Source organism: Pseudorca crassidens, chromosome 17 (assembly GCF_039906515.1).
Source record: "Pseudorca crassidens isolate mPseCra1 chromosome 17, mPseCra1.hap1, whole genome shotgun sequence".
NCBI classification, from domain to species: domain Eukaryota; kingdom Metazoa; phylum Chordata; class Mammalia; order Artiodactyla; family Delphinidae; genus Pseudorca; species Pseudorca crassidens.
Window position 1 is genome coordinate 43,378,365 of NC_090312.1, and position 72,089 is coordinate 43,450,453.

The window sequence follows — 72,089 nt, forward strand, 5'->3', positions numbered from 1 at the left end:
CGTATGAGAGCTCCAAAAGTTTTGTTATATACCATAGCTGAGTCTAGCAATGAATCAGGAATTGGAGAGACGTTTGGAAGTGAGACCACCTATGTCAGCGTGACCTAATTGTTCTGCGAAATTCTTCCTCAGTAAGATAAAACTGTAAACCAGTAAATAACTTCTTGCTTCAGGAAAATTCTTAAAGATTACTTTTACCTGGGCAAAGAGTTTGGTCACATGGGCAAAGAGTTCTATCAGGATGATAGATTGCTCATTTAGGCAACAGTTCACTTATCAGATAATAGTTTATCACTACTTGCTTCAAGACGTGTTGCCTTGTACATCAATCCAAAATTAGTATATCATAAAATTTGTCTAACCTCAATAATTCTCCACCTTAGGAGAAAGGACAGCCTCTTCAATAAGTGGTGCTGGGAAAACTGGACAGATACATGTAAAAGTATGAGATTACATCACTCCCTAACACCATACACAAAAATAAGCTCAAAATGGATTAAAAACCTAAATGTAAGGCCAGAAACTATCAAACTCTTAGAGGAAAATATAGGCAGGACACTCTATGACATAAATCACAGCAAGATCCTTTCTGACCCACCTCCTAGAGAAATGGAAATAAAAACAAAAATAAACAAATGGGACCTAATGAAACTCCAAAGCTTTTGCACAGCAAAGGAAACCATAAACAAGACCAAAAGACAACCCTCAGAATGGGAGAAAATATTTGCAAATGAAGAAACTGACAAAGGATTAATCTCCAAAATTTACAAGCAGCTCATGCAGCTCAATAACAAAAAACCAAACAACCCAATCCAAAAATGGGCAGAAGACCTAAATAGACATTTCTCCAAAGAAGATATACAGACTGCCAACAAACATATGAAAGAATGTTCAACATCATTAATCATTAGAGAAATGCAAATCAAATCTACAATGAGATATCATCTCACACCAGTCAGAATGGCCATCATCAAAAATCTAGAAACAATAAATGCTGGAGTGGGTGTGGAGAAAAGGGAACACTCTTGCACTGCTGGTGGGAATGTGAATTGGTTCAGTCACTACGGAGAACAGTATGGAGGTTCCTTAAAAAACTACAAATAGAACTACCATATGACCCAGGAATCCCGCTACTGGGCATATACCCTGAGAAAACCAAAATTCAAAAAGAGTCATGTACCAAAATGTTCATTGCACCTCTATTTACAATAGCCCAGAGATGGAAACAACCTAAGTGCCCATCATCGGATGAATGGATAAAGAAGATGTGGCACATATATACAATGGAATATTACTCAGCCATAAAAAGAAACGAAATTGAGCTATTTGTAATGAGGTGGATAGACCTAGAGTCTGTCATACAGAGTGAAGTAAGTCAGAAAGAGAAAGACAAATACCGTATGCTAACACATATATATGGAATTTAAGAAAAAAATAATGTCATGAAGAACCTAGGGGTAAGACAGGAATAAAGACACAGACCTACTGGAGAACGGGCTTGAGGATATGGGGAGAGGGGAGGGTGAGCTGTGACAGGGCGAGAGAGAGTCATGGACATATATACACTAACAAACATAAGGTAGATAGCTAGTGGGAAGCAGACGCATGGCACAGGGATATCGGCTCGGTGCTTTGTGACCGCCTGGAGGGGTGGGATAGGGAGGGTGTGAGGGAGGGAGATGCAAGAGGGAAGAGATATGGGAACATATGTATATGTATAACTGATTCACTTTGTTGTAAAGCAGAAACTAACACACCATTGTAAAGCAATTATACCCCAATAAAGATGTTAAAAAATAATAATAATAAAAATGTATTATCTATATAAAAAAAAATCTCCACCTTAAAAGGCTCCCCCTTAAAGCACATCTCTGAATCCTATGAACATCCTCTCTGGCCTCCCTCTTGGAGACATTACTAAGATATCGTCATAGTGTTGCTCTCCATCACTGTGGTAAATCTGATAAACTTAGCTTTGCTGAATCAGCAGGTTTTCCTGGTGGTCTATTTGTGGGGAGTTGATAGTCAACAGAGCGGATGGGTGTCCAATCTTGAAACAAATCACTACGGGAAGAGAAAACACCTAAAAGAGACCCCAGGAGAGTTCTGATATAATAGTAATTCAGGACACGGGTGATGGAGGGAGGTCACAAGATAGATTTGGAACATGTAAGTATTCTACGAAGTTCCCAGAAGTTATATATGGAGGGAAACTGGTAGAAAAATAGAATTCCTGTGATTCATGGGACAGGGTTTGGAGTCATTATAATTTTGCTATTGTAGAATAAATGATCTTACTTTGATATCTCCAGCTGTTGAAACCTGAGGGATTCTTAGGCAGAAGACATATTCTGGAGCTTTGGAAGAGGCAGAACACTTAAGGCAGGAGGGGTGGGATCAGGGGAGACTTTATGCAGGAGGTAGCTAGCATTTGGAGTGGGTCTTGAAAAATGGGTAGAATTTCCATGAGCATGTGCGTGTGTGTGTGTGTGTGTGTGTGTGTGTGTGTGTGGTTTTGTGGAGGTGGGTGGTAAGGACATTTGGAAGAGAGAGAGGCGAAGGAGGTAGTATAATGAAGTGGTTAAGGAAACGGGCATATGATTCAGATGCCTTAAAATTGTGTAGGTGATTGTGGGCAAGGTACTTGACTTTCTCATTATGAGGATCAAAGGAGATAATGCATGTAAAGTGGTTAGAAAATTATGTGGATCTAGTAAAGACTCAATAGATGATGTCTATTACCATTATTATCACTTATTGTTATTATAGGCTAACACAACAGGGAAGAGAATGGAAAGAAAGCTCAAGGCATATTCTAGGAAAGACTGAAGATTGGGCTATGCATACACGAATACTAGAAAACAATATGGAAAAGCTGGGGCCAACTGTAAAAAGTCTTGAATTTATTATAAAAATATATTCAGTTGGCAGAGGGGAGCCCATGAAGGATTTTGAAGCAGGGGACTGACATGATCAGAGCTGTGCTGGTAATTCATAGGCTGGGTGAGAGGAGAGAAAAGGCCAAAATTGCGAGACCGAATAATGAGCTAGTAGGTTATAGCAAAGTAAAAAGTGTGGTGTTTCTAATACTAGAAATAATAAATGCAAGAGAGAGCATGGTAGAGTTTTGGGTTAAAATTTCATTTTGTGCACTCAACTCAGACTACACAAATCAGCATAGAACTCTAAACCCTTAATCTAAGACACATCAAGTGAACTTTAGTCACATGGTTAAAACTAGCTCATGCTACTGTCACAGTTTATGCTCTGACCCTCCCTGCTATCTGACACCTGATTCCAAGAACACAGGGCATGTGAGATGAATGCATAGCAAAAGCAACTAGCTAATGCATCTGAACACTGTCCAGTTTATATTATGTTTACATTGCCTAAGAAGTGACTGCAGGACTAGGCCCTTTAAGTAGTAGAGTGTGTTGCTTAGTTTTACTTCAGTTCTGCAAATTCTAACCTACTCTAACTTTTTATCATAGAGGTAGCTAAATTTGATGCCCTCCCCTTCCTTTTGAGTCGATGTCAATTTGGGAAGGAAGCATTAACAAATCCACTGAATATAGTATTTTTTTGAATCAATTCTTGCTCTGCTTTATCTATTGGCATTCAAATTTATTTAATCAGTAGGCTTGATTTGCAGTAAACAGAAAAGCCAGGATTCAGAGCAAGCATCAGGTGACACTAATGTTAGCCTAATTGGTCGATCTGTGTTAATTATCAGGTAACAGCTAAATAATAAAGCCATTCACAGACAGGGACAAAGTGATTTTAAAAGTCTCTCTCTAATAAGGCCTCCCTTCCCTAGAACAGTCTAGCAGCCTTTAGAACCACAACTGTTATTTACAGTGGCTCTTGTTAGAGTTTCTATTTTCAGACAGAAGATGAAACTCAAGGATTGGGATTTAAGGTCAGGAGATTCAAATCAGAGTTAGTGGAAGCCTCACACAGGAGGGAGATCAGCTCCAAGGGTTTGGATGATATTTAGAAGGGAAACAAAGAATGTCATATGTTTTATTCTTAAATAATTAATTAAGCCTTTGAAAAGTCTGAGAACAATCTACACAAAATTCAAACCACCTTCAAAATTAATCAACAAAAAGTAACTCTCCTTTAAGGATTGAGATCATATTGTGTATATAGTGTGGTTTTCTGATCATTTTACTTAACATACTGTGAGCATTTTTTCCCATAGTGCTAATTATTCCTCAAAAATACTTGTCTAACTTTACAATTAAACTGGAGAAACCCTAGGTCACATTTTAGCCTTCTTATATGAGAAGGAAGATATGAATAAGATCAGGGTGGAGAGGGCTTCTGCCAGGTCCAGTGGTTAATCGGAAGTGCCTTGCATAGAAAGGAGGGGAAGTTAATATGAAATGATGCTGGGAGGGGAAACTATGAAGCCATACTAACTTAATTGTCTCTTTCTTGAATTTCTTAATCCATAGAAGATCTCATTCAATCACCCTTTCGAAGTTTAGGTTTTAGGATTGTTAACACGGGAAACTACAGCCTGTGGGCCAGATTTGTCCTCCTGCATGTTTGTGGATAGTCCATGAGCTAAGAATGTTATTATATATTTAAATGATTGTAAAATATCAAAAGAAAAATAATGTTTTGTGACACATGAAAATTTATGAAATTCAGATTACAGCATCCTTAAATTTGTTTTGGAACACAGCCATGCCCATGCATTTACACATTGTCTCTAGGGCTGTTGTCCTGTGGCTTCTTTCCTATTACAAGGGCAGAGACGAGTAATCGAGATGGAGACTGTATGGCCTGAAATGCCTAAAATATTTACTGTCTGTCCTCCACAGCAAAAGTTTTTCCACCCTTGCTCTAAAAGGTGAATTTTTATACTCATATTCACACATTCTTCCTAGAATTTTAAAAGGAATTCTAGGCCCTTAGTAAAAACTTCCTGACATCACAACCTTGTATCTGCTTGTTACTCAGCATGTTTATTTCAAATAATTAATCCTTACTAATAAGAACATTGCAGCTTGGACTAACTTTCCATGGCAGTGCTAACACTTTAGAGTCTTCTGCCTCACTTCTGACTTGTCAGAGCTACATGTTATCACACAATTAGAATCATTCCTTAAGGGAAAAATAACTTTCATTAGTTATTTCATTAAATTGAGAAATAAATTTTAAATATTATGTTAACATAAAAATAATATGATTTTAATGTCTTTGCAAAGCCGCTTGAGAGATCCTAGATGATAGTGAGAGCTGAACGTGTAGTGGGTAAAGCTACATGCCAGCCAGCTGTTTGTTCAAACACATATTCACACATTGGAAGATAAAATTACCTGGAGATTGTAGCATACTCTCTCTCTCTGTCTCTCTCTCTCACAAACACTCAACAGCTAAGTCTAAACTGGCTACTGTATAGATATAGTGATTGTTACCCATGCAATACAGTATGTATTTTCACAATATGAGTCAGTTGAATTGTGGCTTAAACATCAGATGTTGCCTTTGTTGACTATGTATTATTTATTAAATGTGGGGGGAGCAACAATTTCATGATTAACATGTAATATGCACATAATAAAAGGTACCTATTTTTATTATTGTTATTAGCCACTTGATTAACTTGAGTATGTCTCCAGATAATATTTTGGAGGCCAGCTAATAGAATGCTATTGATATTAGAAGCACAACTGGAGAACATTCCAGAGATTAGAATTCATACTGTGATGAGGTGTCTCCAAGAATGTTTTGCTGCATGTAAGACCAAAAGTGAAGAGTTTTATGGTCCATTTAGAGCAACAGAGATAGAGAAATAGAATGTGGAGTCTTGACAGAAGTTAGTTGTTTGCAGAGATCGCAAACTTGGACCCCCATAGTTGAATATGGCCAGGGATAGCTTTAATTAGCAAAAATAGTACTGGTAAAAAATAAATTTGAATATTTTTAGGCAGGGCATGTACTGTCAAGTTTGCCATGGTCTTTACTATTCCCTATTACTGAACATTTTACCTTATCCCTAGAGGCATCTGATTTTGTGACACTTGACTAGAAATACTGTTGAGAAATCCATTAGAAAGGTGTTTTACACGTGTGTGTTTTTGTTTGCGTATATGCACATATCAGTAAATAATTAGTTTTGCTGCTAGTTCCTGATATGAAAATAATATATTTAAATAAAGCAATCCCAACTAAAAAGAACTTAAGGCAAATTCTGTAGTACATTTCTTGTGTTTGGGCGTGAAAAAAAAATCCCTCCTCTCCTTTTTTGGTAGCATAGTCTTCTTACTATTTACAATGCTCAAAAATAAAAGTGAGAGGGCCTCAGCTCACGGAAAGATGGCATTCCTCTGAAAATGTGTGCATCTTGGGGTTACAGGAGCTTGCTCTTCTGATCTGAAGGTACTGTAATGCCCTTAGGGAAAGCACAGAACACTTTCCTGTCCAGAGCAGTTTGAACATGAGCCAGAGTAAATGGATGTCCTCTCGCAGAATGAAGAGGCTCAGATATTATGTAGAAAACTGTCCATTAAATACTTGTTAGACACTGTCCTTTTGCTCTCCAGTGGTCCTGGGTAAGTCTGATTTCTTTTCCAATCACCTATTGTGGGATATTCTGAGAAAGTGACTTGGTTATCTTGGCATTCCTAATGGTAGAGGAAGAAAATTTTGGATAGAGCAGGACGCTGTAGTAAGGTTGGAAAGAGAATTTTTGAGTTAACTTAATGGTTTTTATAGCCAGAGACCATAGAAGGAAAGCTTACTTGGGAGGAAAAAGAAACTATAAAAATGAAATATGGACTCTGACCGTAGTAGGGCAATTCAGGAACACATCTGCCCTTTGTGGGGGCTTGGCCTCTCTATGACAAGGATGTTCCTCACCAAAAGGTAATTGGTGCCACTTGCCTCCATGTATGCACTTGAACTTTTGATCCTAACCTTGGTTCAGCACCTGCCCACTTGCCTTCAGGTCTCCAAGTTTAGTCAAAACTTGTTAAACACTCTTCTGCCTGTTCCTTTGTCTGCAGCCCTCTCCTTTGCCCAGTCTGACCTCCTTCCTCTCTGCCCTGTGTTGCAAAGAACCAACTTTAGATCAAATACTGTGACTGCGCAAAGTTTTAAGGCAGATAAAAGGATAACAACTCTTACTTTTTCAAGGTTTATAGTGAAAGAGAGAGAGCCACACGTAGGTACTAAAATAGAGATAAATGCAAAGAGCTATGGGAAAATGAAGGTGGACTTTGTCCCTGATATTTGCATAGCAAAATATATTCTCAATTAGTATCTTGCTTAATCTCCTCATTTTCTTGTGATGCAGGCAGTATTTTCTCTCATTGGAAGGTGAGGAGATGAAGGCTTAGAAGTGAAAGAAGAAACAATGTGTGGAAGATTAAAAAGCTCTAAATGCACTAAGATTGAAAAAAAGTCCCCCCAAAAAGCAAAAAAGGGAGAACAAATAGTCTCATTACTGGAGGATTTAATGTTAAAATGATAGAGGGAAATAGAAATTACATGGTCCTATTTGGCTTCCATATTCTCTAAAAAGGAATAAAAATCCATCAACTGTTAACATTTACTGAAAAGACACTAAAAGACACATTTGATAAAATGAAGCAGTAAGGAAGACAACTGTTTTACCGGAAAGAGGGTAAAAATGGGTATTTATGAGGTTTTTAGGCGTCTGAGTTAAGAACAGTTCTTTCAATAGGGGGGCCTGATTGGGATGGGGCAAAATTCATGATGTAATTGTTTAGAAATGATGGCCAGGTGGATTTTGAAGGGTAAACTATCACGTTGTGAGTCTGGTTGGGAGGCCTATTTCTGCAGAAGGAGCTATTAACTCTGATGAGGGTAGTAGAGTTGTTCATTGTTTGGAGAAATGGATTTTCAGAATGTTCCTGAAACAAAAAGCAATGCAACTTCATTTTCTTGGAAAACTTCCTGGCAGAATTTTCGTGGAATATTAAAGCCATATTAATGCAGACAGGTGAATAGTACAGTCATATTAATTATAGGCAGTGTTGCAGGTGGCTTCCATTCTTGGTGCTAGTAGGAAAAATAAAAGATACTATTGAGTAAACAGAAGTTCAAGATAAATAAAGAAAATAGAATGAAATTACCTATGTTTAAAAGGAAATCAATTATTGTTAATGCAGAGGAATTATGTAGACAAATGTTTTCTTGTAAACATGTAAACTTATAGATGTTTAGATATTTTCTCAGATTTGCTGCCAGTAGTCCAAGAGAAATTAAAGAAAATGTGAGGGAGATGGCAGAATGCCAGATATGAACAAAAGTTGCCCGGATTTTCAGAAAGACATGGCCTGGTAAGGCTGATATTGAGCCCGTACAAGATTCTAGATTGCTCAGAGAAGTGCCTGGTTTGGATGGATCACTTACCTATTCTAGGCATTGGGAATTCCATGGTGAGCAAGGAAGATGTGAACTTCCTGAAATCCTGATGGTTCCTTCTTGAAAATAAATTCAGAATCTGAACACTATTTTAAAAATAAAAACATTTCTACTCTGTTATTTTGGCTCAAGCCAGCATCTCTTGTCTAGATCACAGCACCAGTCCCCACCCTAACTGGTGTCCCGGCTTTTACCCTTGTCTCCCCTTCTCATCACAGATCTCAAAGTGATCTTTTAAATATTTTTGGGAAATCCCAAGTCAGGTCCTGTCACTCAACTGTTCAAAATCTTCCAAAGGTGCCATCTCAGAGCAAAATCCAAAATCCTTACATTGACTGCAAGGTTCTCCAACAGAGCCGACATGATCTTGTTCTCTGATAACTCACTGATCTCATTTCCTGATACTTTCTATCCTGCTGACTCCCTCCAGCCATACTGGTATCTCGGTGCTTCTGTGAACGTGAAGCAATGTCTTGCCTCAGGACCTTTGCACTTGAGGTCTTTGTGCCTAGAACTCTTTCCCCTCATTTCCTATTAGCCTGATGCTAATAGGAGGTGTTATTACAGAGAATAGAAATGAGGACCAAGGGAAGGGAGGTGGGGAAGGAGTGAGAGATACAATGAGGTATATTATCAAACTAGTTGCCTAGATGAGACTGACTGCTTGATCTCCTGGCTGTCTTACAAGAAGTTGTATAAGGTACATTTTAGGACAATTTGCTTGAGGGCTGTATTAGTCGGCTTGGCTGCTGTAACAAAATACCATAGACTGGGTGGCATAGACAACAGAAATTTATTTTCTCATAGTTCTGGATGCTGGAAGTCCAAGATCAGGGTGTCAACATGGATTGGATTCTAGTGAGAGTTCTTTGGCTGCTGTCCTTCTGTGCCCTCACATGGCAGAGGGAAAACTCTGGTGCCTCTTCCTCTTCTTATAATGACACTAGTCCGATGGGATTAGGACTCCACCCTTCTGACCTTATTTAACCTTAGTTACTTCCTTACAGGCCCTATCTCCAAATACAGTCACATTGAGTGTTAGAGTGTCAACATGAGTTTTAGGGGGACACAATTCAGTCCATAGCATTCTCTGTGCCACCCCCATCATGCCCTTCTTGCGTGCAAAACACATTTATTTTATCTCAACAGCCCCAAAGTCTTAATTCATTCCAGCATCAACTGTCTAAAGTCCCAAATCTCATATATATATCATCCAAATCAGATATGGGTGACATTCCAGGTGTGATTCATCCTGAGGCAAAATTCCACAGCAGAGACAGAAGGTGGGGAAGGATTTATCCACTGACTCCAATCTCTCTTTGTCCAAAGTTCTATCCCCCAGGCTATAAACTGTTTTCAATGCCTGATTGTGCATTCCTGGTTGCCAAGTAGGGCCTGCCAGCATCTAGAGGGAAGCCTTGAACATGAGATGAGAGGCCAACAGTGTGGCATGAGGCAAGGCTCTGTCAGGTTGGACCTGCATGAAGTTGTTTGGAGCCCGTGTGGGGCTGGTTGGTGCAGTGCTGGCTGGAACAGGGGACTGTAAACCAAAGGGATCTGAAATGGCACATAATAAGGCAGGATTAGTTAAGAGAGAGACTTTCCCCATTGTCTCCCCCATCCCTTAGCCAACCTAAAAGGCCTGTGTTTAAAAATATTTCTGAATATTTGCTTATGATGCTGAAATTTATTTTAACATGGAAAAAGCATTTTATTACACAAATAGAAATAAAATTTTGGATTGTAAATTGATATCTAAGGAAATACATTGACCAAAAATCATCATACTGAAGAGTAATCAAGCAATTATGGTACAATTATCTAACAGCAGATCCTTTCCTTATCTGATGGAAAAACAGGGAAGTGAAAAGACATGGACACCGGAAAGGGGGAAGCAACTTCACTAAAGAATACACTAAGTAGAAAGGAGGTGGAATTCTATCAGCAAATGTTTATTGCCATGAATTTTCCAGGCACCCTTCTAGCCACTGGTGTACAGCAGGTTACAAAACAGACCAAGCCCCTGTCTCGAAGGTCAGAGTTGGAGGAAGGAACAGACATTAAGCAAACAGTTAAATGAAAAACGTGTCAGTGAGGATAAAACTTACAAATAAATATAAAACAGGGTAGAAATAAAGAGAGGGAAGGGTATTATTTAAATAATTGAACAGGAAATCTTCTAAAGTAATATGAGGTTTTAGTAGAGATATAAACAATTGAGAGAGGATGTCATACCGATAGCTGGACAAAGAAGCTTCTACACAGAAAGAATAGCTTGTGTAAAGGCCCTGAGTCAGGAGCATGCTTATTATATTAAAGTAACAAAAAGAGGGGCAATTTATTTGGAATGGATTGAGGTAGGAAGAAAATGGAGGTGATGAATCAGAGGATTGTCTTGTGATGGAGTGAAAAAGGACAGATTTTTTTTTTGGAGGCTAATTAACTTTCTGAGAGTAAGTCCTTTTTACTTCACTTGGATATAGACACACAGAAGGTACAAGGTTTTCTACACTCCAAGTTTAATGGAACACCACCCTGAAGCACCACGTGCACCTTTGCTTATAGTATTTTCTGAACTTCTGCCTCATGGCTTTCGTACTGTACAGGTGGCAGAAATTTCTACTTCAGATAGAAAAGAGTTGAACATGCCTGCTACCCAGCACCAATGGCTCAACAATATCTGCTCTAATGAATCCTCCTTCCTTTATTCTTTGTCCTTCCTCCTCTTAATATGGGCTCTGGGTCCCATCCTCTGAATATCCTTGTTTACAAATCACTGCCCTCTCTCCTTCCTCACTGTGAACTTCTCCTTTTCCGCTGGTACTTCATCTTCATCTTTTAGAAATGCTCGAGTCTTGCCCATCTTAAAAAAATTCCCCCTACACCTGATGACAAACTCTAGCTATCATCAATGTCTTTCGTCTCATCCATAGCCCAGCCTTAGAGTTACCTCTACTCATGTTTTATCTTTTTCTATCACTTTTATCCTTCATCTCCCTCTAGTTTTTTTTTTTTTTTTTTTTTTTTTTGTGGTACACGGGCCTCTCACTGTTGTGACCTCTCCCGTTGCAGAGCACAGGCTCCGGATGCGCAGGCTCGGCAGCCATGGCTCACGGGCCCAGCCGCTCTGCGGCATGTGGGATCCTCCCGGACCGGGGCATGAACCGGTGTCCCCTGCATCGGCAGGTGGACTCCCAACCACTGCGCCACCAGGGAAGCCCCCCCTCTAGTTTTGATTCTACACCACCTCTCCACAAAACCCCTTTCTCTCAGTTCATCGTTGACTTACTCTTTGCCAAGACTGACTCATACTTCTCAGTTTTCATTTTATGCAACCTCTCTGAAGTTCCTTTTAACAAATCTTCCCTCTCCCGGCCTCCACGATGGCAATTGTTCCAATTTCCTTCCTTCCTCAGTTTCCTTTGTCCTTTTCCAGTTACCTAGATGTATTTATTTTGCAGGGCTGAGCTTCCCTATCATCATAGATAGTGACCCCCTCAGTCCTTGCAGTGGCTAGAGCCTACAGGCTGGGTGCCTGCAGACTTGATCTGCCTTGTCTTTTTAACCCAGTGAGCTGCACAAATGTCTATGTGTCTTGACATGAAAAAAGGCTGGAAAGCATTGCCCTGGGATTCCATCCTCAGCCCTCCCCATTTTATATTCTAGATACCCTTAGTGATCTCATTCACTCAACTACTCCCTATTCAGAGATGTATTCTAAACCCTTATCTCTAGCTATCACTCCTCTATTGAGTTCTAGATCAATGCAATCTAACCAAACACCTCTTCCTGAATGATCCTCAAATTTAACATGTTAAATATTAATCCTTTTATCTCCAATCCAGTTCTTCTCAGTGAATGATATCACCAACGATCTACAACGGTGGAAATGATTCTCACTTCTTTTAACTTCATTACTCTTACATGCAATCAACCACCAAATCTTCTTGATTTTGGTTTTGTTTTATCATATCTAGTCTTTTCTTGTCATCACTCTGGTGCCACTTCAGTTCAAGTCTTTATAATTCTTTACCTGAAATACTGTGGTAGATCCTTCCTTCTTGTGGGAGGACCATACATCCCTGCCTCAATGAATTCAGACAACGTGGTCTAGGATTTGCTCTATCTGAAGAAATGTGAATGGAAGTTACTCAGAGTTAGCCAAACTGAAAGTTTGAGGGCACAGTCCTCCAGGCTGCCAATTCTGCTTAAAAATTCTGATACCAGCTACAAGGTTAGAGGGAGAGTCCACATAAGACCACCCTCACTTCTGACACCTAGTGCAAGTTCAGAGGTTCCCCACACTACTCTCAGTTTTCATATTTGCTATAAAGACTCACAGAACTCCAGGAAAGCTATTGTTTTCATGGTTACATTTATTATAGGAAACATATATAGATGAAAAGTCAGCCAAAGGAAACCACACATAGAGCAGAGTCTGGAAGGGTTCCACTGTGCTCAGGATGTGTCACCCTCCCAGCATCAATGTGAAACCATATGCATAGTGTATTGCCAATCAGGGAAGTTTCACCTGAGCTTTGACTTCAGAGTTTTTATTGGGGCTCCATTACATCGGCATGATTTATTGATTAATTGCTGAGGTGGTTGACTGAAAGCACCTCTCCTAAGTCCCATGGTTGGTTTTTCTGGCATGGCCACCCCCCCACCTTAAGACCACCAGGTGTTGCTGGCTCTCTTAAGGTTCATATAACCAGCCCTGGCCTAAATGAAGACATTCCTATGAGGCAGGACATAGATTATCTCCCAGAAACTGGGAGCAAAGTTGAGATGGCTCTGGGCAAAGCCAAATTCTTTACTGTTAATACATGGAAGTGTAGTGGATCACTTCTGAGCAGCAGCTTTAAACACCAGGATGAGATTTGCTATATGTCTTTCCCCTCTGCCAACTGGCTGGCAATGCCCCAGATGAATTAATTTGGTCCTAGAATTAAGACGGTGTGGAGCTGAGGGGCACATGGCCGCATAACATACATGAGCAAGAAATAATCCTTGATGTCTGTAAGCCCCTGAGACTTTGAGACTTTTTGTTTCTACAGTATAACTTCTAGGACAGGATCAGCTAATGGATGAAGTATTTAACACCTGCTTCTCTTCTTTTGATCTTCTCGACCTGCTGGAGCCCCATCATCATGGAAGACTGTGTCTCCACTCTCCAGTGGTAAACAGACCAAGAAGTACACATTCCTCCCAGGCCTGACCAGATCTCTGCTACTTGGCTTCCGCTTTTCCCCTGGCCACAGGCTGCTTGAGTCAGGGACAGTTAGGACCCAATTTTCAGGAGGGAGGACAGAAGCCTTGCCACATTCTCCAATCCAGCTTTCAAAACAATAAATCAGGGATTCTGATTCCTCTCTAGCTGCTCATGTCTGCTCTCAAATGGTTAAGAACCCAGAAAGGGAAAGATGATTGCTTACCAATCCCAAACCCCAACACTGGGTACCAGGAAAGACTAAATCTGCTGACTTTAGTACTTGCTGGTGGGCAGAACTGGGACAGGTAGGACCTGATAGTTCAAGTAGTTCTCATTGTTAATCCATTTTGAATATGGAAGACTATTTTAAAGAACAGAAGAAGGATAACAATCTGCTTGCTATTAAGGCCAAAAAGAAGGAGCTAGTGGGGTGTTCTGGGAAAGAATAAACATTTTGGTTTAATCAGTTTGGGTCTTCTTCTGGGATGGAGTCAGTTAATGGATGAGGCAGTTGGCATTTTCAATGAGTCTGAGGCTGTCACGTGCACAGGCAGGAAAGCCAGAAAGCGGCTGATGGGCTGGCCACAGCGCAGCTTGTCAAGAGGGCAAGAGAGCCTCTGAGAGGGAGCTGAAGTGTTGGGTGGTTCTGAAGAGGAAGCCAAGAGTCTATATTTGATCTAGGAGGTAAAAGGATAAAGCGGTTGAAGCAGTTCACAGAAGAATTAATTTCCAGGGAAACAGGATACTTAGCAAATTGTCTCTTTTCCTGAATTGACAGATATGACAGGAACTATAGTAATACATCTCAAAGGATGAGCAGTTTATTCCCGGGGGTACTTTATTTACTGAAAAGTAAATCTCACTGAGGACCTGGCTGGAAATATCTTTTCATTTACTATGCTCTCTTCCTGCTTTGCCTTTAATAGAAAACAAGCCAAGAATGTTCTCAAATAAAACTAAAGACCATACGGCCAGTAGTGAGTTCCAGAGGAACACTTATAACAATAATTGTAGACAGAAGATCATTCTTTCAGGGATTTTGGTTCCCAGGCCTCCTTGCTGAAGTGGAATAGAATAACGCTGGGCAACACTGGGGTCGATGTTTCCTATAAAGTTCAGAGACAGTCGTCGGGTACTCAAGGGGAGAGGAAATACGGACAGAAGGAAAATACCCAGGAGAAGGATCTTTTTTAAAGGGTAGGAGGACCTTACAAGAAGTATGTGGAGCAATTTATTAACTCATGAATAGCTACACTTTTCGCCTTTACTTTTTCTTCTTCTGTCTTTGACACCAAACTTTCTTCTGCTTCTGTCTCCACGATCCCAGCAGCCGCAGTCACTATCCCTGGGCAGAGATCAAAACAGAATTGCCTTTAGGAACATGTGAGAATGTTTTTCAAAACCAGAAGAGGAGTGACAGTGATGAAAGCAGGACAGTCATAATGAAATAACCACATATGTAGAGGAACTTTCTTCCCTTCATGTGATGAGCTTCATTGACATGTACTTGGCTTGGTGTAGAAGGTAGACTTTCCTTCCTTTTCTACTGACAGGCAAAGAGAGCAGCTCTTGAGATGGTTGTGGTGGGTTTGAAGCCATCAAATGGCTCATATGTTTCAAAATATCCCCTTTCCAGACCTGGGAATCTGAAAGATGCTTTTCTTGCCATTAAAATCGTTTCTTGGGTGCCTGCTGAAGACATGCAACTTTGATTAAGCCAAGCTGTGGGACCATGGCGTTATCTGGCGAGAGTGAATGCAAGTGTCTACACGACACTTGTATGATGTGGTTGGAATACTTCCTTCTCCCCTTTGGCATCATTTCTGTGAGGACAGAAGCCCTGTCCTCACCGTGGAGCATAGTGTGGGTATGTTTTTATGGGCAAGTCAAGGTCTGGAATATGGATGGACTCCTGTCAGGAGGATGGTGGAAGGCTCTGGTCAAGCACAGGGCAGCATGAGGACACTGTGTGTGTGCATGTGCATGTTGGGAATGCAGAAAGGGGACAGAAAGTGAGAAATGAATAGGGCCAGTTTGTGAGACAGATATTTTTAATTTCTCACCTGGCAGTACCACTTATTTCTTGACTGTACCATCTTAATTTATGAGCTTTTTCTTTAGTGGTTCCTCTAGGAGGAATTATTACTACGAAAGAGACTATGTTTTAGAGCAGTTTTAAATTTTTCAGAAAAACTTGAGTGTGTAGTATAGAGATTCACACCCACCCCCACAGAATTCTCCCATTATTATCTTCTATTTGTGAAGTACATATGTTAGCATTAGTGAACTGATATCAACCCATTATTGACTAAAGTCCATAATTTACATTGTTTCATGCTTTGTTTTGTATAGTTTCATGGGTTTTGGCAAATGTATAATGTCATGTATCCACCATTACAGTATCATACAGAATACTTTCACTGCCTGAAAAATCCCTGTGCTTCACTTAGTCTTCCCTCCCCCAAGGTTCGTCCTTTAATTGAATATGGTGACTAATGTAATAGTCAATTAAATGTATGTGCCTGTGATATATGAATATGCAAGTATATGTGTGTGTATATATACACAAACACACAAACTTTCTTCTAAGTGATGCAATTTCCTTCTGGGTGCTTTTATACTATCTCTAATAAAATCAGAAGCTGCATATATGCATATATGCTCTACCTTGAGTCTGAGGTGTTTTCTTTGATGGGACAGTATTATTATCTATCATTAAATCCATGGAAGGTCACACTTATCACCTTAACACCATCATTGTGATCCTTAAGATGTCCTTGTAAATGCTGGATGCCATGGCAACCGATGTTATCAGGATCCAGTGCTGCTGAACTTCTCTTAATAAATCAGGCATAATTGGCATATATGCATTATAATGAATTAAAAGTTGTTCAAGTGGAATGATTTTATATTGTGTCATATTAAGTCATTAAATTTGCTTGTCCTGATCTTCTTTCAATGTTGGTATTTTTGCTTAGCTTAAAAAAACCCTTACCTTTTATTACCAATTGCTTTAAGAGTAGATAGTTAAAATAACATATTGTGAAATAGCTTCATGCATTGTTTATGTATTTATATATATATATTGCTTTTGACAGTTAAATTTAAATTCTGATGGGTTTAGGTCAGAGGGGAATGAGTTACAAGACTGTCTTTTTTCTTCTTCAGTGGACTGAGGATGCTTGCAGGGCACATCAAGTCACCTGACTTCTGTCTGGTCAGTCATGGTGCTAGTTAGTCGGGTGGGTAAATAACTCATGGACTGAGTGCATGTGCCAGAAATGATTAACCCACCCACTGTGCTCTCATCTTATCTTCTTGGTTGGCTCCAAATCTGGGGAGACACCAAGAAGAACTAGCTGTTCAAAGCCTAAAGGCATGGCAGAAATTAGGAAGTGTGAATGGCACAGTGTCTTGCTACTGAAAGAGTCATCAGAGGGTGAGCACATCCATCTTCTGGGAGCTTGTGAGAAATGCGGAATCTCAGGCCCCTCCCCAGATTGACTAAATCAGGACCTGCTTGTAATTATGAGCCGCAGACCATTTGTGTGCACAGTAAAGTCTGAAAAGCACTGGCTTAGGGGTTAGGGTTACTGCATCCCAGAATAGGAAGGCTATGGACTTGAATTGCAGCTCCACTACTCTTTAGTGGTAGAAATCAGGCAAAGTTCTCAGTTTTTGTTTCTTAATCCTTTAACATGGGTATCACAGTGTACTTGACTGTTAGGGGCAAAATGACCTCATGAATGTAACGTGTCCAGCAGAGCACCTCGTGCATAGTGGCGCTTGTTTCAGCTGTGATTACAGCTGGTGGGAGGGTCCATGTGACTGGGGAATCCCAACGTACGTGAGAGAGAATGAGCCCCAGCTGGAAAGTGTGCAAATTAGTAAAAAATGATGAACAACCTTAGAATTTAGGAGACGACGAGAGAGAGGAGGAACTCTAACCAAGTTCCCTAGTGACTTACAGGGCCAGAGTCCACCTTCCTAGTACATTTTGGCTTCTCTAGTATGTGCGAAACATCTTGGGTATTCAGGAATTCAGTATCGTTGAAGGTTCTTGGGTTCTCAGAAAGTAGAAAGAGGGTGAACAGGTAGATGAGAAAGGACACATTTCCTTAGAATCAGAGGAGGCCATGTCTGGAAGGACCTGAAATGTTATCTGGCCCATACATCCATTTCATATTTCAGTTCTCACTGAGGTGTTGCCCAGTCTATGACTGAATACCGTCTGTGACTGAAAACCCACCACTTCTACTGAATTCACTGAGATGTGGCTGCTGTCTGTGGGCAGAGAAGTGTTTTAGAAGTTGGCTGACTCAGATATGTAATACCCAGCACACAGACAAAACAACGAGAGAATTTCAAACAAGTTATCGATTTTCACAATCACATTTATTGAAGCATCTACTTGTTCCAGGCATCAGGTTAGGTGCTGGGGACAAAAATCTGAATACGACATAGAGATCATACTTCTGTTGAGTTCTTGGTCTAGATGAGGGGTAGACATATAAATAATAATCATAATGCAATAAAGGCAATAATAGAAGAATGAATAAGTGGGCAGGATAATAGAGAAAAGGGTCATTCATTTTGTTGAGGCATGTTGGGGATTTTTTGATCAGATGATTTTTGAATTGGGTCTTAATTATAGGCCGCTAGTATTTGCTGAATGAATAGATGGACATGTGAATTGTGTGCATGTGTGTGTGTGCATGTGTGTGTGTCTGAAAGTGTGCATGTGTTCTTGAAGGGAACATAGCAGATGTCTAGTATCTTGTAGTCCTGAGATGGGCTGCTACTCCATCCCTCCTTCTCATCTATGAAGTCAAAACAAGGACAGTTCTTACTGTTTTCTAATAAGTAATATTGCTTTGCAGATCCCACTTTAACACACTCAATGTGTGATAATAGAGATTTGTAAAACATAAATAAGAGCGTGATTAGGCACAGAAAATCATTCTTCACTTTATAGAAGGATTTATTTTCAGAATGTTTATAATTTCTCTTTGTACATTTCAAATGTAATTTGACTTTTACTCTCCAATACTTTTTACTTAAAATTTTTTTTTCTTTTTTACTCTCCAATATTTTGAATACCTGTACATTATCTTGTGATATGCTAACTACTTTAAATGCAAATATTTTGTAATTCATTTGACACATTTCACCGTGTTCACCTAAGAAAAACTTCTAAATATCTGAATACTTAGAAAGTTGTCTTTGGCTTTTTGGACATCAGCTTAATACAAAACAGTGCTTTGTTACAAAAGGTGTAAACGACTTAGAAACAGATGAATTATATTTCTGTGAATAAATACAATTAAATGTTTAAAAGCTTGGATAAAAATAAGTGTTCAAAACCAATGGCTGAACAGATAGGCTGGAGGTGTGAGTAACCTCAAACAGGTTAGCGTTCCCTTCCAAGTCCATCTCAAAGTGTATTTTTGTTTACTCATGTCTGTTTATCCACACATGTTTAATGTTGGTTAGTGTTTGTAATGGATTTGGAACTGTCAAACAGAGTTAGACTACTTGGCACACACATGAAAGGAACCGCACCTTAAACCACTTCATCATACCATAGACTTACCAGGTATGGCAGTCAGTAATCCCTTATCATTTCTAGCTCTTGGCTCTCTTGTCAATGTACACTTGTTGCATCCAGAAATTGATTCTGGATTCTATTGCCTCTCTGGAGTGGGCATTATTGAACCAGGTCCAGAGTTTGCTCAATTAGATGGGACCAGTAAACTGAATTCCCAAGCAGATCTGATGTTGGATATCCAGAAGAGGGCAGTAGGACACAGAGATTAAATTCTAGTCAACCAGCCACTACAACAAACAATGGCTGCCAGCACCTTCTCAGTGTTAGACCGAACGCTTACCTTCCCTTTGATGCACATGGGCAACATGGTGTCACCAAGAGAAGACACTAACACTTTCTGCAACCCTACTATGTGTCAAGCACTAACTAGGTATTTTTCACATGTGTTAAATCAAAACAATCCTGAGATGTAGGTGATATACTATTTCCCTTTATACTATTAATGAGAAAATCAATGCTCAGAGAACTCAAGCAACTTGCCTGAGGTCACATAGCAGGTGGTAGAACCAAAATTAAAATCCAGATCTGACTCCATAGGCTCTGCTCTACCATATCAGAATTTGACTACTGATCCCACCACTCATAAACTTACTGACCTTGGGCAAGTAATTTAACCATTCGGAACTCCAGTTTCTAAATCTTCAAGGTAAGACTAACAATATCCTCTTATTTTTAAGAATTAGTGTCTGGATCAATTTTTCCATGATAGTTTCTGTCCAACCGGGAAGGTTTTGTTCATTGATAACATTTTAAATTAGAATTATAGAAAATTAAATCTAGAAGGGACACAGGAGAGTTATCTAACACTTTCATCTTAGAGATGATAAAAATAAGACTGGAGTGTTTATATGACTTGCATATGATCAGAAAACTTGAGAGTGACAGACATTGGAACTCAGGACTGGCAACTCTTAGCTAGCTTTCTTCTCTCATCTCTCTGCATCGTTTGTTAGGGATGCAGACACATGGAGATGTTGATGACAGTAACGTTGTTGATGGGGGGGTGAAGATAACAATAAATGTGCCTGAGGAAATTATAGAAGAGTTATTTCATTTTAGAAGGAAATTATTATATTAGTAAATCCTGCTTCCCTTGCTCTGTTCATGAGGGAGGCCAGTATATGTCTAAGACTATAAGATTTGTCCAAGACTGTTGATTGACAGGAGGATGGGAAAAGCCAGGGTGTGTATATTTACGATACTCTCCAAATAAGAAATGCTAAAATGCAGACTCCAATCAATGCTAATCTTAGATTTACACGATTCTCTATCAGTCAATGTCACTGGCTTTCCCAAGGATCTGTGATGGAGAAGTTGGCTATGTGGAAACAATGTGGGAGATTGATCTAATGTAGCAGTGACTCCTTTGAGAGATTTTTAGGTAACCCACCATATTTTATTCCATTTCTTATAGCCTCTTCCGTTTTGAATTTGGTATAATCTTTCTAGTTCTCCAAGTCTTACACTCATAAAAAATTGGATAAGAGGAAGACAAAGGGAAAAAAGAGAGAATGGGAAGGAGGAAGAAATGGTTTACTTTTCATCATCAAGAGGCTGAGAGGCCAAAGCAACTTGCATAAGTGTTTGAAGAATTCCCCAGGTTCCACTGGCTTCTGGATTTACTGACTAGAACTAGGAAAGGTGATAGTCAATTAAATGAATGCAGAGAGCTTTCTATGTAAAGTACCGGCAATCAGAATGACTGGTTTCCTTAATTCACCCAAAGATGGCTTTTTGTGTTAAAATTGTTTGAAAATAGAGATTTATAATAGTTTAAGGATCTATCCCATTGCTCAACCTGGGGATAGTTTCCCAGATCTTATACATTTTTAAAATTTCATCAGATCCTTAGAACTCTCCATTCCCCTTGCAGTGCTGGGAAAAGAACTTCTCAGGAGTCTGGAGAAAGGCAACTAGGGTGGTGAAACATGAACATATGTTCCTGGAGCTATAATATGGCTGTCCTGGAGGTCAAGGGACAGGACAGGTGGAGACCAGTGATATTATTGCTTCCAAATTCACACTTGAGCATCTGCATTCCTCATTGACTATTAGTCATACAATGCCTGTTCCAGTTTTCTGTTATCACTTGCCAAATCTCGTACAGGCATACCTCAAAGATGTTGTGAGTTTGGTTCCAGACAACTGCAATAAATTGAATACCGCAATAAAGTGAGTCACACAAATTTTTTGTCTTCCCAGTGCATAAAAAAGTTATGTTTACACTATACTGTGTCTATTAATTGTGCAATAGTATTATGTCTAAAAAATGTACATACCTTAATTAAATAATACTTTATTGGTAAAAATTGCTAACCATCATCTGAGCCTTCAGCAAGTCATAATCTTTTTGCTCGTAGAGAGTCTTGCCTCGATTTTGGTGGCTGCTGACTAATCAGGGAGGTGGTTGTTGAAGGCTGGGGCGGCTGTGGGAATTTCTTAGAACAACAGTGAAGTTTGCTGCACCGATTGACTTTTCATGAATGATTTCTCTGTAGCTTGCAATGCTATTTGGTAGCATTTTATCCACAGATCTTCTTTCAAATTTTGAGTCAATTCTTTCAAACACTGCTGCTGCTTTATCAACTGCGTTTATGAAATATTCTAAATTCTTTGTTGCTATTTCAATAATATTCACGGCATCTTCACCAGGGGTACATTCCATCTCAAGAAGTCACTTTCTTTGCTCATCTATAAGAAGCAACTCTTCATTCATTAAAGTTTTATTATGAGATTGCAGCAATTCAGTACCATTTTCAGGCTCCACTTCTAATTCTAATTCTCTTGCTATTTCTACCTTATCTGTAGTTACTTCCTCCATTCAAGTCTTGAACCCCTCAAGGTCATCCATGAAGTTTGGAATCAACTTCTTCCAAACTCTTGTTAAGGTTGATATTTTGATCTCTTCTCATGAATCACAAATGTTCCTAATGGCATGTAGAATGGTGAATCCTTTCTAGAAGGTTTTCAATTTACTTTGCCCAGATTCACCAGAGGAATCACAATCTATGGCAGCTATAGCGTTATGACATGTTATTTCTTAAATAATATTACTTGAAAGTCAATATGATTCCTTGATCCATGGACTGCAGAATGGATGTTGTGTTAGCAGGCATGAAAACAACATTAATCTCACTTTACTTCTCCATCAGAGGTCTTGGATGACCAGGTGCATGAGCAGTAATATTCTGAAAGAAATATATATATTTTTCTGAGCAGTAGGTCTCAACAGTGGGCTTAAAATATTCAGTAAACCATATCATAAACAGATGTGCTGTCATCCAGGCTTTGTTTTTCCATTTATAGAGCACAGGAGGAGTAGATTTAGCATGATTCTTAAGAGCCCTAGGATTTTTCCAATGGTAAATGAGCTTTGACTTCAACTTCAAGTCACCAGCTGTGTTTGTCCCTAACAAGAGATTCAGCCCATCCTTGAAATTTTGAAGCCAGGAATTGACTTCTCCTCTCTATCTATGAGATTCATAGATGGAGTCTCCTTCCAATGTCAGATGGTTTCGTCTACATTGAAAAATCTGTTGGTTTCGTGTAGCCACCTTCATTAATTACCTTAGTGAGATCTTCTGGATAACTTGCTGCAGCTTCTACATCAGGATTTGCTGCTTCACTTTGCACATTTATATTTTGGGAATGGCTTCTTTCCTTAAACCTCATGAACCAAGTTCTGCTAGCTTCAGACTTTTCTTCTGCAGCTTCCTCCCCTCTCTCAGCCTTCATAGAATTGGAGAGAGTTAGGGCCTTGCTCTGGATTAAACTTTTGTTTAAAGGAATGTTGTAGCTATTGGATCTTCTATCCAGATCACTAAAACTTTCTCCTTGTCAGCAATAGGACTGTTTTGCTTTCTTATCATTTGTGCGTTCACTGGAGTAGCACTTTTAACTTCCTTCAAGAATGTTTCCTTTGTACTCACAACTTAGCTAACTGTTTGGTGCAAGAGGCCTAGCTTTCAGTGTATCTTGGCTTTTGACATGCCTTCCTCACTGAGCTTAGTCATTTCTAGCTTTTGATTTAAAGTGAGAGACATGTGACTCTTCTTTTCACTTGTACACTTAGAGGCCACTGTAAGGCTATTAATTGGTCTAATTTCAGTATTGTTGTATCTCAGGGAATAGGGAGGACCAGGAAAAGGGAGAGAGATGGGGGGAATAGCCTGTTGGTGGATCAGTCAGAACTTACACAATATTTCTTAATTAAGTTCACCATCTTATATGGGCATGGTTTGTGGTGCCCTAGAACAATTGCAACAGTAACATCAAAGTTCACTGATCACAGATCATCATAACACATATAGTAATAATGAAAAAGGTTGAAATATTGTGAGAATTACCAAAATATGACACAGAGAGGAGAAGTGAGCAAAAGCTTTTGGCAAAACGGTGCCAATAGACTTGCTCAACACAGAGTTTCCACAAACATTTAATTTGAAAAAAAAGAGCAACATCTGTAAAGAACAATAAAATGAGGTCTGCCTGTATTTTATTTGTGTTTTATAAATTCAGTATCATGTCTCCATATAGATATGCCCAACCTCAACTCATACCTAGCACCTAGAATAGTGCCCTAAACACAGGTTATGATAATGCTTATTAATAGTTTTGAATGACCCTCTGAACAGGATAAGACTTCTGACTTCTATCCAATCTGTATGGACTGATTTGGAAGATGGATTTGGGGATGTGAAATATAAAGAAATAGGAAAAATAACACCAGTGGACTGGTAAGGTAATCTGGTACTTTTGAATGCAGAGTTTAGTATATTAACAAATGACAATATTGCCTGTGAATTGCTGAAATAACTCCTCATGTGTTGCCTGCTGAATGGCAGCAAATTGTAGTACAGCACTGCTAATGGTGTGGAGTGTGAGAGATGATAGGTCCTGGAGGATGGAGCCTGCCCAAGCTTCATTGTGTAGAGGGCCGGTTGCCTCAGGAAAGTATTATTTTAGCATGGTAGATATTTTATGGAAGTTATAATAATTTTATCTTCCATAGCATTCCTGTAAGAAAGTTGATAAAATACATACACACACTCATAAATGTGTGTGTATAATTTTTCGCTAGACAGCCTTTACCTATAGATGTGTTGAAATTTTAGATATTAGAATGACCATAGAAAATAGGAGATAGTAAAATATGAGAGTGAAATGATCACAATAAATATTGAATATTTGTATTGTCTCTGATAATAAATAAGGTACTGTTTCTCCTTGAAATGTGGTCAGTCATATAAAAGGTTAACAAGGTCAGTGGTGTTTAATACAGATTAGTGGTGTGTTGAGTTATGAGAACAACAAAGGTCTGACTTTGCCATTTGTCCAGTAGGTCCAATGATGGATATTCAGAATATCTTATATCTCATCATTCTGTAACACCGCTATCACTTTTATCATAAAAGAATTATGTTACTCCATACATGAAAAATGCATTCTTGAACCACTGTGAATTAGTTTTTAATGTACTGTGACCTTGGATTGCCCTGGGATATTAATGCTAAATGATTACTTCTGAATGCTTTTTGAATAGCTGCATAGTACAATTAAATACGCAATACATCATGGATGACATCGTTAAATGCCTCTTCTGATCAAGGAACCCAAAGAGGTCTTTGGAATGATGGTAATTCTGCACTGCTGAGGATGGGAGAGAAAAGAATCTCTTGTTAGTACTGAAATAAGTACAGGCAGAAGTAGATGATAACCTTTTCTTGGGGTTAGTCAATGGGAAATACATTTTTGATTAAGAACCATAAAGGAAGATGATTTTTGATCACTGCCAAAGTACTGTCCCATTATATCTGCCAAATGCTCAAGGTAAATAATTGTCATTAGTCTTTCTGAGTGACAAGTTGACAAACAGTATGTATGGATATTTGTATGGGCATGCGTGTATGCATGTGTTTGTAAAGGTATAGATAAAAGAGTAAAGAACCTTGTTTATATTCTAGCCCTTTTTCGAGAATGGGCTTATATCGAATTACAATTTGTCTCAATGTAGAACCTCATAAATCTTACGCTTAATCAAATTTCTTTTCATCCAATTATTGGGCCTGGGGCAAAACAATGACAGATGAAAGTGTGGTGTAGAAGAGCCAAGATGTAGTAAAGGATCTTTGACCTATTGGTCAGTGGTTTAAATCCAAGCTTGTTGGGCGGTGGCTGAAAGTGATTTGTTGTCCAGCTGGCTGCGAGCTGGTGGCCAGAACCTAGTTGTTAGCTGACTCTACAGTCTACAGAAAAGCCCTGAATTCAGTCCGCCCCACCCAGCCCCCAACAGAACTGGACTTACCTGTCTAGCAGATGATCTTTATCTTGAGGAGATATAAAGTTAATCTGCGAAAAGGCTGCTTCAAAATGGCCCACCGCTAATGCTGTTTGGTGAGTGATTTGTGGATTTCAATCTCTGAGCTAGCAATAAGGGGAACTTACAACTAATGAGGAACTCAATTTTTCTTGAACTGGAGCTATTTTAAAAAGAAAGCATTAAAAAGGATTTTGGTTCTGTTTCATGAAAATGAGCTGCAATTGTGCAAGTCAGTCCAACTTCAGAACTCAGCCCTAAGTGCACCGAACTTACCAGGTCCAGCCTCGCCATGACCTCATGCAAGACCTACTAGAGGTATTGAATCAATACTGAAATGCTCCAGTGAGTGCCTCCCAGAGATGCCCTGAGCATTACAAACTCAGTGAGCCCAGAGATGGAAGCCACATTTCCCAACCCCTCACTCCCTGCCCCTGCAATTGTGGGCCTTGCTAGCTAGGAAAATGTGACCTTGTATTTTAAATGTTAGTATTTTGGGGTAATAGCACCAGCTTAGATGTACCAATCCTTCTTTTCTAAAATGATATTGATGTAAATTAAATGTAAACATATTAGTGCTCCCATCTCAACTGACTGACTTCTTGGGTAAGCCTTTTAGGACATTGCTATGAGTACACGTGCATACCTGCCATTCTAGCATTCAGTGTTCTGCTGCTGTTTATTCATAGGGATTTGCATTTTATAATTATTTATTTGTTTTTATATTTATCATGTGTTTCTCCAGTAGGCTGACACTTCCAGGAGGCAAGGACTTTGTTTTGTGTTTTTTTAGGTACACTTCATCTAGCAAGTGCCTGCTACATAATGGGTACTCAATAAACAGTTGTGGGATAAATGAATGAATGAATGAATGAGCACACTTGTTAGGAACATATTTACATGCCTGTGTGAATGGAGGAGGGCGTCTAGGAAGAGGAAAAGTGTGGGAGAGTAATTTTTTAACTAATCAAGTTGTGGGCATGGAACTTAATTACAAAAGAGACAATATAAATGCAAAAAATTCAGAGCTCTTCAGTGAGGCAGAGTGGAATCAGAAAAGCTTTGGTGCTTCCTTGCTGGCTTTGCAGTTCACTAACTATGAGCTAATTTTCTTCTTAAATGTGTTTGAGAAGCTTTATTTCTTTCATATTTCAGAGTAGGAAACAGGCTCTACGTCAGTTCAGATTCTCACAATTTCCCACCTGGGTTTATGGCAAGAGTTTTCTAACTAGCTTCTCTGATCCAAAATCTTCCAGCCCCATCTCAAACCCCTCCTTCCTGGAGCTGACAAGGAAATCTTTCTAAAATGCAAATCTGATCATGCCATGCTGCAGCTTGAAAGCTTTCAATTGCATCAGATTGCCTTTAGGATAAAATCCAAACTTTTAGTGTGGCTTATAAGACCTTTCTTGATCTTACCCTTCTCTGTTCCTCCACTCTCATATCTCATACCTTCTGTCCAAACATGGCAGCTCTTCCAAGCCTAGCTGCCCCACTGCTCTGTGCTTTTGCAAATGATAGTTCCTTACTTCCCTTTGTCTGATTAACTCCTTTCCTTCCTTCAACACTGATTCAGGTTTCACTTCTTCCAGGAAGTGTGTCCTGATACCACTCCTCTACTCTCCCAAGGCCAGGTCCCCCTAGACATCTTTCTCTCATGCTCCATTACTCTGTGGTAGCCCAGAGCACCCAGATAAGTCTATTGTGATTGAGTGACTCTTGTCTGAGCTTTCGCCAGCTGTTGAGCACCTTCAGGTACTCTTTTCTTCCATCTCTGATTCTCTGGTGCTCATGGAACCTATGCATAATAGATGCTTAATGAGTGTGTGTTGAGGGAATTAGGGGCTCATTCACTGCCTGGTGGCACTTTGGTTGGCTGTTGATGACAGACTTTGAAGTGTGTAGGGACTGAAGGTCAAGTGTAAGGGAGAGAATGAGGGAATGATTGTTGGTCTGCTGAGGTTAGCTGATTAGTTAGTTGTCAGGTCTTTGTTTTACTCGTGTTAAATCTAAAGCAAAGCCAAGCAAAATAAAACAAAAAGCCACTGGAAGAAAAAGTGAACATTTTTTGGCTGGGCTCATGATAATGTGACCTAGAAATAAATGATCTCTTCCTCCTTTGAAATCCCATATTTCTCTTATAGACCTGACCTTATATTGTGGTTACGTATGCTCTCAGTTTGTTGTAGCAGTCAGCTTACATTAAGTTATACTGTGTAACAAACAACCTCAACATCTTTCTGGCTTACAATGACAAAGGTTGACAATGTGCTTGTGTTACATTTCCATCATGATTTGTCATGGCTCTTCTCCTTGTCAGGACCCAGGCTAATGGAGAACAAGCCCTATTTCTGTCTGGGATATTATTGGGCTCATGGCAGAGGAAAAAGGGAAATCATGGCAAAGTACACATCTGGTTTTTTAAACAATTGAAATATAATTGACATATAACATTACATTAGTTTTAGGCAAACAACATAATGATTTGATATATGTATAATATTATGAAATGATCACTACAATTAGTCTAATTAATAACCATCACCACATATAAAAAATACAAATTTTTTTCTTGTGATGAGAACTTTTAAGATTTTCTCTATTAGCAACTTTCAAATATACAATACAGTCTTATTATCTACAGTCATCATGTTATACATTACGTCACCAGGGCTTATTTATTTTTTAACTGGAATTTTGTACTTTTTACCACCCTCTCCACCCCCTGCCTCTGAAAACCACCAATTTGTTCACTGTATCAATTTGTTTGTTGTTAGATTCCACATGTAAGTGAGATCACATCTGGCTTGAATTCTTCTGCCTGGAAACACTGCCTCTGCCTGTATTTCCTTAGCTAAAGCAAATCCTAAGTGGAGATGTATTATACTCCCATGGGAGGGAGGGCCACCAAAAACTGTGAATAGTAATGCAGTTTATCACACTCTCCCACTGGAGTGTAGACTCTTGGAGGGCAGGAGTTTTTGTGTTCTCCGCCTTACAAGCCTCAAACGTTGCCAAAGCACATTACTTGTTTTTTTGAAATAAAGAGCAGAAGTGGTATGCTTCAGAAATAATGAAAATTTATTTGGAATACCACTCTCTTTTATCAGCAGTTATGTTTCACTTTGTGTGATACTAATTACTTAAAAGCCCTTATTATTTTTTCCATTAAATATTTAATGATTAACATTAATTTGAATATGTTAATCTGTTGCTTGCAACAGTATTCTACATCATTGACAGAGGTATGTCCCATTTCCCCAACTAGTGTTGACCAATTGCTTGACACTAGTTCTCCATTATTTCCTCCATAGCAAATTCCATAGCTTGTACTTAAGGCCCTCTGTGATCTGGCACCAAGCCAACAACATTTCTAGCTTTATTCCTGGCTACTTGTGCTGCCCCCCACGTCCAGTTACAATGAGTTACTCCCTTTCCCTTTGTGTGTTCCGTGATTTCCCACCTTAGTGTCTTTGCTCTGATGGTTCACTCTGCCTGGAATGACTTTATCCCATCAGCATATGTTCAATTCCTTCTCAGTCTTCACAATGAAGATTAAGTACTACTTCTCTCACAAAGTCTTCCCAGATCACCTAGGGAATGTAATCAACACCCACACATCATGCCCTTTATATTTTTCTTTTGGAAATTAATTTGCTTTATCTTGTCAAGGAGGTTAGGACACAGGCTTTGTATAATTAGAACAGAATTTGAGGGTCTACCACTGAACCTCTTCTCAAAACTTGGCTGAATTTCTTATCCCCTGAGTCTTAACTACTTCATTGTAAATAGAGAATAGGAATAATAACATAACATATTGGAAAAGTTATGTGAAGTGATCTATCACCATCCCTGACATATAGGAAGTACTCAATAAATGAAAGTCATTACCTAATATAGTTATGTATTCACTGGATAGGATTTCTCTGCTTCACCTATTTAGTTCCCTTGGTGACATCACACAGAGTAGGTACAATGTAGATATTTGTTGAGTGAATGAATAAATGAATGAATGTGAAATGATGCTAGAAAAATGACCATGAGGCTCACCTTTCAGTGAAATCAATGTTGCTAGACTGAGTGTTCATTCTTTTCCCTGTGGCTGAGTTTGCCTAGATTTTTAATAACTTAGGTCCAGTGGTAGCTGGCCCATATCCAGTGGTAGGTTGGGGAGAGAGATGGAAACTGTTACAAAAACACTTAGAAGGTGTCCCCTGGTGGGGGATCAAAGAAAGTGGAATGAATATTCTCCCATTGTATTTGCAATAGGAAATTACTGTCCAGTGAACCCAGATAAAACCGTTTTATGTGTCATCCCAATAGTTGATTAGAAGTGTCTTATTTTTTCTTCCTCTCGTTATGGCAGACTGAATAAATAGTTATATCAAAAACTGGGTCAAGAATTTACATTGTAAATCCTTGATGTACTGCAAACATTTATTGAATGGTAAGTGGCAAGTCTAGAGCAATCATTTACCAGGTCAACAGAATGCTGTTTGGAAAAATCACAAGCTATATATTTTGGAAATCTTGTGATACGTTAGTGTTTTCAAAGAAATGCAATTTCTCTTTTATAAGGCATAAATAATGTCACAGCTCATTTTAGAGCACTATATTCATTTAACTCTCCCAAAAGGGACTCTTTTAAATCAAGCTAAATATCACTCCTTTCTTAAATTGACAATGTTGTCAGAGTTTTGGATCATTGTCCCCCAGAAAGACAACTACAGGAACTGCTTAAGTGGCAACAGAGGAGGCGTCTAGGTCATGATTAAACTGGAAGCCTCAACTCAAAGCCAGAGTGGAGCTCAGCTGCTGGGTTAGTTCTCAACATGGAGGTAACTTGATCTTTGGACACACTTTTTAGTAAATCAGACTCTTTCCCTGTGTTTTAATTTTCTGTTATCAGTGTAACAAATTACCATAAACTTAGTGTTAAAACAACACTAATTTATTCTCCTATCATTCTAGAGATCAGAAGTCTGAAATGAGTCTTCCAGGGCTAAAATCAAGGTGTCAGCAGGCTTGGTCCTTCTCAAGGCTCCAAGGCTTCCACTTTGAGAGGCTGTTAACATTCCTTGGCTTGTGACATCTCTCTAATCTCTGCTCCTGTGGTCACATCGTCTTCTCTTCTACTGTGGTCAAAACTTCCTCAACCTCCCTCTTATAAAGGCATTGTGATTACATTTAGGATCCACCCTGATAATCCAGGATATCTCCCTACTGCAAAACGCTTACATTTAATCACATCTGCCAAGTCCCTCCCTTTGCTATATAAGGTGGCATTCCCAGGTTCTGGGAACTAGGACACCAACATCTTTGAAGTACCATTATTCAGCCTACCATACGTTGCCTTTCAAAAGGTTTTCTGTATCCAAACTATAAAGTTGACTTTTTGAAAACAAAGAATAAAGTACTGGCTTTCCCAGAAGGGAAAAATAAGGTGTTTCAAAAGGCTATAGATTGGGGAATATTCTGATTTTGCTTCTAAAGTGTGACTCATGGTTTGGCCTCCACAGCACGGTTTGTTCCTGTCATTGTGTGAGTTTGGATTTGTTTCTACATTCACATTCAAGGGGCACAAATCCATTGATGTGATGTTGAGCTATGAGAACCATCACGGGACTCACTTCATCTGGCACAAAACAGATCTGCTGGCACTTAATAGTCTAATCAGGTATTTATATAGTCCCTCCCCCATACCACCTATGGTCACCGTGTAATCCCAGGAGACTAGGATCACGCTGCAAACCTAGTAAATTACTGTTCAAAGTGGAATTGATTCTTAATCTGCTTGAAATTAGATGTGGAAAAATTCATCTCCACCTACTTCAATTATTGTATCTTTCCTTATAACTCTGGGTAGAAAATAGTTTAAACCTTAATTCTGATGGTTCTTTATTTTATGAGTTTCATTAAAACCCCTGAGAGTCATTTAATATAATGGAGTTCAATGCTGATATTCAAATGCATTTCTTCTGAAATAGATTTTTACCTTTTATTATAGAGATTGAGCTCCCATTTTTAACACATATGTTCTCAGTGCTTATGCTAATTTCATTGCTTATCTTTAAAACTGGCATATCATTGTTATTGTTATTATTATTATTGTTATTATTATTATTGTGTATTGACCAAGTTGAATGCCTCATTCTCAAGGGATTGCTGTCAGAGTTATATAATATAAGAACAATGGCTGAATGTTGTTCATTTTAAATGTGAAATTATAAATCAATTACAGTGGTGGCTAAAACCCCTTCATGACATGCCACAATTTACTTCCAATGACATTTAAACCTATCTCACATGCTGAACAATCTGTAATAAATTATGATTTTTTTTTTTTTTTTTGCTTCTGAAATGAAGCTATAATTATGACAGTTGAATTCTTGTTCTGGGAAATAAGGTGGCATTTAATTCCTTGAGAACAAATGACACTCACAAAAGAACAGTTAATTATTCTCAGCTGCAAAGGAAAGGAGGAGGGGAGAGAAAAATTATGAAAAAGAACATGGTAGCACTTTATGTGAAGTATCTATTAAGTAATCCTTAACTAAGGCTGAACTACAATTGAACTTCTGGGCTGCCCCTGAGCCCAGGTAACACTTTTTGTTATTTCAGTTCTCAATAAAATCCAAACAGGAGGAATTAGCAACTTGAAACTTCCTCTGTTCCTTGCACATGATAATATAAATGTTCTCACAATCAGCCTTGGTTCCAAGAATGCAGACCTACATTCTAACGCAGTTAAATCAGACCCAGTGGGTAGCATGGTATTAGTTTTCAATTACAGCCTTCCTAATTCAGGGCTTTAACTGCTGTAGTTATTCAATCTATAGTGCAAATAAAGGGAAAGGAAAGCATTGCACCTCCAGAATTTGTTGTGTTGTTGTTTGTTTCTAGTTTAAACAGCAACTGTGCTTCCATTGGCTTTTCTCTGCTGGCCCTTTCCTGTTCATTCTGGCAAGAAGCCGCAGTGCAACTGAATATGCCAGCAAACAGGAGGCCACTCTTCCTTGCTAGTTCTGACACCATCAGCTGCGATGTTAGCAGCCTGCTATTAGAGACGCCTCTTTCTTTGACTTCCCTTTCTTCCTTGGGAGGAATAGATACTCTAGAGAAGGGCCCTGCTGAGTGGAATTCCCCATTTTGACTGCAATTAGGGATTGTGACTTGATTGATTTGGGGGCTCTCTGAAATGTAGCAGGATCAACACAGTTGCACACAAAACAAGGCATAATCCACTGGGTTAAATTAACGTTAAATCAGAGATGATTGGATTAATTGCTATTACATTTTATCTTCTGTGCACATGTGCTCTTGGCAGGCTTTCAGAGCCTTTTTAAAATTAGCTTAGAACTGGATGGAAATGGTACAGGTGCAAATGATTTGTGTACTGGGTCTTTCAAGTACGCAGTGGGCTCATAAGAAGGTGCATTTTTTTTCAAATCATATTTTGGATGTGATTTACAGAAATCTGCACTGAGAATAAACTTGGCATCACAATACAGAAGGTATAGATGTGTTAAATGGCAAAAGGACCCTGTTGGCTAGAATATGACTTGGAAAATGGATTTCCTTCATACTGTGGCCTTGGCACTATACCTCTGTTCAGTTTTCTTCCCTTACATGCTTTTCTGCCCTCGTGAGAGTCTGTAGGGTTCTGGAGACCGATGTAACAGAGCACTTAGTATGGCATCTGATACCCCGGAATGTATTCTTCAAAACCTACATCCCTTCAACAAATTTTAAGGGTGAAAAGTTGATACGATGGTTGTTAACAGGATGAATCTGTTTAACAGAAAAAGTGTGGAATGATCAGTTCAGGGGCATAAGGCAAAGGTAATCAAAGGCTGGTATCTTTTATGTACCCTTTTGCCCATCAGCCAGTGGCTCAGGGTCACTGCCAGGCTGATGGTCTAGAAACCTGCTAAGCCACTGGGAGGAAAGTTTACATTTTTGTACTTTAGGAAATGGGGTGCATCAACAGCTCCTTTTTAAGACCATTGTGTGCACAGCACTATAAACAGGTACTGTGGAGGAGACAAAGACTTCATTCTGGGGCTGGTCATATTTTGGATCAATACAAATAAGTAGGTGAGAGCATGATTTCTTCTTTTTCTTGGCTCGTTTCACTCTGCCAGCAATGTCAAGCTCCTGAGAACAAGCAGCGAAGGTCACAGGCATTTTCCCGCCCTGGGAAGTCTCCCTTCTGTAGGCCCTTTGCCTCTCATGCGTTTGCTATTGTCTAGTTTCCCTGACCTGAGCATCTTGGCTATTTCTCTGGCCTTGCCTGGCTCATCCCTGCTGCAAGCCCTGTTCAGACAGGGGACCTTCTCCATGTGACCTGGCTTCTCAGACAGATCTCTGCTTGACCCCTGTCTTTCAGCCTCCCTTGTTTCCCCTCATGGACACTTGTTCCCAGCCTCTATTCCACGCTGTGTCAGTTTCCCAAAGAAAGTGCATTTTAATCTATGCAAATATCCAAATGCAACAATAATTGGGAACTGAGCTCTCAAAATTATTTCAGTTTATTAAAAAATATATCTCACCTTTTTATATATTATTTTGAAAGGTAACATATTTGTGATTACGTTCACATGATGCCCACAGGTACAGTGAAAAGAAAGTTTCCTTCTCATCCATGACCTCTGGTGTTCCAATTCCCCACTTCAGAGACAACCACTGTTATGGGGTTTTATTTTTCACCTGTTCTTCCAGAAACATTATATGCATATAAAACACACATACATGTATCCTCCACCTCAGTTTTATACACAAATATAATGATAGCATACTCTGCACATGGTTCTATGTCTCTTGCTTGTTGTTTGCTTAAATCTATGTGGAAGATTGTCCCATATCAGTACCATTCTTTTTAAAGTGTCCACAGTGTTCCTGGATGTGTTATAATTTATTGAACCTGTCACCTACTGATGGGTATTTAAGCTGTTTTCAGTTTTCTGCTTTCATAATGTTTGAACCTAATTTTTAATATTCTTATGCATGATATCTGAGAATAAAATTCCTATAAATAAAAACTTAAAGATATTATTACAAACTTCAACTGCATTTTATGTGAAGTTATCACACTTAAGAAAAGGGCACAGAAACATATGTGCCCCTCAGTGAATCATCACCAGTGGAAAGCCTGTGTAACCACAGTTGAGGTCAAGAAAGACAGTTTGCCATCACCTCAGATAGCCCCTTCCTAGTCCATTCCACTTCTTGCCTGTTTTCCTCCTCCACTTCTTTAATCTTAATACTATAATTTAGTTTTTCTTGCTTTTGAACTCTATATAGTTGATTTATATAGCACTATAGATAATGTTTGTGTCCCCCCCAAATTCATATGTTGAAACTTAATCCCCAAAGTGATGGTGTAGGAGGCAGGTCCAATGAGGGGTGATTAGGTCATGAGAGTGGAGCCACTGTGAATGGGATTAGTGCCCTTTTAAAAGAGGCAGACATCTCCTTCACCTCTTCTTCCATTTGAGGACACAGTGAGAAGACAGCCATCTGTGGACCAGGAAGAGGAGACTCAAACTCTGAATGCGCTAGCAACTAGCAACTTAATCTTGGACTTCCTGGCCTCCAGAACTGTGAGAAATAAATGTTTTTTGTTTAAGCCACTCAGTCTAGAGTATTCTGTTATAGTAGCCTAAACAGGCTAAGACACAAAGTGTGCAATTTTTGTGTCTTGCTTCTCTGCTCATTGTATTTGTGAGGTTGTCCATGTTGTTTCATGTAGCTGTAGATAGGTCAATTTTATTGGTGTGTATTATTCTGTTGAATGGATGCACCACAAATTATTTATCCATTCTGTTGGTGAACTTTGGGTTCTTTTCAAATTTGGCTAATTTGAATAGTGCTGCTCTGCATACACTACTACTGGGTATATGATCTGGGAATGGGGTGGTTGGATGATGGGCTCTATTTAAGTTCAACTTTAGCATATAATGAGAAACTGTTTTCCAAATTTATATTCATAACAGCATGTATAAGAATTCCCATTGCTCTACATTCTTGCAAATACTCCATAACATCATTCTTTCTTTTAAACATTCTGATAATTGCATAGTGGCATATCACTGGGGTTTTAACTCATATTTTCTCGATTACTAATGAAGTTGAGTATGTTTCCTTACATAGATATTCTCTTTGTGAAGTGCCTGTTATGGTTTCTTGCCCATTTTTCTTTTGGACAGTAAGAGCTCTCAGAGTATTTTATATATTCTTGCCTGTTGTTGGTTTTATGGATATAAAACAAACATTTTCTTCCAATCTATGGTTTGCCTTTTCACTTTCTTAATGTTATCTTTTGGTGAAAAATGTTCCTAGTTTTAGTGTAGTCCAATTCAAAGACTTTCCCTTTATGGTGATTTTTCTTTCTTTGTGGCATGTGTGTTGCTTAAAAAATATTTCCTTAGTTCAATGTAATGAAGATATTCTCTTATATCCTAAAGTGTTACTGTTTGCCTTTATCTTCTGGGAATTGATATTTTGCTTGGCAGGAGGTACGAGTCAAGTTTCCTTTTTCCCACAAGGATATCCAACTGACTCAGCACCATTTACTTAAAAGGCTATCCTTTTACCTCTGATTGCATTGTTATGTTGTCATAAATCAAGTGACTGTATATTTATGGATCTATTTCTGGACTTTCTTTTTTATTCCATTGGTCTATTTGTCAAACTGTCACCAATATCATATTTCTTAATTATAGTAGCTTTATAATAAATCTTGCTATCTAGTGGAGCAACTTCTCTCATCTTGTCTATCTTGAAGAGAGTTTGCATATTTTTAGCTACTTGCATTTCCATATAATTTTAGAAATGGATCATCAGTTTCCTCAGAAAAAAATGTTGGGGTTTTAAATATGATTTCTTTGACTCTATAGAAAATCCAATGGAGAACCAATATATTTGTAATACTGAGTCTTGTATTACTGGAATCCTATGCTCATGAATGAGATTGGTCCATAATTCTCCTTTCTTATAATGGTTTTATCAGGTTTTGGCATCAAGATCATGCTAGTCTCATAAAAATGAGCTATTTTTATATTCTCTAAGGGGCTTGTATAGATTTGTAGTTATTTCTTCACCAATAAAACTTGGATCTGGAATTTTCTTGGTAGGAAGATTTTTATTTACTGATTTAACAAATTTAATAATTATAGGACTATTTTTACTTTCCTATTTCTTTGAATTTTTTTAGGATTTGTGCATTTCACTATATATATTTAAATAATTTATTTTTTAGAGCATTTTTAGTTTCATAACAAAATGTAGAGGAAGGTATAGATATTTTTGATATACCCCCTGCCTCCACACATGCATAGTCTTTTCCATTATCACTCACCAGAATGGTACATCTATTACCAAGGATGAACCTACATTGACGCATCATAATCATCCAAGTCTATAGTTTACTTTAGGGTTCACTTTTTGTATACTCTGTATGGGTTTGGACAAATGTATAATGATATATATTCATTGTTATAGTATCATAGAGAGTATTTCCACTGCCCTAAAAATATGCTGTACTCTTCCTATTCATTCCTCCCCCAGCCCTCACCCTTGGCAACCACTGATCTTTTTATAGTCTCTATGGTTTTACCTTTTCCAGAATGTCATATAGTTGGAATCATATGGTATGTAGTCTTTTCAGATTTGCCTCTTTCATTTAGTAATATGAATTTAAGTTTTCCTCATTTCTTTTCATGGCTTAACAGCTCATTTATTTTCAGCACTGAATAATATTCCACTGTCTGGATGCACCACAGTTTATCCATTCACCTACCAAAGGACATCTTGGTTGCTTCCAAGTTTTGACAATTATGAATAAAGCTGCTATAAACATCCATGTGTAGGTTTTTTTGTGAGGACATAAGTTTTCCACTCCATTGGATAAATACCAAGGAGCATGCCTGCTGGATTGTGGGGTACGAGTATGTTTACTTTTGTAAGAAACTGCTAAACTGTCTTCCAAAGTGGCTGTACCATTTTGTGTTCCTACAAACAACAAATGTGTGTTCCTCTTGCTCCAAATCCTTGCCAGTGTTTGGTGTTGTCAGTGTTTCAGATTTGGGCCATTCAAAAGATTTGTAGTAGTATTTCATTTTTGTCTTAATTTGCATTTCCCTGATGGCATATGATATGGAACATCTTTTCATATATTTATTTGCTATCTAAATATCTTCTTTGGTGAGGTGTTTGTTAAGGTCTTTGGCCCATTTTTTAACCTGGTTGTTTTCTTATTGTTGAGTTTTAAGAGTTCTTTGTACATTTTCATTAACAAAATATTTGGTCAACCATCCTTTGTCAGTTCTATTTTTTGCAAATATTTTCTCCCAATCTTTGGCTTGTCTTCCAATTCTTTTGAATTGCCTTTTGCAGAGAAGAAGTTTTTAATTTTAGTAAAGCGCAGCATGTCAACTATTTCTTTCATGGATCATGCATTTTGTGTTACATCAAAAAAGGCATCACCATAGTCAAGGTCATCTAGGTTTTCTCTTATGTTATTTTCTAGGAGTTTCATAGTTTGCATTTTACATTTTGACCTATGATACATTTAGAGTTAAGTTTTGGAAAGAGAGGTCTGTGTCTAGATTCTTTTTTTCTTTGTTTGTTTTTTTGCATGTGAATCTCTGGTTGTTCCAGCACTATTTATTTCTTAAACAGATTATCTTTGCTCCATTGTATTATCTTTTCTCCTTAGTCAAAGATCAGTTGACTATATTTATGGGGGTGTATTTCTAGGCTCTCTATTCTGTTCCATTGATCCATTTGTACATTATTTTTGTCAGTACCTCACTGTCTTCATTATTACAGCTTTATAATGTCTTGAGGTTGGGTAGCATCAGTCTTCCAACTTTATTCTTCAATATCATGTTGGTTGTTCTGGGTATTTTGCCTCTTCCTATAAACTTTAGAATCAGTTTGTCAATAACCATAAAATAACTTGCTGGGATTTTGAATGAGCTTGCCTTGAATCTGTAGATTAAGTTGTGAAGAACTGACATTTTGATACCATTGAGTTCTCCTATCAATGAACATGAAATATCTCTCCATTTACTTTGGTTCTTTGATTTTGTTCATTAGAGTTTTGTAGTTTTCCTTGTATAAATCTTGAACATATTTTGTTAGATTTATACCTAAGTATTTCATTTTTGGGGGTGCTGATGTAAAGCATATTGTGTTTTTAATTTTAAATTCCACTTGTTCATTGTTGGTTTATAGGAAAGCAATTGACTTTGTATATTAATGTTGTATCCTGCAAACTTGCTGTAATTGCTTATAAGTTGCAGAAGGTTTTTTTTTTGATTTTTTGAGATTTTCTACATAGACAATCATGTCATTTGTGAACAAAGACAGTTTTATGTCTTTCTTCCCAATCTATGTACCTTTCATTTAATTTTCTTGTCTTGTTACATTAACAAGGATTGCCAGTACCACTTTGAAAAGGACTGGTGAGCATTTTGTTATAGTTTCAACAATATCTTCTTAAGATCTTTTTCACAATATTGTCTTGTCATTTTTTAAAATATCTTCTGACGTTCTCCATTTCTAACTTAAATTGATTATTTGTGGCTTTTCTCTTTTTTTCTTGATCTGTGTCTTGGAGAGGTTTCTCAAATGCATTGCTTCTTATAATGAAACAACTTTTGTTCTTGTCAATACTGTCTATTTTATGTGTGTCTTCTATTATATCAGTTTCTATTCTTACCTTTCAGTTTCTTTTCTTTTATTTAGGTTTATTTCACTGTTCTATTGCTAACTTCATGAGACAGATGTTTAGCTTTTTGATTTCATCTTTTCTTCTTTTGTAATGAATACCCTGCATTTCCCTCTGAGAATGGGCCTAGCTGCATTCCACAATATTTTGATTATCATAAGTTAGTCAAATAATAAGTATACTTATTAATTCATATATATATGGAGATTTTCTACGTTTTTTTGTTAGTGATTTTAAGTTTAATAGATTTGTAGTTATAGAACATATTTTGATCATTAAAATCCTTTGAAATTTGTTGAGTTTTCTTGATGACTTAGCATATAGTCAATTTTTAACAATGCATAGTGTGTGTGTGAAAAGAATGGGTATTCTGCAGTTGTTGGGTACTGTTTTCTACAAGTCAATTAGTTTAAGTCTATTAATTAGTTTAAGTCGATTAAGTCTATTAATCATGCTGTTCAGATCTTCCAAATGTTTACTGATCTTTTCTCTACTTCTATCATTTACTGAGAAAATTGTGATTGTGTTTTCCACTATGATTATTGGCTTTTCTATTTCTCCTTGTAGTTCTATATTTTATTTCTATATTTTAAGATTGTGATATTAGGTAAACACAAATTAAGAAAGGATTAAAATGGTTGACCCTTTCTTATGTTTCCCTCTTTGTCTCTAGTTATGTGTTTTATCTATTTTGATACTGGTATAGTTTAATTAGCTTTTTTGTATTAAACAATCATTAGGATTGCAAGTGTGGGTGGCAGTAGTGTCTGTGGAGACCACGGCTGCGGCAGCACTCCAACTCACTCCTAGCTGCAGTCTCCACCATAGAGCCGGGGAGAGAGCCTCCGCCAGCGACCCAGGGCAGCACAGGCACCCAGACCCGAACTCCAAGTTGGGAGACAAGCTGAGTAAGAAGAAGGGGTACAATGTGAATGATGAGAGGGCTAAGGACAAAGACAAGAAGGCCAAAGGAGCTGGGACAGAAGAGGGGGAAACCCCGAAGGACAATGAGACCCAGGGTGCTGCAGAGACCCCAGAGGTGAAGGAGGACAAGGAGGAGAAGCTGGAGAAGGATGCCTAGGATGCTGCCAACAAGCCTGAAGACAAGGAAGGTGAGAAAGACAAAGAGGCAGCCAAGGAAGACACTCTGAAGGCAGAGACGGAGCAGACGGAGGGAGCTGAGTGGAAGCCGGGACCCCCAAAGGATGCTGAGCAGGAGCCGGCGGCTGCCTCCGGCCAGCTGCAGGTGGCAACGCCCCTAAAACTTTGGAGACCTAGGCTGCGGAGCCCTTGGCCCCACCAAGGATGACAAGAGCAAGAAGGGAGAGGAACCCGCAAAGCCTCAGGCTCCTGCAGCTCCTGCCGCGCAGGAGACAAAAAGTGACGGGGCCCCATCTTAAGACTCAAAACCCGGCAACACTGAGGCTGCCCCATCCTCCATGGAGATCCTGGCAGCCACGGAAGCACTCAGTTCCATGCCCAAGGCCAAGCCCCTGCAGCCCCCACAGACGAGGTCAAATCTGCCGAGACCCCAGCAGCTAATTCTGATCAAACCTTAGCAGTGAAAGAGTAAGAAGGACAACCAATGGAACGAAGAATACCGCTTAACAACAACCTGTCTCTCTGACTCCTTCTCTGTCTTTTTGTCTCTCTGTCTCTCTCCTATACTAACTTGTTTCAAATTGGAAATAATGGTATGTATTGCCCAAGAACAAGCATGTGGTCCTTTCAAGGGAGGGAGGGTGTTGGGAGAATCCAAATAGTATTTTTGTGGGTAAATACCTAATATACTTTCAGTCAACTCTACCAATCAGTCCTGGATTTTAAAGATCAATGTCTGAAAGTACAGTACATCTTTTGTACCTGAACTGCTGTTACATGCACTCCGCCACTAAGATCTGAATGTCTTGTCTTCTGCAAGGGGATTGGGAGTGATGCGTTTGATTCTGCCCACAGGGCCTGTGCCGAGGCAATCGGATGTTCATGAAGGCAGCATTTTCTGTTTTCTTTTTCATTTACAGCTTTCTTATTTTGAAATTTTTTTAATGTTGTGGATGAATGCCAACTTTCAGACAGCCTGCTTAGCCTGTTCACATGTATCTTGATGCCAATACTCCATTCTTCCTCCCCAGGTCTTTTTGGGAGTAACAAACATTCTTTCATCCTACTTAGCCTCCCTAGATTTCTCATGACCAGTTAGTGTATGTCCATGGTTGGGTGCACCTGTAGTTCTGTTTACTGGTCGGTGGAAATGAAAAAAAAAAGTCTGCATTCATCACAGTTCCAGTTTTCTCTTCCATCCTGTCACAAACTCCAACACATCACTCATTAGAAAATGGAAAAAAAAATAAAAAAACAAAAAAAAATGTGTACAACAGATGCATTGAAATTATATGTAATTGTGTAAATGGTGCAACAGTAATAAACAATTAAAATAAAAAAGGGAAGGGAAAAATAAAGCAGGGAAGGATGATATGAAATGTTGGGAAGCATGGTTGAAATTGTAAATGAGGGTGATCAGGGAGGACCTTGAGGTTTGAGCAAAGATCTACAGGAGTTAAGAAATCTAGGAAGATATCTATAGAAGAGCATTTGTAGACATGGTATTTTCTATTTGCAAATGGAAAGGCTCTGAGGTAGAATTGTACCTGACATCTTCCAATATCAGCTAGGAGGCTGGGATGGCTGGAGGTAAATGAGTGTGAGAGTAGAAGTGATGATATCAGAAGGGTTTTTATGAAGAGGTAACAAGGTGGGAGTCAAGTGATTTAACTAGGGCTTTGGTAGAAGGATTTTTGGCTTTTATTATGATATAAAACCCAACTTAAGAGAAACAATGGTAGTTGAATGCAAAATACAACTTTTCTTAGCTTACATTTTTAGAGGGCTTATTATACACCAGGCACTGTTTTAAGCTCCTTATGTGCAGGATTTTATTTCATAGTGTATAAGAAAAATGTAGATTTCACACAGGTTAATTAACTTACCCAGGCTCACAGCTTGTATGCAACAAAGCTAGGAGTCACATCCATGAGGTCTCTTAATTGTAATTCTACATTTCTCTGAATTGTCATTTAATGACAGAATATTTACTGATCATCTGGAGAGATCTAACTCTGAACTCTATCAATGAGCTTTTCTGCTTCCTCTTATTTCAGTGCACATAGTGTCAGCAAATGACCCCAAGATACTCAGTTGGTTTACCATGTGAATTATTTACTTGTTCTACGTTTTATTGACACATGCTATACACCTAATTCTGAGCCATTTTTTCAGAAATGCCTAATGCCAGTCCACAAGGATGGAGAAAGTTACTGTAAATGGATACATCCAAACTAAACATCATTACTGAAAAAAAAAATTGTGTCTCATAGAGGACATTGGTATATGAGTTATTTTAACCTACTATAAAATCTTTCACCTATATCTGAGTGACTGGTTATGTTCCTTTTACACTTTTTATAATATAAAATACAGATTAAATGAGTAGACTATGCAAGGAAAACCTGTACTTGAAATAATCCCATGTTACATTTGTAATGTCACAAATGAGTAGTATATGCATTCTTTAGTCTATCACCTTTATCTTCATGCCTGATTAGCCCTCCTCAGAAGCAGGGCTGCTGGATAACCCAACCCCTGTGGTACAATCAGGAGGTTGTGCAATTCATTATGTTTTGTACACAATTTGGCCAGAAACCTGAAGATTTATTGATGCAATGTAAAATATTAGGTGGCAGGTAAAAATAGGCCTGTTAATGAATGTGATTAGAACAGCAGCTGGAATGAATTGCAGTGTTTGCAACATCAATAGAATTAATAGACCTTAAAATATTCAGCGAATCAATTAAAAGTCTTCTTTGGGATTCAAAAAATGTGTGTTCATGTGCTTAACTTTAAAATGAGCACCGGTAGAAGAAATGGCCAAACCTTCTGTCAGAAAAGTGTTTAAAGATTCCACAGGCGTCTGACTGTTTCTGGGTCCAACCAGCTTCTGAAGGAAGCCCTCGTGGGCTGAGCGGCAGGCAGCTCAGAACACAGGCTCCAGACTGTGCTTCCAAAAATTAAACAAGAGAAGCATGTGAGAGCAATTGAAATGGGTATCCTGGACACACTCCCTGAGGTTCTGCAACCTCATTAACCTTCGAGAAGAGCACAGCTTCCTACCAGGATGAAAGAATAAAAGAAGATGATAGTTTCTTAAGCATGTTCTTCTCTAATGGTCACCCCAAAGACCTTGAAAAGTTTCAAGCCAGAAGTTTTGGGCTGAAGAGTCTTGTATAAAAGTCCTTGGGAGGAATTACTTGGACAGCATCATGTACAAGCAATGGAACATAGATATTATCTAGCATTCCCAAAACTAGATTAATTAGCACCCATTCCCCCAACTAACAAACAAATTAAATAGGCTTTTTAAAGCTATGCCTTTATGTCTTTGCCTCCAGGGAAGAGTCAAAGAAAGCACCCATTGTCCTCATAATTGTTTTACAATGCAAAGTTGAAAGTTTCTCTTTAAATTAGTATAAAGTAGAAGCATAAGATAATAAAGCAAGGGAAATTATTTTGTTTAGACTATGATTGTCTAAAACCATATTTTAATTTTGGGGCTATATTCATGCCTTATTCCATGGCTAAGTTCAAAAGATATCTACTTGTTCGCAGGTTAACTACCTCCTACATGATTTCTTTTTTTTTTTTAATTTCCCTCATAGACTTTATTTATTAAATTTTTCATTTTTTTGACTGCGCTGTGGGGCTTGTGGGATCTTAGTTTCCTGACCAGGAATTGAACCCAGGCCCTCAGCCGTGAAACTCTGGTGTCCTGAACACTGGACTACCAGGAAATTCCATCCTACACAATTTCTATGATATTTTTTTTCTTATTGCATCAGTAGGGAGCTGGGCAGGGTCAGAAATCGAGCTGTCATAACTTTTGCAAAGATGACTTCAGGATTTCTGAACCTGTAAAACATCCTACTGGTTTCTTAGTGCCCATGGCTCCAAGCTACAATGTTACCCCTAAACCTAAGCAGACAGAGAGAAAACCATCATGTATAGTGCTAAAGCACAAAACAGAAAACTTGAAAATAGGCAAGAAATAGTTTTGAATTTATTTGAACGTCAGCACTAGAAGCAAATCGGTCAAACCAGAGGAACATATGACATTAAGTTAGAGAGAGAAGCCTTTGTGGGTGTTTCAAGGAGCTTGGCGGTTGAGGTGCTGGTGTCTTATTATGCCATGTTTTGTGTCTAAATATATGGCTTTCCTTTCCCTTGATTTAGTGATGTCATGGATGCTACACTTATGCTTCACAGTCATGACTATAGACTTTTTATTTGACATATAAATGCAACAAAGTAAGAAGAAAAAAGAGTATGAAAAATTTCTGAAGTAATAGAGAAAGAGTTGAAGGAAGGGATAGAGAGAGATGAGGGTGTGTGGACACTTCCGAAAGAAGGCCTGACGTACAACCAGTAGATAACTAAGTCTTGGAGATGTAACGCACAGCACAGTGACTGCAGACCACAACACCACATTATAAACATCAAACTTAAGAAGGTACTAGATGTGAATTATTCCCACCGCAAAATAGAAATGATAATTATTTCATGAGTGGAGGTGTTAGCTAATGCTATAAGGGCAATCATATTGCGATACAGAAATGTATCAAATCAACATGTTGTACACTTTAAACTCACACAATGTTTATATGTTAAATATATTCCCACTAAGAAAAAAGAAGACCTGTTTCAAATTCACTCAGCTGTGAGGGATGAAAAGCAAGAAACAGGAGAGTGGGGAGAAGAGGTTGGGGAAATGAGAGTATTTATCTCATGGCCACAAAGGAAAAGTTAGAGACTGTAGCCAGGGTGGTGGAAAATAGTGCTGAGTATCATCATGGTGCTAGTGACAGATTGCAACCTACGATTTATATTTGGGAATCTTTGTAAATCAGATATTGGTGTGTTAAAGAGTGCCTATTTTTTGAACATTTGCCTTGGATGTACCAGTGTTTTTTTTATTTTTTTTATTTTTTAAAAATTAATTGATTAGGGCTTCCCTGGTGGCGCAGTGGTTGGGAGTCCGCCTGCTGATGCACGGGACGCGGGTTCGTGCCCCGGTCTGGGAGGATCCCGCGTGCCGCGGAGTGGCTGGGCCCATGGGCCATGGCCGCTGAGCCTGCGCTCCGCAACGGGAGGGGCCGCGAAGGTGAGAGGCCCGCGTACCGCAAAAAAAAAAAAAAAAAAAAAAAAAAACTTAATTGATTAATTAATTAATTTTTGGCTGTGTTATGTCTTCGTTGCTGTGTGCAGGCTTTCTCTAGTTGCGGTGAGAGGGGGTTACTCTTCGTTGTGGTGCACGGCCTTCTCACTGTTGTGGCTTCTCTTCTTGTGGAGCATGGGCTCTAGGAGCAGGGGCTTCAGTAGTTGTGACACACGGGCTCAGTAGTTGTGGCTCGTGGGCTCTAGAGCACAGGCTCAGTAGTTGTGGGACATGGGCTTTGTTGCTCCACAGCATGTGGGATCTTCCTGAACCAGGGCTCAAATCCGTGTCCCCTACACTGGTAGGTGGATTCTTAACCACTGTGCCACCAGGGAAGTCCCTGTACCAGTGTCTTTAGCCACACTGCATTTTCTTTTAAGACAAGCTTAATGCTTTTCTTTGTCATTCAGCACATCTACTGTCAGAAGTGGATGATTTGCTGACGTTTTAGTACGAGTCTATTTCCTCACTAAAGGCTGAATTAGAGACTTTATGCACAAAATATGGATTTCAAGAAATCTCCCTGTCGGGTTTCCCTGGTGGCGCAGTTATTGAGAGTCCGCCTGATGATGCAGGGGACACGGGTTCGTGTCCCGGTCCAGGAAGATCCCACATGCTGCGGAGCGGCTGGATCCGTGAGCCACGGCCACTGAGCCTGCGGGTCCGGAGCCTGTGCTCCGCAATGGGAGAGGCCACAACAGTGAGAGGCCCGCGTACCACAAAAAAAAAAAAAAAGAAATCTCCCTGCAGATGTTAATGTGCTTGAAGGTCAATGAAGTAAGGTATGTTTTGGAAGAACATAATATAAAGCATTTTAAAAAATATAGATTTGAGAGATCTTTTGCAAGCCTTATTGTCTAAAATGCAACGCTTAGTTTATGTGAGATTAATATACCCACAAAAGAAATCATTACTTGTACTTTGACTGAGTTGTTTCTGAAGCTACTGTAACACCCAATCTCTACTGAATGCAGTATGCCGGGGCAGCAGTGAAACTATAACTCTGTCTGGTGGGATTATGTTGTTTAAGTAGAAAGCAAGATTCAGGCAAGGTGTTTTGCAACAATGTGTCCTCCAAATAACAGAGTATTTACTGATTCACCAAGAAAACGCCAGTGTTCAAAAGGGCTGTGGATGTCACAAGCAATTAATGTGTCCATGAAGGATCTTTTGCAATTCCCAGAGAAGACAGGAAAATGTTATATAGAATGTCAAATATAGGGGTCATTTCAAAAGGAATGGATACCGACACAGAGCAAAAGACAAAAAGATGTTTTATATTACAGTTTCAAAAAAATAATCTTAAGGTCATTTGATACAAGACAGGATAATATCTACCTTCTTTTGAAATGTAATGTACATGAAGGCAAAGTGTTCTATGTCATTTCTGAGGTAAAATGTTACCATTTTGAGCATATTTCTTTCCAAAAGACTTCATACTAACAATAGCCTATACATATTAAAAGAGTTTATAAGTGGCATGTAAATGAAGTACCTAAATCCTAGTGTTCAAAAGTTCTACCTTCTGCTGAAAGAATTGCTCATCAGGTATTTCATAGCCTTTGTCTAAATTGTCAAAGAGGAGCAGACTGCCATTTGCTTTTCTTAGAAACACATTAACCAATTTAGTGCTTTGACTCAGATTTGGGAAGATATTTGTGGGCACTGGTTGGGAGAATGGTTGATTCTTTGAGGCAGGGCTCTGGAGGCCATCGTGAAAGTTACCTCTATCTCTGTGGGCCTTGTAGTGCTTTGAATGGTGGCCTCCAAAAAGTTATGCTCACATCCTAATTCCTGAAATCTATGGATGTTATCTTATTTGGAAAAAGCATCATTGCAAATGTAAGTCAAGGATCTTGAGATAAAGAGATCATCTTGGATTATGTGGTGTGCCCTAAATCCTTATGATGTCCTTATGAGAGAAAAGCAGGGGGAGATTTGAGACAGAAGAAAGGACACAGGATAAGGCAATGTGAAGACACAGAAGAGATTGGAATGATACGGCCACAGCTACAGGAAGTCGGGAAATGCCAGTGGCCACCAGAAGCTGGAAGAGGTAAGGAAGGATTCTCCCCAGAGCCTCCTGAGGGAGTGTGGCTTGGTGGATACCTTGATTTTGGACTTTCAGCCGGCAGGACTGTGAGAAAATAATTTTTATTGTTTTAAGCACCAGGTTTGTGGTATAACTTGTTATATTTGATGGCCACAGGAAACTAATATAGGAACCTTTAACTCCTATGGTTCCTATATACCAAAATAAAAAGAACAGTGTGCCGTGTAGAACATGGTCTAGCTTGCTCATCCTCCATGTCTCATTCTGCACTCACAGGAGGTCATAAACACACTGAGAGGTGACAGAAAAGATGGAGCAAATAGTTCTAAATTCCAAACATGTGAGGAAAGATAGGAACCATTTCTTATGGCACGCTTACCACGATATCTCTCCTTGTTCCTTTTTACTTGCCTCCTGTCCACCATTTTGGCCTTGGGAAGAAACTGAAAAATAAATATACAAACACACAAACGAAGAAAACAGACACAAATCTAGGATAGGTATAAATTAACAATGAGAAAGTAATGTGATTTTTTTTTCACAACCTTAACATTTGATGAAGTAGGTAGATTATACAATCAAATTAGGAGACAAAATATTTCTATGTCTTGCCAAAGCTGCTGAAAAAACAAACACAACAGTGTGCATAACATCAGTTAATTTTAAACAGTTTTTTTTTTTTTTTAGTCTTGAACAGCCTGGAGTATATTGTTTTGGCCCTTATTGAAGTCAGAGACTTTGTTCTTGGTCCCTAGTTTCTGTTCTCTCTCTCTCTCTCTTTTGCCATACTTTGAGGTGGGGTTCCTCAAGTTTCCCTTAAAGGGGATAAGTCTTCTTGATCTTATTTCTAGATCTCCTCAGTCAATTCAATTTAGAATGTTAGTTCAACAAATTAACTTGTCCCTTCACTAGTGTATTTTAGCTTTGGGCCTCTTGGATTTAAGTAGGTTACATATTGATGTTTTATTAGGAAACTTTGACTTCATACAGGCTTCATAAAATAGCAGCCCTGTCCTCTAAAGTCTAAAGTAATGGAGGTTCCTCTCAGTGAAAAGAAATATATATCTAGACAACCCTGCATGCTCACTCAAGCTGGGGACTGGGAACATCTGAGGATGCGTCTAGATATTTGCTCAGACTGCTGCTACTGGTGAGGAAACTCTTGTCTTCTTTGGGTTAAGAAGAAGAAGGTAGTGCTCTCAAAGTGAAGATAGATTCAATTTGCTTCAATTCAAACAGTTGTAGGAATAATTTGCTGAGTCGGCACATTGCAAATGGCTTTGTGGAATGCTCTCATGGGGACCACAGTTGCTCCAGAAGACGTCTGCTCAAACTGCTCAACTGCCATGGCCTGAACCTGGATCTTCAGGTCTTCCTGATCTGTCCACCATTTTTCTTTCCTTCACTAGGTCCCTCTGCACACATTCTACTTTAACTAAGCCTAGCCAATTAACAGTGATGTCATGCTCCTGGGATTTTGTCAGAGACACCTGTCCCTTCATCCCTGCCTAATTGAGATCCTAGTCATTTCAAGGTCATGCCTAATCCAAACCTCCCAAACATAGCTACATACTTCCTCCTCAGCAGTCAAGCATGTCACACTGCTGGAACCTCTATCCTGGCCCTTCTCTCATCTGTTCTGATTCACAACTGATGCTCTTTCTGACTCTCTCCTACTAAACTGTGACTTCCTGGGGACTTGGGTCTTACTCTTCTTTGTATAACTCACAGTAACTGACAGGGGACTTTTTCTCTTGTATCTGTTCAATAAATATTATTTAATGAATTTAAAAATTCATAAGGAGCTTCTAGAGAAAAATGTGATTTGGACAGTTATAAATAATTTTAATCTCTCAGAGTTGCTAGAGAGCCCTGAAGGAACAATTGCCTGGAATACCCAGAAATCAAGTAAATGTTTGAAAATTAAGAAAGCAATTCATTGTCCATAAGTATATAGACAAAAATGTTGGAATTAGCTCAGAATTTGCCTTGTGCAATTTACTGTAGATGGTAAAACCAAAGATCATTGTTGCAAAACTCAGTCGTTTAGAGTGTCTTGCTTGGGTTGAGGCAACAGTCTCCTAGCTGGTTTCCATCCTGCATGGTATCTCCTTCAAACCACAGTCTTCACACAGGAATATTTAGAAAATAAAAAGGTGACCTTGCCTTGATCCTGCTGTCGGGATGATGTCCAGATGCTGTGGCCTGGCATGTAAGGCCTCTATGACCCTCCCTTGCTTGCCTTTCCAGTGATGTCTCTGTAGATTGTTCACACTCTCCTTTCAGATTCATTGCTTCTTTTCTGATTCCATGCTCTCTCAGACCTCTGTTTCTCGGGGGGATTTTTTTTCCCTGAATTTTCTCCTTCTTCTCATCTTCAAAATAATTCCTTCTTATCCTTTCAACTTAGTTGAAACAAATTTTTCAGACTGAGTGTGCTCCATGTGCAAATGCTATCATAGCACCTTCTAGGACAGCACTCTGTCCTACACTCTGTCCTAGTAATTGATGTCTTTTGTTTTTTTCCCTATAGAGGGCCAGGATTGCATCTTATAAGTCTGGAGCTTTGGGAATCCTTAGTGCAGAGGAGCTGTTTTAGGCAATGATACAGATAAGTTTCCCCAGAAAGAACATGTAGACTAAAGGGCATCAGGCTGAGAAAGGAGACCCAAGGAAGACCAGCTTTCACAGGGTCAGCAGAAGAAAAGTACCCACCAAAGGAGACTAAAAAGGAAGAGGAGAGTCAGAAAAGAACCAGGTTTGGAATCCAAGGGATGAAAAAGTTTCACATTGAAAAAAGGTTCAGCTGTGTGAAATATTGTAAAGAGATCAAGTTAAGTAAACACTGAAAGGTACTCATTGCATTTAGTGCTTAGGAGCTCATTGGTGGCCTTCACAGTAGACCACAAGGTCTTTTTCAAGGAATTAGAATGCACACAAACACTCTCACACACCCAGGTACACAACATGTGATTTGGTTTGAGCCTTTGGGATGCCTAGGTTGGCATATTTACTATACTTTTGTCATTAGGGACATAGTCCAGGCTCGAAGCACAAAGAGATATTCGGTAAAAGTTGAAGGAGGATATATTTCTGTGCTTTGGATATGATTTTAATCCTAACTCCTGTTGTATAGTATAATCTTTTATACTTCATCAGATTCTCCAAACCTCACCTACTTTCCAGGCCCTCAGCTGCTAATGAGACTGATTGGTTCTGTGTGGGCCTGTCCAGTTTTGCCACCTGAGGCTGGCCAGCTGTACCCCTGGGGTCTCTGGCTCCTCAGCCGTATCCAGGCTTGGATGCAGCAGGTCACTGCATCACTGGGATGGGCTTTTTCAGCAGCCATTGAGGGAGTTGGATGACCTGACTTGGAATTTGGGGAAGGAACTCCCTGTGTGGTGAAGCTGGGAGACTGAAGATGGGAAGGAGCTGAACAGAAAGATTTCCTCTCCTTCCTCCTTGAAGGGACTGCTTTGAGTAGCTTCTCTGCACAGCCCATCTGGAGACATCCCAGGTGGCTGAGTAGTTGCACCTGCTGAGCCACCAGCTGTGTGTATTGTCGCTTTGGTAAAGCGGTGGTCAGTGCAGTGACACGCTGTGGCTTCCCAAGCCTGCCCTGTCACATTCCCCTTTCATTAACTCTCACTGCCTCTGGACTCCACTTTTCAAATAAAGCACCCCTGTCCAGGTTCTGTTTCCAGGCTGAGACATTTATCTCCCATGTCACTAAGGATGCTGGTGATTGTGGCAATACCAACAGCAAAGCCCAGACTTTTCTAGTCAAGAACTGACCCGTCCTTTTCTTCCCAACCTCATGGCAATTGATAGAGCAAGGATGTCATGTGATTTGAATGACGTGAATAATTGGTCAGGATTCATTTTGACTGATATCCTGCCTATTTTGCAAAATTTAGAAAATTGGATTGAATAAAGAAATTTTTGTTTATTTGGGGGACGAGAATGCAAGATCCACATGCCAGCTCATCACTACAGCACCAGGCTCTGACTTACTCTTCTTGGCTGCATATAGCAGGAGAATAGGACCATTCAAACACCAGGAAGAAGATGATTTTATTAAAACTCCACCAGTCTACTGAGTCTTCCATCAGTTGGGCTCCATCTGCACAGATGTGAAATTGTATTCTGTTGAAACAAGAGTCCTTTAGGTTAAAAGTAATAAATATTATCTTACTTAATTGAGAGGTTTTTAGGATTGTTTCATAGGCTTTTGGCAACCCACCCTCTCCTCCCAAGAGGAAAAGTGAAAGCAGATATCCTGGAGGAGAAGGAATAAATTAAGTGCTGGAATCTGGAGTGGATCCCTTAGCAGCTGGACAAGAGCTGAGAGAGTGGGTGGGGATTCTGAAGAGGAATTGAGGGGAGAAAATAAAACCAGTAAGTGCCAAATTCTATTTCTAGGAGTTTGGTTATGAAAGTTAGGATACATAGGATGGTTGCTTGAGGGAGAAGCTTTCATCCTTTTGTATTTTACTTTTTCAATATTGGGTTGACTTTATCTATTTACATACTGAAGGGACGGAGCCATCCATTGAATTAGAGTGTTGCCACAAAGAGAAAATGTTTCCCTTGTTATCCAGGTGACTCTTGGGATCTCACGTGAGTTCTGAAATTTTATGGTCATTTTGCCTGGGCCTCGGTGTCCCTGATTTGTAAAATGAGGACACTGCACTAGGTGGTCTCCATGGTTGTTGGGACAGATGGAAGTTTCATGTGCATTCATTTTGCTGTGTAAGGCTGTGTTATGGGACCTGTACTGACTTATTTTCAAGTCCCTCACTCTTTCTTCCATCTCTGAATCTCACGGCAGAAATATGTAGTATATCACTGACCACCCTTATTCTAACGGCAAGGTTACTATTCTGAACACTGTATGTGAGGGAAACATTAGGGTGGGATAGTAACAAAAAATTAAAAGTAACAAAAGAATACTTTGAGAGATTGGTTGCACATACTCTAAAGTACTGATGTGCCCAAGGAAGATGATGGAAGTACAGATAAGTAGAGATTAGGCCAGCTGTAGACAGAGGGGGGATGGGAGAGAAGGAGAGAAAACTAATGACTTTACCATTGAAATAAACATCAGGAGCCCCAGGTTCTCTTCCTAGTTGGGCAAAGCTTTACCAGCTCTCAGCCCTACCAGCCCTCTCTAAAATGAAAACTATCACACCTCCTTTTTGTCTCTCTGCAACTTGGTGGGAAAGATATGCACAGTCTGTCTTACAAGTTTTTCTTGGTTCTTCTTGTTCATTGTCCCAAACAGTTTCTGTGACTGTTAGCTGATTGATGCTGCAATGCCTGGGGACACAAGTGAGATAGCCTCTTAAATAGGAGAAAAGCACATATAATTTGGGTGAGTGGGGGTGGTAGACCTACTAACTTGATTCTACTTTCTGAGAACCTACAATCAATCGAGGACTGTGCCGCGAGCTGGTGCACAGCAGTGAACAAGACCACTGGGGTCCATGGAGCCCCCATCCTGGATCAGGCTTTCTCATGGGGACATGATCATGTATTCTGTATAATGTTAAATAATTATTTCTCATTTTTTCATAGATGATTTAGAAGAATGATGAAGATTTTATTCATTCAATGAACAAACTTTTGTTGAACACCTACTGTGTATCAGTGAACTTTCAAGATGTTGGGGATAAAATACAGAACAAGGCAGACTCTGTTCTGCCTCTTTGGAGTTCGTGCTTCAGTGTGGAAAACAGAGATTGAGCATATAATTACATGTGGAGTGGTAAGTGTTATGAAGAAATAAAGAAGATTGAGAGGCCCACACAGGCATGTATAACTGGAAGGTCAGAGAGCAGCTGCTGAAGAGGTCATATTCAAGAAGCTTAGAGCTCATTCTCAATTATTTGAGTTTGGAAAATGTAATGCATAGTAAAATTTTAATCTCTCATTTGACTTCCTACTCTTAGCTAGCATGACTATGAGTCATCTCTGTAATCAATTGCTGCTTATTAGGGAGCTACATCCTCATTTAAAAATTAATATAAGCAAAACATTATTAGAAAGGTAACTTTGGTACAAATAAATAAATAAAGGGTTCTAAAGACAAATACTATTTAAAACTTAACTGCTGTGTTCAGTTATCTGTGCCACTTTTTCTGAATATGGATAGTTGAGAACTGACTGTAAAATATTATTTCTAGCAGTCAATTGATCTCTTCTATAGATCAATTTTAATTTTATTATTTGTGCTTCATTCTTAAAGAGAGTTAATGTTTCCCAATTTACCTTGTTGTGTTTCAAATTAACCATATCCTATGACACTCTATGAAATCATTTCTGAAATTCTAGCTTGAGATACTAATGACTTACTTGCTGTGACCATTAGCAGACTGATGCTGCTAGGGACAGATAGACAATCAGATAGCCTTTCAAATGGAAGAAAATACCTATGATTTGGGTAAATGGAAGAGGTTGGGCTACTAGCTTCATTAAGACCTGATGCTCTTACCACATCAATTCAACATAGTATTGGAAGTCCTAGCCACAGCAGGCAGGCAAGAAAAAGAAATAAAAGATATCCAACTTAGAAGGGGAGAGGTAAAATTGTCACTACATGCAGATCACTAAGGGCTCCAGACAAAAACTATAAATCTAATAAATGAATTCAGCAAAGTAGCAGGATACATGATTAACATTCAGAAATTGGTTGCATTTCTTTACAATAACAATGAAATATCAGAAAGAGAATGTAAAGCAACAACAACAAAAATATCTTTTAAAAATGCACCGAAAAAAAAAAAACCCTGGGAATAAACCTGACCAAGGAGGTGAAAGACTTATATGCTGAGAAACATTATAAAAGGAAATAAGAGGATTCAAAGAAATGGAAAGATGTCCCATGCTCTTGGATTGGAAGAATTAATATTGTTAAAATGGCAGTACTACCTAAAGCAATCTACAGATTTAATGTGATCCCTATCAAATTACCATGACATTATTCACAGAACTAGAATAAATAATCCAAAAATTTATATGGAACCATAGGACCAGAATTGCCAAAGCAATCCGAGGATCAAAAACAAAGCAGGAGGTATAACACTCCCAGACTTCAGACAATACTACAAAGCTACAATAATCAAAACAGTGTTGTATTGGTACAAAAACAGACATATGGATCAATGGAAGAGAATAGAGAGCTCAGAAATAAATCAACAAAGGAGGGAAGAATATAAAATGGGAAAAAGACAGTCTCTTCAACAAGTGCTGCTGGGAAAGGTGGACAGCTGCATGTAAATCAATGAAGTTAGAACACACCCTCTCACCATGCACAAAAATAAACTCAAAATGGTTAAAGACTAAACATAATACATGACACCATAAAACTCCTAGAAAAGAGCAAAGGCAAAATATTCTCTGGCATAAACCATACCAATGGTTTCTTAGGTCAGTCTTCCAAGGCAATAGAAATAAAAACAAAAATAAACAAATGGAATCTAATCAAACTTACAAGCTTTTTGACAGCAAAGGAAACCATTAAAGAAAAAAAACATGAAAAGACAAGCTACAGAATGGGAGAAAATATTTGCAGATGATGTGGCCGATAAGAGCTTAATCTCCAAAATATATAAACAGCTTATACAACTCGACAACAACAAAACAAATGACCCAATCAAAAAATGGGCAGAAGGCCTTAATAGACATTTCTCCAAAGAAGACATACAGATAGCCAGTATGCACATGAAAAGATGCTCAACATCACTAATTATTAGAGAAATGCAAATCAAAACTACAGTGAGGTACCACCTCACACCAGTCAGAATGGCCATCATCAAAATATCTACAAACTATAAAGTCTGGAGAGGGTGTGGAAAAAAGGGAACCCTCCTACACTGGTGGTGGGAATGTAAATTGGTACAGCCACTATGGAAAACAGTATGGAGGTTCCTTAAAAAACTAAAAATAATGGATGGACCTAGAGTCTGTCATACAGAGCGAAGTAAGTCAGAAAAAGAAAAACAAATACAGTATGTTAACACATATATATGGAATCTAAAAAAAAAAAAAAAAAAGGTTCTGAAGAACCTAGGGGCAGGACAGGAATAAAGACACAGATGTAGATAATGGACTTGAGGACATGGGGATGGAGAAGGGTAAGCTGGGACAAAGTTAGAGAGTGACATGGACATATATACATTACCAAATGTAAAATAGATAGCTAGTGGGAAGCAGCCATATAGCACAGGGAGATCAGCTTGGTGCTTTATGAGCACCTAGAGTGGTGGGATAGGGTGGGTGGGAGGGAGATGCAAGAAGGAGGAGATATGGGGATATATGTATATGTATAGCTGATTCATTTTGTTATACAGCAGAAACTAACACATCATTGTAAAGCAATTATACTCCAATAAAGATGTTAAAAAAGAACAACTAAAAATAAAATTACCATATGATCCAGCAATCCCACTCCTGGGCATATATCTGGACATAATAATTCAAAAAGATACATGCACCCCTATGTTCATAGCAGCACTATTCACCATAGCCAAAACATGGAAACAACCTAAATGTCCATCGACAGATGAATGGGTAAAGATGTGGTACATATATACAATGGAATACTACTCAGCCATGTAAAAGAACAAAATAATGCCATTTGCAGCAACATGGATGCAACTAGAGATTATCGTACTAAGTGAAGTAAGTCAGAAAGAGAAAGAAAAATATCATATGCTATCACTTATATGTGGAATCTAAAATATGGCACAAATGAACCTATCTACAAAAGAGAAACAGACTCACAGACATAAAGAACAGACTTGTGGTTACCAAGGGAGAGGTGGGGACAGAGAGGGATGGACTGGGAATTTGGGGTTAGTAGATGCAAACTATTAGATTTAGAATGAATAAACACCAAGATCCTACTGTATAACATAGGGAACTATAACCAGTCTCCTGGGATAAACCATAATGGAAAAGAATATTAAAAAAATAATGTATATATGTGTAAAACTAATTCACTTTGCTGTACAACAGAGATTGGCACAACATTGTAAATCAACTATACTTTTTATTTTTAATATATCTTTTTTTGGAGTATAATTGCTTTACAACACTGTGTTAGTTTCTGTTGTACACCAAAGTGAATCAGTCATATGCATACATATATCCCCATATCCCTTCTCTCTTGAGCCTCCCTCCCATCCTCCCTATCCCACCCCTCTAGGTCATCGCAAAGCACCGAGCTGATCTCCCTGTGCTATGCTGCTACTTCCCACTAGCTAGCTATTTTACATTCAGTAGTATACATATGTTGATGCTACTCTTACATCGCCCTAGCTTCCCCCTCCCACCCTGTGTCCTCAAGTCCATTCTCTATGTCTACGTCTTTATTCCTGCCCTGCAACTAGGTTCATTGGTACCAATTTTTTTTTTTTAGATTCTATATATATGCGTTAGTGTATGGTATTTGTTTTTTTTTTTAATGATTTTTAAAATTTTTTATTGCAGTATAGTTGATTTACAATGTTGTGTTAGTTTCAGGTGTACAGCAAAGTGAATCAGTTTAACATATACATATATCCACTCTTTTTTAGATTCTTTTCCCATATAGGCCATTACAGAGTATTGAGTAGAGTTCCCTGTGCTCTACTGCAGGTCCTTATTAGTTATCTATTTTATATATAGTAGTGTGTATATGTCAATCCCAACCTCCCAATTTATCCTTCCCCCCTTTACCGCCTGGCAATCATAAGTTTGTTTTATTTTTTTTTAACGTCTTTCTTGGAATATAATTGATTTACAATGTTGTGTTAGTTTCTGCTGTGTAACAATGTGAATCAGTTATATGTTTACATATATACCCATATCCCCTCCCTTTTGTGTTTCCCATCCACCCTCCCTATCCCACCCCTCTAGGTGGTCACAAAGCACCAAGCTGATCTCCCCATGAGATGCAGCTTCTTCCCACCAGCTATCTTACATTTGGTAGTGTATATATGTCAGTGCTACTCTCTCACTTTGTCCCAGCTTACTCTTCCTGCTCCCCATGTCCTCAAATTCATTCTCTATGTCTGTGTCTTTATTCCTGTCCTGCCCCTAGGTTCATCAGAACCTTTTTTTTAAGATTCCATATATATGCATTAGCAATATGGTATTTGTTTTTCTCTGTCTGACTTCCTTCACTCTGTATGACAGACTCTAGGTCAATCCACCTCACTACAAATAACTCAATTTCATTTCTTTTTATGGCTGAGTAATATTCAATTGTATATATTTGCCATATCTTCTTTATCCATTCATCTGTTGATGGGCATTTAGGTTGGTTCCATGTCCTGGCTATTGTAAATAGTGCTGCAATGAACACTGTGGTTCATGTCTCTTTTTGAATTGTTTTCTCAGGGTATATGCCCAGTAGTGGGATTGCTTGGTCATATGGTAGTTCTATTTTTAGTTTTTTAAGGACCCTCAAAACTGTTTTCCGTGGTGGTTGTATCTATTTACATTCCCATCAACAGTGCAGGAAGGTTCCTTTTTCACCACTCCCTTGCCAGCATTTATTGTTTCTAGCTTTTTTGATAATGGCCATTCTGACCGTTGTGAGGTGATAGTTTTGATTTGCATTTCTCTAATAATTAGTGATGTTAAGCATCTTTTCATGTGCCTCTTGGCCAGCTGTATGTCTTCCTTGCTGAAATGTCTCTTTACGTCTTCTGCCCATTTTTCATTTGGATTATTTGGGTTTTTTTGATATTGAGCGTTATGAGCTTTTTGTATATTTGGAGATTAATCTATTGTCCATCATTTCAATTGTAAATATTTTCTCCCATTCTGAGATTGTCTTTTCATCTTGTTTATGGTTTCCTTTGCCGTGCAAAAGCTTTTAAGTTTAATTAAGTCCCATTTGTTTATTTTTGTTTTTATTTCAATTACTCTAGGAGGTGGGTCAAAAATGATCTTACTGTGGTTTGTGTCAAAGAGTGTTCTTCCTATGTTTTCCTCTAAGAGTTTGATAATGTCTAGCCTTACATTTAGGTCTTTAATCCATTTTGAGTTTATTTTTGTGTATGGTGTTAGGGAGTGTTCTAATTTCATTCTTTTACATGTAGCTGTCCAGTTTTCCCATCACCACTTATTGAAGAGGCTGTCTTTTCTCCACTGTATATTCTTGCCTCCTTTATCAAAGATAAGGTGACCATATGTGCATGGGTTTATCTCTGGGCATTCTATCGTATACCATTGATCTATATTTCTGTTTTTGTGCCAGTACCACACTGTCTTGATTACTGTAGCTTGTTGTATAGTTGGAATTTGGGGAGCCTGATTCCTCCAGCTCCATTTTTCTTTCTCAAGATTGCTGTGGCTATTTGGGGTCTTTTGTGTTTCCATACAAATTGTAAAATATTTTTTTTTCTAATTCTCGGAAGAGTACCATTGGTAGTTTGATAGGGATTGCATTGAATCTGTAGATTGCTTTGGGTAGTATAGTCATTTTCACAATGTTGATTCTTCCCATCCAAGATCATGGTATACCTCTCCATCTCTTTGTGTTGTCTTTGATTTCTTTTATGAATGTCTTATAGATGTCTGAGTACAGGACTTTTACCTCTTTAGGTAGGTTTATTCCTAGATATTTTATTCTTTTAGTTGTGATGGTAAATGGGATCGTTTCCTTAAATTCTCTTTCTGATTTTTCAGTGTTGGTGTATAGGAATGCCAGAGATTTCTGTGCATTAATTTTGAATCCTGCAACCTTACCAAATTCATTGATTAGTTCTGTAGTTTTCTGGTGGCGTCTTTAGGATTCTCTATGTATAGTATCATGTCATCTGCAAACTGTGACAGTTTTACTTCTTCTTTTCCAATTTGGATTCCTTTTATTTCTTTTTCTTCTCTGATTGCGGTGGCTAGGACTTCCATAACCAAGTTGAATAAGTGGTGAGAGTGTACATCCTTGTGTTTTTCCTGATCTCAGTGGAAATGCTTTCAGTTTCTCACCATTGAGTATGATGTTTGCTGTGGGTTTGTCATATATGACCTTTATTATGTTGAGGTAGGTTCCCTCTATGCCCATTTTCTGGAGAGTTTTTATCATAAATCGGTGCTGAATTTTGTCAAAAGCTTTTTCTGTATCTACTGAGATGATCGTATAGTTTTTATTCCTTAATTTGTTAATATGGTATATCACATTGATTGATTTGCATATACTGAAGAATCCTTGCATCCCTGGGATAAATCCCACTTGATCATGATCCTTTTAATGTGTTGTTGGATTCTTTTGGCTAGTATTTTGTTCAGGATTTTTGCATTTGTGTTCATCAGTGATATTGGTCTATAATTTTCTTTTTTTTGTGATATCTTTTTCTGGTTTTGGTATCAGGGTGATGGTGGCTTTGTAGAATGAATTTGGGAGTGTTTCTCCCTCTGCAATATTTTGGAAGAGTTTGAGAAGGATCGGTGTTAGCTCATCTCTAACTGTTTGATAGAATTTGCCTGTGAAGCTCTCTGGTCCTGGACTTTTGTTTGTTGGAAGATTTTTAATTACAGTTTCAATTTCATTACTTGTGATAGGTTTGTTTATATTTTCTAATTCTTCCTAGTTCAGTCTTGGAAAATTGGACCTTTCCAACATTTTGTCCATTTCTTCGTGGCTGTCCGTTTTATTGGCATATAGTTGTTTGTAGTAGTCTCTTATAATCCTTTGTATTTCTGAGGTGTCAGTTGTGATTGCTTCTTTGCCATTTCTAATTTTATTGATTTGCATACTCTCTTTTTTTTGATGAGTTTGGCTAGCAGTTTATCAATTTTTTTAATCTACTCTAAGAAACAGCTTTAATTTTATTGATGTTTGCTATTGTTTCCTTCATTTCTTTTTCATTTATTTCTGATCTGAACTTTATGATTTCTTTCCTTCTGCTAATTTTGGGGTTTTTTTGTTCTTCTTTCTCTAATTGCTTGAGGTATAACCTTAGATTGCTTACTTGAGATTTTTCTTGTTTCTTGAGGTGAGATTGAATTGCTATAAACTTCCCTTTTAGAACTGTTTTTGCTGCATCCCATAGTTTTTGTGTCGTTATGTTTTCATTGTCATTTGTGTCTGTGTATTTTTTTATTTCTTCTTTGATTTCTTCAGTGATCTCTTGGTTATTTAGTAGCGCAGTGTTTAGGCTGCATGTGTTTGTGATTTTTATAGTTTTTTTTTCCTGTAATTGATTTCCAATCTTATAGTGATGTATTCAGAAAAGATGCTTGATATGATTTCAATTTTTAAAATTTTCCAAGGCTTGATTTGTGACCCAAGATATGATCTATCCTGGAAAATGTTCTGTGTGTGCTTGAGAAGAAAGTGTATTCTGCCACTTTCAGGTGGAATGTTCTATAAATATAAATTAAATCTATCTGATCTATTGTGTCATTTAAAGCTCATGTTTCCTTGTTTATTTTCTGTTTGGTTGTAAGTGGGGTGTTAAAATCCCCTACTATTATTGTGTTAATGTCAATTTCTGCTTTCATGGTTGTTAGCTATTATCTTATGTATTTTTTTTTTTCGGCTGCCTCCCACTAGCTGTCCATTTTATTTATTTATTTTTACAACTTTATTAGAGTATAATTGCTTTACAATAGTGTGTTAGTTTCTGCTTTATAACAAAGTGAATCAGTTATACATATACATATGTTCCCATATCCCTTCCCTCTTGCATCTCCCTCCCTCCCACCCTCCCTATCCCAACCCTCTAGGTGGTCACAATCCACCTAGCTAATCTCCCTGTGCTATGCAGCTGCTTCACACTAGCTATTAATTTTACATTTGGTAGTGTATATATGTCCATGCCACTCTCTCTCTTTGCCACAGCTTACCCTTCCCCCTCCCCATATCCTCAAGTCCATGCTCTATTAGGCCTGTGTCTTTATTCCCATCTTACTCCTAGGTCTTTCATGACCTTTTTATTTTTTTTTCTTAGATTCCATATATGTGTTAGCATACATATATTTCTCAGATTCCATATATATGAGTTAGTATACATAGGATTTTTTTTTCTCTTTCTGATTACTTCACTCTGTATGACAGACTCTAGGTCCATCCACCTCACTACAAATAACTCAATTTCATTTCTTTTTATGGCTGAATAATATTCCATTGTATATATGTGCCACATCTTCTTTATCCATTCATCTGTTGATGAACACTTAGGTTGCTTCCATGTCCTGGTTATTGTAAATAGAGCTGCAATGAACATTTTGGTACATGACTTTTTTGAATAATGGTTTTCTCAGGGTATATGCCCAGTAGGGGGATTGCTGGGTCTTATGGTAGTTCTATTTGTAGTTTTTTAAGGAACCTCCATACTGTTCTCCATAGTGGCTGTAACAATTTACATTCCCAACAGCAGTGCAAGAGTGTTCCCTTTTCTCCACACCCTCTCCAACATTTATTGTTTCTAGATTTTTTGATGATGGCCATTCTGACTGGTGTGAGTTGATATCTCAATGTAGTTTTGATTTGCATTTCTCTAATGATTAGTGATGTTGAGCATTCTTTCATGTGTTTGTTGGCAGTCTGTGTATCTTCTTTGGAGAAATGTCTATTTATGTCTTCTGCCCATTTTTGGATTGGGTTGTTTGTTTTTTTGTTATTGAGCTGCATGAGCTGCTTGTAAATTTTGCAGATTAATCCTTTGTCAGTTGCTTCATTTGCAAATATTTTCTCCAATTCTGAGGGTTGTCTTTTGGTCTTGTTTACGGTTTCCTTTGCTGTGCACAAGCTTTGAAGTTTCATTAGGTCCCATTTGTTTATTTTTGCTTTTATTTCCATTTCTCTAGGAGGTGGATCAAAAAGGATCTTGCTGTGATTTATGTCATAGACTGCTCTGCCTATGTTTTCCTCTAAGAGTTTGATAGTGTCTGACCTTACATTTAGGTCCTTAATCCATTTTGAGTTTATTTTTGTGTATGGTGTTAGGGAGTGTTCTAAATTCATACTTTTACATGTAGCTGTCCAGTTTTCCCATCACCAATTATTGAAGATGCTTTCTTTTCTCCACTGTATATTCTTGCCTCCTTTATCAAAGATAAGGTGACCATATGTGCATGGGTTTATCTCTGGGCTTTCTATCCTGTTCCATTGATCTATATTTCTGTTTCTGTGCCAGAACCAGGCTGTCTTAATTACTGTAGCTTTGTAGTATAGTCTGAAGTCATGGAGCCTGATTCCTCCACCTCCATTTTTTTTCTCAAGATTGCTTTGGCTATTCGGGGTTTTTTGTGTTTCCATACAAATTGTGAAAATTTTTTGTTCTAATTCTGTGATAAATGCCAGTGGTACTTTGATAGGGATTGCACTGAATCTGTAGATTGTTTTGGGTAGTAGAGTCATTTTCACAATGTTGATTCTTCCAATCCAAGAACATGGTATATCTCTGCAACTATTTGTATCATCTTTAATTTCTTTCATCAGTGTCTTCTAATTTTCTGCATACAGGTCTTTTGTCTCCTTAGGTCAGTTTATTCCTAGATATTTTATTCTTTTTGTTGCAATGGTAAATGGGAGTGTTTTCTTGATTTCACTTTCAGATTTTTCATCATTAGTATATAGGAATGCCAGAGATTTCTGTGCATTAATTTTGTATCCTGCTAGTTTACCAAATTCATTGATTAGCTCTAGTAGTTTTCTGGTAGCATCTTTACGATTCTCTATGTATAGTATCGTGTCATCTGCAAACAGTGGCAGCTTTACTTCTTCTTTTCTGATTTGGATTCATTTTATTTCTTTTTCTTCTCTGATGGCTGTGACTAAAACTTCAAAAAATATGTTGAATAATAGTGGTGAGAGTGGGCAACCTTGTCTTGTTCCTGATGTTAGTGGAAATGCTTTCAGTTTTTCACTATTGAGGACAATGTTGGCTGTGGGCTTGTCATATATGACCTTTATTATGTTGAGGAAAGTTCCCTCTGTGCCTACTTTCTGCAGGGTTTTTATCATAAATTGGTGTTGAACTTTGTTGAAAGCTTTCCCTGCATCTATTGAGATGATCATATGGTTTTTCTCCTTCAATTTGTTAATATGGCGTATCACATTGATTGATTTGCGTATATTGAAGAATTCTTGCATTCCCGGAATAAACCCCACTTGATCATGTTGTATGATCCTTTTAATGTGCTGTTGGATTCTGTTTGCTAGTATTTTGTTGAGGATTTTTTGCATCTATGTTCATCAGAGATACTGGCCTGTAGTTTTCTTTCTTTGTGACATCTTTGTCTGGTTTTAGTATCAAGGTGACGGTGGCCTCGTAGAATGAGTTTTGGAACGTTCCTCCCTCTGCTATATTTTGGAAGAGTTTGAGAAGGATAGTTGTTAGCTCTTCTCTAAATGTTTGATAGAATTCGCCTGTGAAAGCATCTGGTCCTGGGCTTTTGTTTCTTGGAAGATTTTTCAATACAGTTTCGATTTCAGTGCTTGTGATTGGCCTGTTCATATTTTCTATTTCTTCCTGGTTCAGTCTTGGCAGGTTGTGTATTTCTAAGAATTCCTCCATTTCTTCCAGGTTGTCTATTTTATTGGCATAGAGTTGCTTGTAGTAATCTCTCGTGATCCATCGTATTTCTGCAGTGTCAGTTGTTACGTCTACTTTTTCATTTCTAATTCTATTGATTTGAGTCTTCTCTCCTTTATTCTTGATGAGTCTGTCTAATGGTTTATTAATTTTGTTTATCTTCTCAAAGAACCAGCTTTTAGTTTTTGATCTTTGGTATCATTTCCTTCCTTCTTTTTCATGTATTTCTGATCTGATCTTTATGATTTCTTTCCTTCTGTTAACTTTGGGGTTTTTTTGTTCTTCTTTCTCTAATTGCTTTAGGTGCAAGATTAGGTTGTTTATTTGAGATGTTTTCTGTTTCTTAAGGTAGGATTGTATTGCTATAATCTTCTCTCTTAGAACTGCTTTTGCTGCATCCCATAGGTTTTGTGTCGTCATGTCTCCATTGTCATTTGTTTCTAGGTATTTTTTGATTTCCTCTTTGATTTCTTCAGTGATCACTTCGTTATTAAGTAGTGTATTGTTTAGCCTCTATGTGTTTGTATGTTTTACAGATCTTTTCCTGTAATTGATATCTAGTCTTATATTTTGTGGTCGGAAAAGATACTTGATACAATTTCAATTTTCTTAAATTTACCAGGACTAGATTTGTGACCCAAGATATGATCTATCTTGGAGAATGCCCCATGAGCACTTGAGCAAAATGTGTATTCTGTTGTTTTTGAATAGAATGTCCTATAAATATCAATTAAGTCCATCTTGTTTAACGTATCATTTGAAGCTTGTGTTTCCTTATTTATTTTCATTTTGGATGATCTGTCCAGTGGTGAAAGTGGGGTGTTAAAGTCCCCTACTATGATTGTGTTCCTGTCGATTTCCTCTTTTATGGTTGTTAGTATTTGCCTTATGTATTGAGGTGCTCCTATGTTGGGTGCATAAATATTTACAATTGTTTTATCTTCTTCTTTGATTGATCCCTTGATCATTATATAGTGTCCTTCTTTGTCTCTTGTAATAGTCTTTATTTTAAAGTGTATTTTGTCTGATATGAGAATTGCTACTCCAGCTTCTTCTGATTTCCATTTGCACGGAATATCTTTTTCCATCCCCTTACTTTCAGTCTGTATGTGTCTCTATGTCTGAAGTGGGTCTCTTGTAGACAGCATATATATGGGTCTTGTTTTTGTATCCATTCAGCCAGTCTGTGTCTTTTGGTGGGATCATTTATTCCATTTAAGATAATTATCGATATGTGTGTTCCTATTACCATTTTCTTAATTGTTTTGGGTTTGTTATTGTAGGTGTTTTCCTTCTCTTGTGTTTCCTGCCTAGAGAAGTTCCTTTAGCATTTGTTGTAAAGCTGGTTTGGTGGTGCTGAATTCTCTTAGCTTTTACTTGTCTGTAAAGTTTTTAATTTCTCCATCAAATCTGAATGATATACTTGCCGTGTAGAGTAATCTTGTTTGTAGGTTTTTCTCCTTCTTCACTTTAAATATGTCCTGCCACTCCCTTCTGGCTTGTAGAGTTTCTGCTGAAAGATCAACTGTTTACCTTATGGTGATTCCCTTGTACGTTATTTGTTGTTTTTCCCTTGCTGCTTTTAATATTTTTTTCTTTCTATTTAATTTGTGTTAGTTTGATTAATATGTGTCTTGGTGTGCTTTTCCTAGGGTTTATCCTGTAAGGGACCATCTGTGCTTCCTGGACTTGGGTGACTATTTCCTTTCCCATGTTAAGGATGTTTTCAACTATAATCTCTTCAAATATGTTCTCAGTCCCTTTCTTTTCCTCTTCTTCTTCTGGGACCCCTATAATTTGAATGTTGGTGCATTTAATATTGTCCCAGATGTCTCTGAGACTATCCTCAATTCTTTTCATTCTTTTTTTCTTTATTCTGCTCTGCAGTAGTTATTTACACTATCCTTCTTCCACCTCACTTATCCATTCTTCTGCCTCAGTTTTCCTGCTATTGATCCCTTCTAGAGAATATTTAATTTCATTTATTTTGTTGTTTATCACTGTTTGTTTGTTCTTTAGTTCTTCTGGGTCCTTTTTAAACATTTCTTGTATTTTCTGCATTCCATTTCCAAGATTTTGGATCATCTTTACTATCATTATTCTGAATTCTTCTTCAGGTAGACTGCCTATTTCCTCTTCATTTGTTAGCTCTGGTGTGTTTTTGCCTTGCTCCTTCATCTGCTGTGTGTTTCTCTGTCTTCTCATTTTGCTTAACTTACTGTGTTTGTGGTCTCCTTTTCACAGGCTTCAGGTACATAGTTCCCGTTGTTTTTGGTGTCTGTCCCCAGTGGCTAAGGTTGTTTCAGTGGGTTGTGTAGGCTTCGTGGTGGAGGGGACTAGTGCCTGTGTTCTGGTGGATGAGGCTGGATATTGTCTTTCTGGTGGGCAGGTCCATGTCTGGTGGAGTGTTTTGGGGTGTCTGTGGCCTTATTATGATTTTAGGCAGTCTCTCTGCTAATGGATGGGGTTGTGTTCCTGTGTTGCTCATTGTTTGGCATAGGGTGTCCTGCACTGTAGCTTGCTGTTCGTTGAGTGGAATTGGGTCTTGGCGTTGAGATGGAGAACTCTGGGAGATTTTCACATTTGATATTACATGGAGCTGGGAGGTCTCTTGTAGACCAGTGTCCTTAACTTTTCTCTCCCACCTCAGAGGCACAGCCCTGATGCCTGGCTGGAGCACCAAGTGCTTGTCATCTACACAGCTCAGAATAAAAGGGGAAAAAAAAGGAAAGAAAGAAAGAAGAAGATAAAATAAAATAAAATAAAATAAAGTTATTAAAATAAAAAATAATTGTTAAAAAATTTTTTAAGTAATAAAAAAAAAGAAAGAAGAGAGCAACTGAACCAAAAAGCAAATCCACCAATGATAACAAGTGCTAAAAGCTATACTAAAAAAATAAATAAATAAATACAACAATGGACAGACAGAACCCTAGGACAAATGGTAAAAGCAGAGCTATACAGACAAAATCACAAATAGAAGCATACACATACACACTCACCAAAAGAGAAAAAGGGAAAAAAAATATATATATCGTTGTTCCCAGTGGCCACCTCCTCAATCTGGGATGATTCGTTGTCTATTCAGGTATTCCACAGATGCAGGGTACATCAAGTTGATTGTGGAGATATAACCCGCAGTTCCTGAGGCTGCTGGGAGAAATTTCCCTTTCTCTCCTTTTTTCACACAGCTCCTGGGGTGCAGCTTTGGATTTGGACCTGCCTCTGTGTGTAGTTAGCCTGAGGGCATCTGTTCTTCGGGCAGACTGGACGGGGTTAAAGGAGCAGCTGATTCAGTGGCTCTGACTCACTCAGGCAGGGGGGAGGGAGGGGTACGGAATGTGGGGCGAGCCTGTGGTGGAAGAGGCCAGCGTGATGTTGCACCAGCCTGAGGCACGCCGTGTGTTCTCCCAGGGAATGTGTCCCTGGATCACGGGACCCTGGCAGTGGCGGGCTACACAGGCTCCTGGGAGGGGTGGTGTGGATAGTGAACCTGTGCTCGCACACAGGCTTCTTGGTGACTGCAGCAGCATTCTTAGCGTCTCATGCCCGTCTCTGGGGTCCACGCTGATAGCCGTGGCTCACACCTGTCTCTGGAGCTCCTTTAAGCAGTGCTCTTAATCTCCTCTCCTTGCGCACCAGGAAACAAAGAGGGAAGAAAAAGTCTCTTGTCTCTTCGGCAACTCCAGACATTTTCCCGGACTCCCTCCTGGCTAGCTGTGGTGCACTAGCCCCCTTCAGGCTGTGTTCACGCAGTCAACCCCAGTCCTCTCCCTGGGATCTGACCTCCGAAGCCCGAGCCTCAGCTCCCAGCTCCTGCTCTCCCCGGCAGGTGAGCAGACAAGCCTCTCGGGCTGGTGAGTGCCGGTCAGCACCAATCCTCTGTGCAGGAATCTCTCCGCTTTGCCCTCCGCACCCCTGTTGCTGCACTCTTCTCCATCACTCCGAAGCTTCCCCCACTCCACCACGCACAGTCTCCTCCCGCGAAGGGGCTTCTAGTGTGTGGAAACTTTCCTCATTCACAGCTCCCTTTCACTGGTGCATGTCCCATCCCTATTCTTTTGTCTCTGATTTTTCTTTTGCCCTACCCAGGTACGTGGGGAGTTTCTTGCCTTTTGGGAGGTCTGAGGTCTTCTGCCAGCGTTCAGTAGGTGTTTTGTAGGAATTGTTCCACATGTATATGTATTTCTGATGTATTTGTGGGGAGGAAGGTGATCTCCATATCTTACTCTTCTGCCATCTTGAAGTTCCTCTACCTTATGTACTGAGGTGCTCCTGTGTTGGGTGCATAAACATTTACAATTGTTATATCTTCTTCTTGGATTGATTCCTTGATCATTATACAGTGTTCCTCCTTATCTCTTGTAACAGTTTTATTTTAAAGTCTATTTTATCTGATATGAGTATTGCTACTCCAGCTTTCTTTTGATTTCCATTTGCATGGAATGTATTTTTCCATACCTTCACTTTCAGTCTGTATGTGTCCCTAGGTCTGAAGTGAGTCTCTTGTAGACAGCATATATACGGGTTTTGTTTCTGTATCCATTCAGCCAGTCTATGTCTTTTGGTTGGAGCATTTAATCCATTTACATTTGAGGTTATTATCAATATGTGTGTTCCTATTACCATTTTCTTAATTGTTTTGTTTTTGTGGGTCTTTTTCTTCTCTTGTGTTTCCTGCCTATAGAAGTATCTTTAGTATTCGCTGTAAATCTGGTTTGGTGGTGCTGAATTCTGTTAGCTTTTGCTTGCCTGAAAGGCTTTTGATTTCTCCGTCGAATCTGAATGAGATCCTTGCTGGGTAGAGTAATCTTGGTTGTAGGTTTTTCTCTTTCATCATTTTAAGTGTATTCTGCCACTTCCTTCTGGCCTTCAGAGTTTCTGCTGAAAAATCAGCTGATAACCTTAAGGAGATTCCTTTGTATATTATTTTTTTGTTTTTCTCTTGCTGCTTTTAATATTTTTTCTTTGAATTTAATTTTTGTTAGTTTGATTAATATGTGTGTGTCTTGGTGTACTTTTCCTAGGGTTTATCTTGTACAGGACCCTCTGTGCTTCCTGGACTTGGGTGACTATTTCCTTTCCCATGTTAGGGAAGTTTTCAACTATAATCTCATCAAATATTTTCTTAGACCGTTTCTTTTTCTCTTCTTCTTCTGGGACCCCTGTAATTTGAATGTTGGTGCATTTAGTGTTGTCCCAGAGCTCTCTGAGATTGTCTTCAATTCTTTTCATTCTTTTTTTCTTTATTCTGCTGCTTGGCAGTTATTTCCACCCTTTTGTCTTCCAGCTCACTTATTCGTTCTTCTGCCTCAGTTATCGTGTTATTGATTACTTCCAGTGTATTTTTCATTTCAGTTATTGTGTTGTTCATCTGTTTGTTTGTTCTTTAGTCCTTCTAGGTCTTTGCTAAACATTTCTTGTGTTTTCTCAATCCACATCTCCATTCTATTTCCGAGATTCTGGATCATCTTTACTATCATTACTCTGTGTTCTATATCAGGTAGATTGCCTATTTCCTCTTCATTTATTTGATCTTGTACAATTTTACCTTGCTTCTTCATCTGTGATATATTTTTTGCTGTCTCTCTCTTTTTTTTTTTTTTTTAATCAGTGGGGCTGTGTTCCTGTCTTACTGGTAGTTTGGCCTGAGGCTTACAAGACGAGTTTGTAAGCTGTTGGGTAGAGCTGGGTCTTGGTGCTGAGATGAGGAACTCCATGAGACCTCACTCTGATGAATATTCCCTGGGTTCTGAATTTCTCTGTTAGTCCAGTGGTTTGGACTTGGAGCTCCCACTGCAGGAGTTTCAGCCTGACCTCCAGCTTGTGAACCAAGATCCCCCAAGATGCATGGGTCAGCACATACACACACACACACACACAAATAGAGAGAACAATAACAAAGTAAAAAATAAAATTAGACTAGGAAACTAACAGATATGTTAGAAAGAATATAAAAGAAAAAGGGAGGGAAAGGCCTTGGCTGTGGAGGGCTGTGCCTAAGCAAGGATGAGGTTTGGGCAGTGGGTGGGGCCTATGCTTAGGATCCACAAGGCTGGAAAGGCCCTGGTGCCTGTGGGGGAGTGGGGCTTAGGCTCAATGGAACAGAAGGGACCCAGGCGTGCCCCTCATTCCTGGTCTCAGAGGGCAGGGGACCTCACCAGGGAGCCCAGAAGGTTTCCTGGGCTTGAGTGGTCAGAGCAAATGCCCTACTCTCCTCTCCTGCTCCTTTGGTCCTGAAGGGCTCCTCCCACCTGCCTCTCCTGTTCTCCCCTTGGCCTCCTTCCTATGCCCCCAGGACCAAGGCAGCCAGGGAGATGGGGGGCCTTGGAGGGCAGGGGACTGGCCTGGGAGCTCAGCAGGCTCCCTGGCCCGAGTGGGCAGGGCAATTGCCCTTGGATCCTCCTCTGGGAGGGCCCCTCCCACCTGCTTCTCCTGATCTCCCCAGTCTCAGGGACACCGATCCTGTCTGGCCTCCACTTCTCCTCCCCACCTCAGTCCCCTCACGTCCTACCAATTTGCTTGGGGGCTCCTCCCTGCTCCTTGGGCATCAGGGCCCACCAGCAACCAGCAGACGCCCTAGTCATGGGGAGATGCTAACTCTGCGTCTTCCCAAATCACCATCTTGACTCTGCCCCCTGACGGAGACCTGATGCTTTGGGTTAGCATTACCCTTCAGGCAGCAGCTAATCTCACTGTGGACACTAGAGAGAGGCCAACGCCTTGGAAGGCCAGTAGTCAGGAACTGAGCCTTAGGAAATCAGACCACTTGGGTTACATGCATTTTATGTCAAAACACAGGTTCAAAACCCATGTATGTCACAATTCACTGAAAAGATTCAAAATGTAGTCAGAACAGAGGTAACCTCAGGGAGCCACAAAGTTCTTAGAAGATGTAGGTTTCTGTAGCCTAGAAAACTATACCCTGAATTTCAAAGCTAATTTCTACCTTCTCCCGATCTAAACCATACGTGTCCTGAAACTATGTCAAAAGGGTTTTCTGGAGAATGGTTTAGTCTGTGTCCCATCTCTCAGGTCCTCTTTAAAATAGAATCAGCTGGGTACTGGCCAATGTTTGTTTCTGGAGGAGAAACAAACCAGATCTAAAGCCGAAGCCTAAGATTATCTTGGGATTCCAAAAGTTCTCTGATTTGGGAATAATTTTAAACTTTTTTTGTGACCCTGATAAAAGCTGTGGACTCTCTCTCCAGAAAACGGCACATGTACATGTGTACATAAAATATTTCTTGTTCTTTTTAAGGGACCATGGACCTCAGGTTTAGAACTCTTGGCTAAGAGGAAGAATGCAACCCAATCACTCTTATTTGGTTGGAATATTCTCCCATTGAACCTTCTTTGGTGTTGACATAAGGGGTCCAGAGTGATCTCTAGAGAGTTCATGTTTCATTCTATTCACTTTCAATCTATTCACTATTTCTCATTTCTAAGCACTTTTAGGTGATAGAAGTTCCTATAGTCACATTCAGTCCCCAAACACAGTATCAAGTAAATTCATAATATATCAGGTTTTGTTTTATAATAATAAAAACTCTGACGCTTATTTAACATTAACATCTTTCCTCCCAACATGTGGAACTGGAGCCCGGGTCTCTTTCAAACTGGAGGCCCAAAGCTTGTGGCAGGCAATAGTTTTGACTGGCTCTTTTTTTCTTTCCTTTGCACACTCATTTATTCTCCCTGATCCTGCCAGCCGTGGTTTCTGAGTCCTTGAGGGCTGGAACCAGGTGAACAAGAAGAGGAAAGGCAGAAGGAAAGATCCATTGACCGGTGCTGCTGTGATCTGGCTTCAAATTGATGATACTATTGCTTTTCCACTTCTTATAAGATTTAGTAGACTTCATAAAAGTGAATTGAGGTAATTTCTGGACAGCAGATGCTGCTGGTAAAGGTTTGGTGAATTATTACCACTGTGGTTGAGGATCAATGAGCCTCATGAAGAAAAAG

At 38.9% G+C, this 72,089-nt stretch overlaps 2 pseudogenes; one reads left to right on the forward strand and one right to left on the reverse strand.

The window, feature by feature from the left end:
• Positions 1 to 21,535: 21,535 nt before the first annotated feature.
• Positions 21,536 to 33,726, reverse strand: LOC137210068 (tigger transposable element-derived protein 1-like; annotated as a pseudogene).
• A 416-nt stretch (positions 33,727 to 34,142) lies between these two features.
• Positions 34,143 to 40,847, forward strand: LOC137210069 (brain acid soluble protein 1-like; annotated as a pseudogene).
• Positions 40,848 to 72,089: the final 31,242 nt, after the last annotated feature.